Here is a 70,448-nt window from a genome sequence, read left to right on the forward strand (position 1 = left end):
CTTACTCTGATTTTTAGTTCTGTAATCTTTATCCAGGGTTCTGTGTAATACAGACAGGCCTGTTTGAGCTGGAAAGGCCTCTTAATGAGTTTGATCTGTAGTTAGTGGGGCTAAACTGGGGGCAACTTGCTTGTCTTCAGTGAGAACCCAGGTTTCAAATGCAAACGTGACCGTGCTCATCAGAGTATTCTGGTTCTCTCACGAGCAGGTGTCTGCACTCTGGCTGCACTAGAATGGGTGCAGAACGCTTTTTACTGCTGAAAGCTGAGAAGAGGGTCTGTGCCTTGGAAAGTTCCTGCCCTTTGCCTGTTAGTTGTTAGTTGGTTGGTGAAGGAAGTACAGCCAGGTTTCTAAGCTAAAACGCATTTAACATGTGCACCTTTTCCCTTCTAGAAATTAATTCCCAAGATCGAGTTCCTGGACCTGAGTCACAATGGGGTGTCTCTGGTAGAAAACTTACAGGTAAGGGATGCTTTTGAAGGTGATGTTTGCCAGCCTGCCCAGGATCTTCCAAGACAGAATCCTTTTGCTAAAGGATTTTGCCACTCATCTAGCGGAGAAGAGTTTAAGCCCAAATAGCTTCCTAGCATCAAGCCCTCGTAAGGGTGCATTTCTTACTTGCCAACACTGACATGCAACACGTAGTTCTTCACTAAATTCAGTCGTTGCTGGCTGTGTCAATGGCTTGGGAAAAATAGAGTCGAGGAAGTTCCCTTTCCTGCAGGCTTAATCCTGTGTAATGAGCAAGTTCATGTTGTGTTTGTCAGCTGGGCAGCATCCAGCATGAGCAAATGGACAAGCCTTTGATATGGTTCAATTTTAGCAAATTGGTGTGTGACCTGGATTTTCTGTGCTCTCGTAGCATCTTTACAACCTTGTTCACCTGGACTTATCCTACAACAAGCTGACATCGCTGGAAGGTGTTCACACAAGACTGGGAAACATCAAAACTCTGAATCTAGCAGGAAATCAGCTGGAAAGGCTGTGTGGTCTTAACAAACTGTACTTTTTCTTTAGTCAACTTGGATCTGAGCAACAACAAAGTCAAACAGGTAACTACTGATTTTAGTGTCAGATTGCTTTAGAACACAAGTGATTTCTGTTAGAGGGTGAAAGTGCAAATAAAGTGGCTGGAGAGAATTTTTTTTCCTGGTTACTGTTTGTATGTAATTTAGTCAAGAAATGCTTAGACTGTGGTGGTGTTCTCATTTAGCCAATCTGTGTATTCATCCTTTTACTGAAAAACTTTCAGATTGATGAAGTAAAAAATACAGGAAACCTCCCGTGCTTAGAGAAGGTGGTGTTATCCAGCAACCCACTGAGCATCATCCCTGACTATGGGACCAAAGTACTGGCTCAGTTTGGGACAGGGCTTCAGAGGTATGTAAGAACAGCTTTTTCTTTCTAAAGCCTGGTAAGGAAAGTTGTGTGAATGCTCTACAAGCCTGAGGAGTTTTTAGTGGGGGTTGGAGTACATCTGTAGGGAATGGAACCATGTATACGCTGCTGGGTGTGCTCCTCAGATCTAAGGGAGAGCTTGCCCTGCTTTCACTGGGTAACAGGGTCTTCCTGTTGGAAGGTGCTTGTGCCAGTGGGGTGTGGAGCTTCCCAAGCCCTTCTGAGTTTGCATTCAAGTCATGAGGTCTGACGTGGTCATTACCTTGTTTACAGGGTTACAGACATGCACAGCATCTGCATCAAACTATTTATTTATGACATAAGTAACAATAAGTTACAGAGCTGCCTTGTTTTCTGTATTTCTGGATGTTTTTAACATTTTTAGGTCTGTCTGGATAACACTATCACCACAGAAAAGGAACCAGACACAGTGGAAGTGCTGAAAGCCATTCAGAAAGCCAAGGAGGTGAAACACAAACTGAGCAGCTCTGATAAAAAGGTGAGTTGGGTGCTGTGAGAGCAGAATGTGCTGTGTACAAAAGAAGCCTGTGAGTCCTCTCCAGATTGGCTTTGAGCAGAATTCCTTAAACTCACTTCTCATGGAAGTGTGTGCAGTGTTTGTGCTTTACTGCAGTGTGAGGTTTGAACATCACCTCTTTCTCCTATTTAGATTTCAATGCAGTTTCAGGATGTTCCTTTTTCTGCTGGCTTGGGATAGAGGAAGTGGGAGGAAAAGAGAAAATGGCCTAATGGTACTCCTGCTAAAGGAGCTGCTTGCAGTGCACGGTGGGGCAGGCAGGAGGCACTTGAGGCTCTAACATCGCTCGGAGGGTGCTGGAACTGGTGGGAAGCAGAAAGTGGGAAGTGCTGAGTGTCAGAGCCTGTGGCTTGTGGTTTGCATGTGGGTGCCAGGCTGTGCGGAGAGCCGGGCCGGGGGTCAGGAGACGCCGGCAAGGCAGTGAGCTGGTTGAACTGGGCTCTGAGCTGTCACCAAGCGGCATCTCCCCCATGCCTGTGCCGCCCGTTTCCCCGGTCCCGGGGCAGGAGTGAGCGGGTAGTAACTCCCCGGCGAGGTGCGGCGCTTGGTCAGCTCTGCCCGGGGCTGGCCGGGCCCGCAGGCCGGGCTGGCCGGGCGCTGCCGCAGGGGCCTCGCTCGCGTCCCGCCGTTGCCACGGGAACGTGTGTGTCCGGTGCTTCATTGCCAGCGGCAGCAGCCCGGCTGGTGGCCGCGCTCCGGTGTGTGAGTGTCCCCACGCCCCCCGGGAGCGGGAGGGGGGAGATTCCGGTGCCAAGGCCGTGTTTTTGGGGCGGTGGCCGCGTTCCGGAGGTGCGGCCTCGGGAGGGGCAGGGGCGGGCGGAGCGCCGGGGCTGGGGGCGCTGACGGCGGGAGCTGTGGCTGTAAATTCACAGCACTGTGAAGCTCTGGCAGGCCCTTGGAAGGGAGCCTGGTCCGCCTTGCCCACCTCGCCGCCAGCTGAGAGCTTGAGTTTATGAAAAGCAGGCAGGGGAAGGTGTAACACGAGGCTCCTGTTAATTATCTCTGCCGTGGTGGAGCTTTTACAATAAATTGTGGGATGGCAGTACCGAAGCGATAAAAAGACAAGAGGGGCTGGAGTATAAAGGTGCCAGGTGAGGCTTCCTGGGGAGCAAGGCTTGATTTAGAAAGCTCTCAGCCACTTAGTGGTGGGCTGCAGGGGCAAGAGATTAGTCCTGGAAATTCTGCTTCTCCTTTCCTGGCTCCCGTGAGATGCTGTTTATATGGTAATTACAGCTAAGCAGGTGATTTCTAAGGAAGAAACGTGGTCCTGCTACTTAAGCCTGAACAGGGCAAGATGATTTAGGTGAAGAAAAGTGTTCAGGAGCATCCTGGTTCTCCCAGCAAAGTGTAATAGAAAGGCAAATGAACCGGTTACTCTGGAGAGAGGTGCCTTATAGCTGCTGAAGGAGGAGGATTTCCTGTGTATAGTGAAGCACGATTCAGCCACCTGTCCGCGCTCCTGCTAGAGGAGCTGCTTGCAGTGCACGGTGGGGCAGGCAGGAGGCACTTGAGGCTCTAACATCGCTCGGAGGGTGCTGGAACTGGTGGGAAGCAGAAAGTGGGAAGTGCTGAGTGTCAGAGCCTGTGGCTTGTGGTTTGCATGTGGGTGCCAGGCTGTGCGGAGAGCCGGGCCGGGGGTCAGGAGACGCCGGCAAGGCAGTGAGCTGGTTGAACTGGGCTCTGAGCTGTCGCCAAGCGGCATCTCCCCCACGCCTGTGCCGCCCGTTTCCCCGGTCCCGGGGCAGGAGTGAGCGGGTAGTAACTCCCCGGCGAGGTGCGGCGCTTGGTCAGCTCTGCCCGGGGCTGGCCGGGCCCGCAGGCCGGGCTGGCCGGGCGCTGCCGCAGGGGCCTCGCTCGCGTCCCGCCGTTGCCACGGGAACGTGTGTGTCCGGTGCTTCATTGCCAGCGGCAGCAGCCCGGCTGGTGGCCGCGCTCCGGTGTGTGAGTGTCCCCACGCCCCCCGGGAGCGGGAGGGGGGAGATTCCGGTGCCAAGGCCGTGTTTTTGGGGCGGTGGCCGCGTTCCGGAGGTGCGGCCTCGGGAGGGGCAGGGGCGGGCGGAGCGCCGGGGCTGGGGGCGCTGACGGCGGGAGCTGTGGCTGTAAATTCACAGCACTGTGAAGCTCTGGCAGGCCCTTGGAAGGGAGCCTGGTCCGCCTTGCCCACCTCGCCGTCAGCTGAGAGCTTGAGTTTATGAAAAGCAGGAAGGGGAAGGTGTAACACGAGGCTCCTGTTAATTATCTCTGCCGTGGTGGAGCTTTTACAATAAATTGTGGGATGGCAGTACCGAAGCGATAAAAAGACAAGAGGGGCTGGAGTATAAAGGTGCCAGGTGAGGCTTCCTGGGGAGCAAGGCTTGATTTAGAAAGCTCTCAGCCACTTAGTGGTGGGCTGCAGGGGCAAGAGATTAGTCCTGGAAATTCTGCTTCTCCTTTCCTGGCTCCCATGAGATGCTGTTTATATGGTAATTACAGCTAAGCAGGTGATTTCTAAGGAAGAAACGTGGTCCTGCTACTTAAGCCTGAACAGGGCAAGATGGTTTAGGTGAAGAAAAGTGTTCAGGAGCATCCTGATTCTCCCTTTTAACAGATCTCCTCTCTGGCTCTCCCAGCAAAGTGTAATAGAAAGGCAAATGAACCGGTTACTCTGGAGAGAGGTGCCTTATTGCTGCTGAAGGGGGAGCATTTAGTGTGTTCAGTGAAGCACGATTCAGCCACCCGTCTGCGCTCCTGCAAGAGGAGCTGCTTGCAGTGTAGGGTGGGGCAGGCAGGAGGCACTTGAGGCTCTGACATCGCTTGGAGGGTGCTGGAGCTGGTGGGAAGCAGAACGTGGGGACTGCTGAGTGTCAGAGCCTGTGGCTTGCGGTTTGCATGTGGGTGCCAGGCTGTGCGGAGAGCCGGGCTGGGGGTCAGGAGATGCCGGCCAGGCAACGAGCTGGTTGAACTGGGCTCTGAGCTGTCACCAAGCGGCATCTCCCCCGCGCCCGTGCCGCCGGTTTCCCCGGTCCCGGGGCAGGAGCGAGCGGGTAGTAACTCCCCGGCGAGGTGCGGCGCTGGGTCAGCTCTGCCCGGGGCTGGCCGGGCGCTGCCGCACGGGCCTCGCTCGCGTCCCGCCGTTGCCACGGGAACGTGTGTGTCCGGTGCTTCATTGCCAGCGGCAGCAGCCCGGCTGGTGGCCGCGCTCCGGCGTGTGAGTGTCCCCGCGCCCCCCGGGAGCGGGAGGGGGGGATAGCGGTGCCCAAGGCCGTGTTTTTGGGGCGGTGGCCGCGTTCCGGAGGTGCGGCCTCGGGAGGGGCGCGGGTGGGCGGAGCGCCGGGGCTGGGGGCTGGAGCGGTTCGGGTGCCTGGCACAGCGTGCCCGGTGGGGGTGTGGGGTGTGAGCTGGGTCCCGCCCGAACTGTGTCAGGCCGTGGTGCTCACCCTGCTGCCGGGTAGGCTTCCCTGCAAGGAGAGGCTCTGTTTGGGAGGGAGGGAGGGCGGGATTTCAGGGGGGAGGCTGCCTAAGGAGCCAAGGGGGGGCTCTGGTGCCGGGCTAGAGGAGGCGGCAGCGTTTTGTGTCGGGGCCTGTCCCCTCCTGCTGCACCCCCCCTCCAGCTGCCCCGCTGTGCTCCCCATCAGAGCAGACTTCCCAGGCCAAGGTCTGCCCCCCCATGGGATGCAGCTGTGGCCGCATCCAGGCCCTGGGGCAGGAGTGGAGGGGATGGAGGCTGCTGGTGCTGCCCTCCTCTTCTTGTTCACGGGCTTTTGGGTGTTTGGACCTTAAACCTCAGTGTTGCAACGTGTAAATGAGGGTGTCAGTGCCTGAAGGGTGGGAGGAACTGGGTGAAGTGTCTATGACACCTCAGGGTTACTGCAGTCCTGGAGGAGGACAGCAGTAAGCCAGGAAATAGGGCCCGTTGTCTGTTCTGGCAGCCAGGAATGTGTGTGTGTGCTGGGTAAGTGGGTATGAGGCTGGAGCCTGCCGAGGTGAGGCTGGGGGTGTTGCTCCTGCCGCTGCTTTTGGCTGTTTGCCTGTCTCCAGTTTGGCATCTTTTAAATTCAACTGCTGTTGGTTTTGCCAGAGATTCAAACCCCCTTGTGAGAACTGGGCAGGGATGCGCAGAACTCTTGTTGAGAAGGTGTTTGCAGGTTGAGATTAAAAGATTTTGACTTGGATTGGGGTTTGTGGGAGCATTTTGGGTGAGCTGGGTGATAGCAGAGCTCTGTGGGTGACAGCAGTGGTCAGGATGTGGACACAGCACAGCTGTGCACCGTGAATTGATGCCACAGAAGCTGGGATGTGGTTCAGAAAGGGAGAGAGGATGGCTTTCAGGGATGCTGGCAGTGCCCCATGTTCCAGCTTGGGTGTGTGGTTCAAGGGTAGATGACCAAATCCTTGTGTGGCAGCAGAGCCGTGGCTGCTGTGCACATGCCTGAAGCCCCTGGGCAGCGCGGACTTGTTCGCCTCGTGCTTTTAGCTGCAGGCTGCTGTGGGTCCAAGCGTTTGCTTTGGGTAGGGTAAGATACTGCCCGTGGAAACAGCCTGATAGCCTGTGTCTGCCTATGAGTTCCATGAGCTTTGGCTCAGATCTTGACAGGAGCCACTACAGAATGGCAGCGCTTCGCTGTGTGTGATGGAGATGGAGAGGTGGTTGTCAGGCTGGTGACTGGGCCATGGACCTAAAAGCCAGCCATGGACTGGTCAACCCGCATTCCTTGTGGGGTGGGGGTGCTGGAGAAGAACTGCCGTTAGGATCAAGTCTTTAGCAGCCCTGCCTGCATAGACGTGGTGTTCATGTTTGAGCTCATTGCTGTTGTTCCTTTAATGGCTTCGTGGTTTTCTTTCTGCTGTTACAGCCTCGAATGCCTGTAGAGAGCCTCGAGTGTGAGTGTTAATAAGTGAAAATTAGGGCCCTTGTTCTCCCGGGAGAAATGCTCTTGGGGGCTGTGGGAATTTCATGCCTGGAAGGAGTCATATTTGCTGGATAATTTCTGTAGCTCAAACCAACCGACTGAGCCTGGAGACTCTAGTTCTTCATCAGAGCATTGAACTCCGTGCTGCGTTAGTTAGAAACAGGACAAAGCTCCTGGCACGGGGGGTGGGCATTGGGCTGGCGAAGTGGGAAGGGGTCTGGTCTGATCTTGTTCACGCTCGGGGCAGCCGCGGTCCCTGGGCTGGAGGTTGGTGTAATAACCCTGAGCAGGTGATAAGGTCGGGCACAAAGTCGCCTGGGGTCAGCTGCTCTTCCTGGATTTTCAAAGTGCCATTGTTGCTCCTTCCAGATTAGCTGAGACATGGCTACCAAAAACGTTCGTCGATCTAGTGAGCTTTCTACAATATTACAACGGAGAGTAGTAACAGCTCCAAAGAAGAAGTATGTAAATGTAAGTACCTGCTGTGGCCAGATAGGAGCTGTGGTAAGGCTGGAAACCTGCCCTGTGTCCCTCCTCTGCCTGCCCCTCCTGTTTAGCCACACTGTGAAGGTACACACCACCACCCCATCTCTTTGCTGCCATACTTGTGTTGGAGGTGGCCATCAAGGTGCAGTGGGAGATGGAATGTGGGCTGAAAGTCCAGAGTCTTGTCTGAATGTGCTGCTGGAACCCAGTTAATGGGATGTCCTGGGCAGTGCACTGGAGTAGCTGAAGCATTGGGGTGCTTCTACCCATCCTCTTGGTGAGGGCAGCAGTATCTTCTGTCACGGAAGCATCCTTGCAGGCGCTGCTCTGACCATCCCTGCCCTCCCAGCAGCTGGGGATGTGGTGGGGCTGCTCAGACTCTGCCTGAAGACTTGAGAGACGTGTCCAGTCCCAGCTAGAATGGGGTCCAAACCAGTTCTGTCATGAGTGTCATCCTGGGTTGAGCGCAGATCCAGCCCTTGAAACAGCTGTGGAGTTGGGGCAGTTCCTCCTCCCCATCCATGAACGTGGGGCAGTTCCTCCTCCCCATCCATGAATGTGCCTTTTGCTGGCCAAGGCTCCCTTTCCTGGAGGTAACCTCATGGAGGTGGTATCTCTGTATGCTTCTGTGGAGGGGGCTGTGAGGCCAGAACAGAGAGAAAACAAGGGCTAATTAAAAAGATAACTAAAGCTTGGACCCAGCCAGCTCCACCTCGGTCTTGGCACAGCGCTGCTTTTCTGCTCTCCTGTGATTCAGCCGGCAGTGACATCTCCACACGCCGGCTGGTTGTGAGCATTGTGCGAGGATGGAGTTAGGGGGTTTCTGATGACTCCTCCCCACTCCTTTCAAAGGTCACTGCCTGAATCCTGCAAAGCTAAAGGGGAAACAAATGCCCAAAGAGCAGAAATCCTCAAAGGTGTCACATCAGAGGACGAAGGAGAAGCGCAGGGGACAGAGCCGCTTGGTTAGAGCGCATGTTCCGCTCTCCATCATTCAGTGACTGATGTTAAATATTTCAGCGGGGAACTTTGGGGACTTCCAGGACTATCCTAGTGGCTGTGGTGACAAATGGTTTATCAGTGGTGCTTGAACAAGAAAAGCCTTTCTGAAGAGAGGTGTTTCTGCAGCTCTTGTTGGTGTTTTGTGTTTCAGTGGACACCCTCTGCCTTCCTGGAGAAGTCTGTCACCAAGGCGCAGAGGATGGCCAGCACCCAGGAGCTGAGGCGGTCCCGGATTCTCCCGCCTCTAGATACGAGTGAAAGCTCCTGTGATGAGGTAGACCTTTTCCTGCCCTTTTCCTTGCCCTTTGATGTGATGTTTGAAGGAGGTGTGTGCTGGTGGCAGGCTTTCCCCCAGCTTCTCTAAATACCTCGGTGACAAGGTCCTGCTGTCCTTTGAAACCGCTGCTGCTGGACGAGTTCCTTCTGTTGGGGAAAAGGGAAAACATATTTCCCCCCGGGATGATGTTGAAGCGACATCTGGTGCTAAGCCAGGATCAATAACCCCCGACCGAGTTCTGCTGGAGTTGAATTGCTATCACCAAAGGGATGGTACTGGGGGAAGGCTGGGGTGGGACACAAGGGCAGGAGCTTGCCGTTTTCCATCCTCCCTCTGAACTAACCTCCTCCTTCCTTGCTTTGGTGTAGTCACAGCAAACCCTCAGGGCCGTGACACCCTCAGCAGTGGCAGAGTGGACCTTGGAAGGCCGTAGACCCTGCGGTACCTGCTCAGGGCTTAATGAAGCCGATTTGTTAATGCTTTGGCTTGGAAGGAGGAGCGTGAGCCTTCAGAAGGGTGTGAGGGTTGCAGGCTTCAGGGTCTTGCCAGGGAAGTCCCCATGGGCAGAGTGGGGGGGATGTGTTTTATCTGGAGTAACACTTGCTTGGATGGGTGCTTAAAGCTGCTGCTTCCACAGGACCAGTGGGTATGACACCACCCAGACAGGAGGTTACTGGGGGGGACAGTGAGAGACCCGTAAGGAACGGGTGAGGGATGGCCTGGGATAGCACGGGAGGTTGGGAATGTGTCAGATGAGTGCAGGCAGAACTGGCAGCGAGCTGCAGCTACTGGCTGCAGTGTCACCATGGTGTCTGGGGACAAGTGGGAGACCTGCCTCTGTCTTTCGGGTGGGCACAGTGCAGCTGGAAGAGGGGAGACGAGGCTGGGAGGACTTATCTCTGAGGAATGCCTCTGCCTGGGGGACAGGGCAATGGCTGTCTGGCTCCTTGCTGAACCAGCCCAGGGCTGAGAATAGCATGCTTGGCTCTGGTAGGGCTGTCCCTGTGCCTCCCGCCTGTGGACCTGAGAGCACCAGCTTCAGGAAGGCACCCAGTCCCTTCTGGAAACTTCAGAGGCGTTAGCAAGGCATCGGCTGTGCCACAGTGTGCAGCAGAGAGAGCAGAGCTGTCCCCTGCCTCCCCCAGGGCTGGGCTGAGGTGAAAGGGAAGTCAGAGGTTAGATGTGCAGCGAGAGCTCTCAGGGCCTGGGAGGAGCTGGAAGAGGCTGCGCTGAGGGCAGGGCTGGAATTGTTGGTGCCCTTCAGTACCTGTCAGGAATCTCTCAGGAATAGCTTGGGTATGGAGCAGAGCCGGCTCGGGGCTGGGGAGATGGATCAGTTATGGGAGGATGGGTGTCCCCAGCCTTGTCCTTGCGATGCTGTGGAAAGGGGTGGGAAATCTCTGCCTCCCTTGATGTTAAAACAGTCATCTCGGTAAGGAGTTGTGAGGGCCTGGGACAGGCTACCAGGGAGGGGGTTGAGTCACCGTCCCTGGGTGTGTTTGAAAAAAGGGCAGATCAGGTACTATGGGATATGGTTTAGCACAGGACAGGATCAGTTGGACTCGATGATCTTAAAGGTCTTCTCCAACCTTGTGATTCTGTGATTTCACCAATGGCTGGTGGCAAAGTCCATCCAACAGTGTACCTGAGCATCCCCCACCAAGCTTCAAGTGGGGTCACTGGGATGGAGTTGGTGCCGCGGCATAACCGGGTGCGGAGCGGTGCTGGAAGCAGGTCCTTGATCTGCTGCAATCCCTTCCGTGGGATTACTCTGTTGTGGTGCTTCGGCATCAAGCTGTCAGGTGACTTGGTCTGGTTCTGCCAGCTCACTGAGGAGGCAGCTGCATCAGCAGGGGGGTTTCCTCTCTGCAGGGTACCAGCCCTGTCCCAGTGGTGCTGCTGGAGGGAAAGGTCGTTACAGAAAGAAGTGCTGTTCCATTCCCAAAGGCTCCTGTTAGTGGTGGGAAGCAGCGGTTTTCCTTCCGCCGGGGACTGAACGTACCGTGATTTGTTCCTTCCCCTCAGGATTACTCCCAGCCGATCACCTGTGTCACAGACAGGGGACACTTCATTGTGCGGATCCGAGGTATTGGTGCCCGGGCGGTCCTGGACTTCCCCCTCCACCTGGACTTCTCCACCTGTCCAGTCAAGTACAGCAGCCAGAAGACTCTGCTGGTTCGCAACATTGGTAACCGGGAGGCCCGCTACTCCATCAGCACTCAGAGGTAAGGGACCTCACTTCATTTGCCCAACAAAAGGTGTGTGGGGGTGTTTTTCTTCTCGAGCTCTAGAGCAGCAAGTTTTACTGCCAGGAGCTTGCTCCGACACGGGCTTCCCCCAGAGTCACAGTGTCCTTCAGGTGTCTCCAGGCACTCCAGCGTGGGGTCCTCCACAGCTATAGATGGGATCTCTGCTCCCTGCCATCCATGAGCTGCAGGGGGACAGCCTGCTTCACCATGGTCTTCTCCACAGGCTGCAGGGGAATCTTTCTCTCTGGTGCCTGAAACACCTCATCATCCCTCCCTGCTCCTTCTTCCCTGGCCTTGGTGTCTGCACAGTTCCTCGCATCATCTCACTCCTGTCTCCTGGGGCAAAAAGCAGCTTCTTGGTGGTTTTTTTCCCTCTAACTGTGATTCTGAGGCACTGTGACCATCCCTGATGGGCTCGGCCTTGGTCAGCAGCGACTCCAGCCTTGAGCTGGCTGGTGTTTGCTCTGTGGGGCTTCAGAGAGCTTCTGGTTGCTTCTTGCAGAAGCCACCCCTGCAGATCTCCCCTTTCTCCACCAGAACCCAGCCATGCAAAGCCACAACACAGGTACAGGCACATGTGAGAGAGGAGGAGGACAGCAGTGGGGTAGAAGGGAATGAGAGATCCATCTGAGCATGTAGAGGCCAGCTGATGGGCCTGTATCCTCTATGTTTTATCTGTGCAGGTTGAACTTCTGGTTTAGTTGATGCAACTTCTCTTTTCTGGCCTGAGCAAACTCAGGCTCTTGCCCATTCACAAACCAGCTCAGGTGCCACCGTTCCCCAATCTGCTGTCCTGCTTGTGCCACTTGTCTTTGCCTCCCCTCTCTGGGTTCCCTTCCCTGGCACCAAGCGTAGAACTTTCTGCTCTCCCCATTAGGGTGCTTTTGCAGCCCATCTCCCATCCTTAACTGTTCCTCACAGTACTGAGAGCTCAGCTCGTGCATCTGGTCACATCCTGGTGATGTTCCCTGCCCGGTCATCGTTTGTGCGAGGACTTGGCTGTTTTCTGTTCTGCTTTTTGCTCCAGAGAGGAGCTTGTCAGTGAATGTGTGGGGCCAATTCAGCATCTTCGATAGCTTCCAGAAAACGTGGTCGCATTTTGGCCATGATTTGACTGCTTTTTCATGAAAAAAACCCAGCCAGCCACCTCAGCACTGCCCATTCTTCAGTGTGCTCTGTGCCTGCCCTCCCTCCGCAGCAGGGCCGTGCCCAGCCCCTAACCGCAGCGCTTGGGAATAAAAATCCCTGGAGGCTAAATCCAGTAAGTCTCTTCCCATTGCTCTTGTGGTTCAGGCAGGAGAATGAGTTTCTTCTCTGTGACATTGGCAGAGAGAAATGTCATTCCGATAGGTTTAAGATGAAAATGGTGTCTGGGAGCAGACAAGGCGCAGCGCTGCCTTTTCCTGCGGCGATGGACGTTGTGCTCTGCCGTGCTCCAGGGACAGAGAGGGTCGGTCTGGGATTAGATCCCTCTAGGAGTGTCCCCACCCAGCTCGGAAAGCTCGGGAGATGATCCTCCAAGGCAGAACGCTCAGGGATCCCCTGTGGTACCCATACACTACAGGGAGGTGTGGGGATGCACAAAGACCACCCGAGGTTATGAAATTAGGGCTGAGGTGCAGGAAAAGGGGGGAAGGGAAGGTTGGGCTTGGGAGGTGCTGAGTGTACCTGGGATTTTTCAGTGCAGTCTCGGATGCTTTGTCCTGAGGGACTGGGTTTGCTGGGATGGTTATGCTGCTTGACTTTGGCTGTTACACTGCTGCCAAAAAGTAGCATGTGCAAACATTAAGCCTTTGGGGCTGGAGGTAGCTTTTAATGAACTAGGTTCTCCCAAACTCAACTGGTTTTAGGATGCCAATTAAGGCAGCAGTAGACCAAAGAAAGCTTGGCTGTTAGAAGATGAAGGTAGCCCGGGACTTGCAGTATAGTGCAGCCTCCTTGCACGCTGCGTTTACTGAGCATGTGGGTGCAGGAGAGAAGCCAACGTGGTGCTTTGAGGGCCTGTGTCACAGACTTGCCAGCTTCTTTCACTTGTCAGCTGCCTTTCTGCATTATGTCAGGAGTATGCTGGTCCTTGGTATCCTCGTGGGACATAACTTGAGCCCAACTCTGTCAAGATGGGGAAGCTTGACCCCTGGTGAGAGTAAGCAAGCCCTAAATAGCAAGGTAGATAATTATCAGAGTGCTTACAGGTCTAGTGTTGCTCTCTTGCTGAAGGGCCGTAATGGGCAAGATCTCAGCAGGTCCTGGTGTGAAGGGGACTCCTGGGTTGGTGTGCCTAGATGAGGGTATAGGAGCTGGGGACTGCAAGGTGCCGCTGGGAGATCAGGACCTGCGAAACTTCAGACATTGTGCAACAAAGCAAGCGTACAGCTGGATGTAGTAAAAGCATGCCAGAAGAAAAGGAGCTATTAACCCCCCCTCCAAACCTTCTCTCCTGTCTTTCAGGAGTAGCAGGTTTCTAGGTGGCAGAAAAAACCCTGATTCCCAGGGACATCAGGGTCAAGCTGTGCATGCAAACAGCTCTTACCTGCTCTGGGCTCTTCAAAACCCATTCTCTGATGGTATGGTCCGGACTGGAGCCTGGATGCAGAATCTGGGGAGGATGAAGTCATTTCATACCCTCGGGACTTTGGAGAGCGAGGGTCGCCAGCAGTGTTTCTGACCCGCTGTGTTCTGGGTTGCTGCTGCCAGCTGCTTGTTTGCTCCTCACACAAGCGAGCTGCCGGGAACTAGAGTGCAAAAGAGCCCCCAGAGCTCCCACCACAGTCCTGATGAGTGTGTGTGTCTCTGTTGCAGCCCTTTCTCTGTCGATCGCTCCATCGGTACGCTCGGCATCGGTGAGGCCATGCAAGTAACAGTGGACTTCCACCCGCTGAAGTCTGGGGATTATTGCGGTTCCCTGATAGTTCGCTACGACACAGGTGAGTGTCCTATCTGCAGGTCTGCGTCCTTCAAAGCAGAACAAGGCTGAACTTCCTTTGCAATCTACTTGTAAACCCTTTTGTTTCAAAACCTCTGTGTATTTTGGTGCTTAGAAGGGCAAAGGCTGAGTCTGTCCTTATTCTGTCTGTCTGGTGTCCTGGCCCATCCCTGGGCGTTCCCTGCTGTCAGCACGGTGGCCACCACCCCACACCCCTGTGACAGTCATCTGCCATCATTGCCTATTGTCCCAAGCACCCAAATTCCCTTGCTGGGTGCTATCCCCCAGCTTTACCTCCAAGAAAAGTGAAAACCAGCTGGTGTTTTGGGGCTGTTAGAGTGCATCCCCCTCAACAGGAAGGATAATGCTTTGGGAATCTGTTTTCCTGGGAGCTGCTGGGTGGAGGAAGGATGAACCTCGAATCTGGGTGACCGCGTGCGTACGCGCGTGTGATGTTCCATTCCGAACCAGTGCTGGATTTGGTCCTGTAAGCGTAACGTGTCTGTGGGGGGTGTGTCTCTATGGGATGCTGTCACATGCCCACTGTCCCTTACACACCTCTGTCCCATATGCCGCTTCCCCGTGGTCTTGCTCCAGCCCCTTTTTCTACGTCGCCCTCTAAATCCCACTCTTGACAACATCAGGACTAAAGCAGCCAGGACGTGGGGTTCCTGGGATTTGTCAGGAAGAGACAGGTAGGAAATCTTCACGAGGGTCCGAGGTGCCACCGAAGTGCCATCAGCTTCATAAGTGGCTTTAAGAACAAGTTGAGGGGGGGAAAACTCAAGGAGAACGTGAGATGTTAAACAGCTTCTGTCAGGATCTTCGTGGCTTGCTTGGAAAACCTGAGTCTTGTTCTCACTGAAGCAGCTGGTTCCTCCACAGCTTACATGGGGTTGGGTTTCTGCAGTGATGCTTAATGTTTGCTGCAGCTGGGACAAGCCTGTCCCTGTCCCTGCTTGAGCAAATGTAGAGGAAGTCACAGTTCTCCCTCTGCCCGATACTGGGTGGATTGAAGTGGCAGCTCTTCAGACTGTCGTGATCCAGGAGTACGGGCACTGCTTCTACAACACAGGGAAGCTCTTGTCTGCATCCCATCCTGCCATGGGCTGTCGCTTTGCTCCTTCCTCTGCCACCTTCTTTTCTGGCCCACACCCTGCAGGCATCTTTGGGGGGGGATCAGTGAGAGACTGGGAGAGACTTGACACTTGTGGTGGGCCTGGAGGAGATGCCGTGTGAGCTGTGGCTGAGGTGGGACTCCCCTGGGAATGAGGGGTAATAAAAGCTGTAGCCCTTTCTTCTGTGACCTGAGGCTCGCTGCGTTCCTCGTACTTCCATCGGCAAGTGAGAGGAGTAAAGAGTCCCCTTTGCTTTCTTCCAGGTGAAGACATGAACACACACCTTCATGGAGTGGCTGTAGACGTCAACATCTGTCTGGATGAGGAGCCTGTGAGCATTGAGAAGACCTACCTCACGCTGTCGAAGCGCAGATGCGTGGCCATCCACAACCGCAGTGACATCATCGCCCGCTTCCAGTGGAAGGCTTGTGGCACGCAGGAGGAGGAGGATCAGCGGGAGAGAAGGTCCGTTTCAAAGATGCCTTTGGTTAGGTACCCTGCCCAAGGGGAACGCTACCGTATGGCCTCAAGGGGGGTTGGTGCTTTTAGGACAAGTCAGCCATCCACAGCATCAGGGTGGGTGTCCCTGGGCTTTAGGGTAATGGAGCTGGGTGCTTCCCATCCCAGTTCCATCCACCCTCTGGCTGAGGGTGATGTTTTGGGGAGGAAAGCTTGATTGCAGTGAGTGGATTTCCTCTGAGAGCGAGCTCTGGTGTTTGTGGGAGCTGCAGACTGCTGAGAGCCAGTGGCTCCCGGGCTGCAGAGAGTCTGTGAAGCTTCATTGGCCCAGGAGGATGAGGCCATCTCCTGAATAGGTTTGGGCTGTCCAGGTTTCCAGCACGGGGTGTTTCTGCCTTTCCTTCAAGCCTGGGGAGAGTTTGTAGGTGGAAGGGTCTGCAGGGAAGGAAGGTAGGGCAGCATGGGACTTGGAAGTGCATTTGGGCTTCAGAACCCCCTGTCTTCATGGTGGTGAGAGATGGGGCTGGATCTTCAAAGGACGTCTTTGGGGAAGCTTTGAAAGGCCTCTCTCAGGTGGCAGAGACACACTCTGGTGGAGGCGGGGTGGGGAGCAGAGGGGATGTGGTTGTTCCTTACACCTGCGGGTCTGAAAGGGAAGAGAAGACAGTGATGCTGGGAACCTGCAGCCCAGAGCAGGGGTCTGATGCCCTGCCTGGTGATACGCTGCCCTGGTGCTCCTCATCCTCCTCTGCCTCCCCTGAGCATCCTGGGGGTAGGAGAAGCCAGTTTGAGGATGGAGGTGGATTCCCCATTGGTTGTGGCAGCAGCTTTGAGCTAGGTCGCTCTCCTGAGGGCTGCTCACTTGTGTAAGACCCCAGGACGCAAGATCACCTTTCCCGCCTCCTCTTCTGCAGCATCCCCGACCAGAGTGCCAAGGTGCAAGGAGAATCCCTGCTTTCCTCCGACGGGATCTTCAGCATTGAGCCAGCGGTAAGTGAGAGCTTTGAAAGCTCCCTTTCTCTTCTTCCTCCTCCTCTTCCTCCCTGAATGAGGTCACTCAGCAGATCCCTGCTTGATGTGCTGGGAGGAAACATTGGGTTTCTGGTGGGGCCGGGAGAGCTGGCGGCAAAAAGCGTTTCCCAACTCGTGATGGGCACCGGGAGCCTAAAGCTGGGCTTTGCTCCCAGGGCTATAAATGAAGAGCTGCCCAAGTGTCCTGACCACGTTCAGAGGGATGGAGCCTTACATGTAAAGGCACACCTTGCACAGGGCTAACGCAGGGTGTGGGACCATGTCAGTTGAGATGCTGACCTGAAGAGCGAAGCGCTCCTCTGTGGGAAGGAGGGCAAATTCAGCCCCCGGAACTTTGTCACTGTGAGGGTGATGGAGCCCTGGAACAGGCTGCCCAGAGAGGCTGGGGAGTCTCCTTCTCTGGAGACATTGAAGCCCCCCTGGATGCATTCCTGTAGGATTTACCATGTGTGACCCTGCTCTGGCAGGGGGTGGGACTGGATGAGCTTTGGAGGTCCCTTTCAGCTCCTAACGGTCTGTGAGTCCGTGACTGGCCGGCACCTCTGAAGCGATCCTGCTGGACTCGCTGGAGTGTGATCTGGGCTGGTTGCTCCGCTATAGCCCTAATTTAAGAAAATGCCTCTCCCAGGTGCCAGTAAAGGTCAGGGACTGGGAAAGTTTTTCGTAGCTGCTTCCAAACTCCCTTATAAATATTGTTGATCAGTGTTACTGGCTCTTTCCTCTTCCCTGGTGCTCTAAATATCGGCTCATGGGGCCACGGTTGGAACGAAGGGATGTGACGTTTGAAGAGAAATGGTTTGCTGTCTGCTTCTGTTTTAGGAGGGAGAGATTTTGCCAAATTGTTCAGCTGAAATTAGTGTGACCTTTAAGCCTGAAGAAGCCAGAGTGTATCAACAAAAGTTCTACTGCGACATCTCAGGTACGGCTCCTGTCCCCTCCTGCTCTTGCCCGTGGTGGGGAGGAGCCTGGCTGAGGTATTATGGTGGGAATTTGGGGAGTTGCTTCTCCCTAGACATCCTAAAGCCCTGTGGTGGTTAGATGCTGCTGCAGGTGGCGAGCCCTGGAGCACCCAGGTGTGGAGCTGAGCTGTATGTTGGGTGCAGGTGGTGCTGAGCTGCATGAGTATAAACAGCAGATTTTTGTCTTGGGTTGTGTTTTCCTGAGCTTTACACCTTCCTTGAGTGGATTTCAAAGCTCATCTTAGCACATGGGAAGAGATTCAGAGGTGGCGTTGGAAACTCAGCATCACCCCAAATCCTGTGTTCAGTTTGGGCACCTGACTCCAAGAAGGACATGGAGGTCCTGGAGCGTGTCTAGAGAAGGGCAGTGGGGCTGGGGAAGGGGCTGGAGGGCAAATCCTCTGAGGAGCGGCTGAGGGAGCTGGGGGCGTTCAGCCTGGAGAAGAGGAGGCGGAGGGGAGACGTTATTGCTCTCTCTAGCTCCCTGAAAGGAGGCTGTGGGGAGCTGGGGCTCAGCCTCTTCTCACAGCTAAGTAGCGAGAGGACGAGAGGGAATGGCTGCAAGTTGTGCCAGGGGAGGTTCGGGTTAGAAAGGAGGAGAAATTTCTTCTCCGAAAGAGCCATTGGGCATTGGAAGGGGCTGCCCAGGGAGGTGGTGGAGTCACCGTCCCTCAGGAAAGGTTGGATGAGGTACTTAGGGACATGGTTTAGTGAGTAATAGAGGTGGTGGGGGGATGGTTGGGCTGGATGATCTTGGAGGTCTTTTCCAGCCTTAATGATTGTGTGATTGTTTCAGGGTGCAAAGTGATGGCTCAATTAGAAAGCAGCCCAAGGGTTTGGTCAGAAAGGAGAAAGCAGCCCAAAGGCATATCTGCCAAGGGAAGGGTCCTGTACCTTTCCCTGGATCTTCCTGGGCTGATCTCTGCCAGCCCCAAGTCGGAGGCTAGGGCCTGGAAAATGCGGGATCAGAGGGAATTGCTGTTCTGACATTGAATTCTCTCCCCAGGCCGTGAGACCAGGCTGCCCCTGTGCATCCAAGGGGAAGGCATAGGGCCTCAGCTGCGCTCCAGCTTTGAGCGTCTGGACATCGGGGATGTCTTCATGGGAGCAGCACACAAGTACGAGGTGAGCTGTGAGAGCTAGCAGGGCTTGGGCTGGAGCCTGGTGGCTCCTTGTGGGATTTCTGGCAGCTCAGGAGTTGTGAGCAGGGCAGTTCTGTGCCAGCTGGACAAAGGCAGAGGTTCTATGGAGTTATCACTGCTTTGCCTGGAAAAAACCCAAAGGCAGAACTTGTCCCGTTGTATTTCCTTTGCCTTCTGCCTTGCAGGTGTTCATTGTTGAATTAGAAAGCAAATGGGTCTTCTCTAAAGGAAATGTCCTTCTGCGTTTGCATTTTGCCTTCCTGCTGCAGGTGGTGCTGTTTAACAAAGGACTCATCCAAGCTGCCTTCAGCTTGGTTCCTCCAGCTACAGCTCTGGGCTCCTGCTTCACCTTTCTCCCCAGCGAGGGGGAGATTTTGCCAGACGATCTCCAGGTCATCCAGATCTCCTTCAGTTCCACCATCCTGGGGAAGTTCACAGAAGAATTCAAGTTCAATGTGAATGGATCCCCTGAGCCCGTGACCTTGTCTATCAGGTGAGTGGGGAGGTTACAGGAGCTTGGTGGGCACCTCTGGAGTTATCTCTGGGTAGTGATCTCCCACCTGCCTCATTTTCTGGTGAAGCAGAGAGAAAAAGGTGTTGTGGGAGGTCTTGGCATGGGGATGCTAGGTTAAGAGCTGAGACCCTTTAACCTTGGCTCCAGTTTGAACCTTGCAACCCAGGGGTGATGACCTTCCTTCCTTCCTACGCCCTCAATATACCCTGTTTAACTCTGAAAGACTTGGGTGCCTGTGGGAAGCACCTTGGCCTTCTTGGTGGAGCTTTCCAGGACACTCTTGGCACGGAGTTTGGCAGTGACAGGTTCCTATCGTGACCCTTTGACACCCCAGTGTGATGATCCTGGGGCTGGAAGTGACTTGTCCCAGTGGGTCATAACCATGGGCTGTTGGGATAGTGTGGTGTAGGCAGGCAAGATGTGGGGCTGGCTGTGCCTCCTCGGCCAGCAGCCTCCTGCTAGATCAAGGTAGCCAAGAAATGAAAGGAATCTGCAGTGGGTTTTGCTGGTGAGGCAAGAGAAACCGGTAAAAACAGAACAAGAAGTTTATTGCTTGAAGAGAGAGCGGGGAGTCGGTGTGACCAACTGGAGCTTCAAGACACCCACCCACCCGCTCGAGCTGAGCGCCCCGCTCCTCGGGAGGCTTTGAATGCTGGATTGAGTCCCATGCGGAGAACAACTCCCATTTGGATGTGAGCTGGCTGGTGGGACACTGGGCTATGAAGAAGGGAACGAGGATGAGTGTTTGAGCAGTTCTTTGTTATCCTTCCCACTCAGCAAGAACCCCCGAGTCCACTAATGCTGCCATAGATGTGATCGTTCCCAAAACATCCGCGTTTCCCCCCCAGGTGGAGCTGGGCTCGGGTGGCATCAGCCATGAGGTGAATTCATGAATGGTGTGTGGCTCCAAGGGCCGATTTCAGGCAGTGATGGCGAGTTTCAGAGTTTGGAGCTGATTTTAGGGACAGGAGAGGAGGTGTGGTGGGTTCAGGGCCCCGTGTTTGGTTTAAGATGTGTTGTTCTTGGCTGTGTCAGCAGTGAGAAGCTGATACATTCCTGTGTAGAATTGTTGCTGATCTTGTTGTGGTTGGTGGGTGTCTGTGCGCTCCCTAGGATTCTGATAATTGTGTGGATCCAGATCTCCTGAGAAGACGCTCAGCCACTCAATGGAAACGCTGGCTCCAGCTGAGAAGAAGGGAGCCTGAGGAGGGTTACTCCATTGAGTCCGCTTTTGTGTGGGCATCTCTACCCATGCGTTAGAGATGGGGAAACTGAGTCACGGAGCCATCGCTTGTTTGGGGCCCCTCATTGAGCCAACTTGGGGGCATAGCTTTGCCCTATCCTGCCTGACACTGTGCCCTAAGCCCCATCTGATAGCTGCTGGCCACCTCCTGTCCCCTTGAATGAGGGCAAGGGTGTGAGGGGCTGGTTTGAAACCCGCCGTGGTTCTGACACCGGCTCTTACCCGCCCGAGCAGCAGGGAGAGCTGAAAGCTCTGCAGTTCTCTAACTCAGCCAGTGCCTTGTCTGTCTGTCCTCACAGTGGCTGCGTCATTGGACCAACGCTCCACTTCGATGTGCCTGCCCTCTGCTTCGGTGATGTCTCCTTCGGTGAGTGCGCCCTGGGCTTGGACCGTGGGCCGAGAGGTCCATGCGTTACCGAAACGGGGCGCTTGGAACCTCAGAGCACCCAGAATGTGTGTTCCTCTGCAGCAGCAGCCTTCAGGGTGTTAAAAGCAGGACTGATACCCTTGGCAGCAGAATGGCTGCGAGGGTATCAGTCCCTGAAATGCCCCGGGAATGGGAGATGGGGAAAAAAGGGTGATGCTGGCGGGGGGAAGAAGGGCGGTGCCTGGGAGGGGGAGAAGGGCGACGCTGGGGTTGGGGGAAAAGGGAGATGTTGGAGGGGGAGAAGGGTGATGGAGCTGTGAACCAGCCTGGAGCTGCTCTGGATAAATGTTGGGAGGACAGGAGCCATTCAGTCCCCTGAGCCTTAGTGTGAAATGTTAATTAGTGCTGGGAGGGCACCTTGTTATCACCTACCCCATAATATGCCCAAGCCATAGCTCTGCACAGAGCTCCTTCCCTGTGTGCCCCCACCCCGAAAGCCCAGTTCTGCTGTGCCAGCAGCGCTGGTGGCTGAGCATCCAGAGCTCCATTGAAATGCAGGTTCTGGTTCTCCATCTCTGCCTCACAAAAGGCTTTTTACTGAGATGAGGTGAAGTTTTTAATGGGAAATCAGTTGTGGATTGATGGAAGGGCCATTATCGAGATGGGCCAGCCAAACCAGATGTCTTCTCCTGGGCTGGTCTCCTGCCTCTGCAGAACATCCCCACTGAGTGGGGTTATGCCACTGGTGCGGCAGGGAAAGCTGGTGTCAGAGCTTTTTGAGCAGTAATGAGACGTCGCCGTTCGTTAGGGAAGGTGAGACACGGCTTCTGCTGATTTCTCAGCCAGTGTCAGGCTCAGCTCCTGCCAAGTGGGCTGCAAACCTTCCCGTGCTCCATCTGGTCACCCTGAAACAGGAGATGCCGTAAGGCTCCAGCTAACAAAACTGCATCAGAGGGCTTTGCATCGGGCTGTAGCTCCCCATTTCATCCATCCCTGCTTTTACTGCAGCTTCTCCTTGGTGCTAACCTGCTCTTCCGTATTGCAAACCATAGGGGGTGTTCATGGGGAGTTTTACGGATCCGATTCTGGGAGTAAATGCTCTGTCTGGCTGCTCACTCTTACGTGAGACGTAACCGGTGCTGGTGTCGGGGCAGCTGAGAGAGAAAAACTCATGGCTTTGGGCGTCAGAGCTGCCAAGGAGGGATCTCCATCACCAGCCTGGCACAGAGCTTCCATGGCAATTAATTCCTTGCTGGGCTTCTCAATTAGCTGCAGTTGAGATTGAAGAGAGCCAAAGTCCAGGCGCAGTTTTACCGTGAGAGGCTGTTCAGCCCAGGAATGGTGGGATAACGGGGGCATAAATCCCTCTGTGTGTCTCTTCCCCAGGCTTCCCTCACACCTTGTCCTGTCGCCTCAAAAACACCTCCTTGGTGCCCATGACTTTCCACCTTCGCATCCCCGGGGACGGCTCGGGAGGGCCCAGCGTTACCAGTGCTGCTTGGCTGTTGAACAACGATCCTGAGCCCTGGAGATGGGGAGTTGAAGGTTCCATCAGGCCGGCTGAATTTACCATCGAGCCTTGCAGCGGGACCATCCGCGCCCTGGGATCCAGGAATATCAAGGTGTGGGGAGAATCCGTCCGGCCGTGCTTCAGCAGATGGAGCTGAAGCTTCACTGGTGGGGAGGGTCCGGGGGGGCTTTAGTGATGGGAGGCAGATAGATGCACTTCTGTTGTCTGGGTTGGTCCGGGATGTTTGTGAAGGGGCATCGGTTTGTTTCCAGAACCATCCGCTGAGCATCCTGTGCCCTATGGTCAGGTGCGGAAGCCACGTGTGTGCTTGAGCGCTGCGTGGAGCTGTGGCTTTGGCTTAACCGTGGGCAGAGGAAGGATGAGGCCAGCGGGTGGCCATTAGAGAGATGCCCTTGTGTAAAGCAGTTTGCTTTTCTTCCCGGACTTGTTTTCCCTCTCCCAGTGAGCAGAGGAGCTGCATTCACTGCAACCATCCCTAGGGGGGGCTGAAGCAGCTCTGCCAGGTGTGACCTGCACCCAACTTCTGGGGCCCTTGGCATTTGGCCCTGGCTGTAAAGCTGAACTCGCTGGGTTTGAGGCAGCGCATTGCCCCGGGATTTACGCTGTTGTAGCTGAGATTAGAACCGAGATTAATTTTAATACAGTGGTGAGCAGAGCAGTTGTCTGATTAGGCTTTAATTCAGCTTACACACACCCTGTTAACCACACAGGGTGTTGAACCAAGCAGATGCTGTCAGGAGACCTTTATTGCTCTCAGACTCTGCTCTACACATGGAGCAGCAGAAGGATGAGGGGAAAATCCTTCTCCTTACCATGGAAGGAGAATCAGGGGACGCCACACACGGAACGATAGTTTTTGGGGGTGGTGAAGGTCTTTGACGGTCTTCTCTGTCACCAGGTCACCCTGTGCTCCAACACCGTGAAGAAGTACAAGCTGGCGCTGGTGGTGGATGTGGACGGTGTCGGCAAGGAGGTGCTGGGGCTGCTCCTCACAGCCAGGTATCGGCGCTTTCCTTTGCGGCGTGTCCTCTCTCCTGGTGCATCGTCTCTCCTCCCCTCACACAAAGGCCAGCTCCAAACGAGAAGTATTACTTAATGAGCTCGTTAAGCAGGGCTTTGAAAGCAGCCAGTGTTGAGGAGCATCTGTGCTCACCAGACAGGCACAGCCCCCAGCCTTTTCCTAATTATATTAATTAGATTAATTATAGACCTATTTCTTTGGTGGGTGAGGTGTAACAGACTTCCAAAGGGCTGTCTCTCTCCTCCTTCCTGCAAGCAGTCAGTGGGGGAACTGTGTCTGTGTTGCCACCAAAGCACAGTGTTCCTTTGGGATGTGGGGAGCAGCCTGGTGTCTGTCTGGCTTAACAAAGGCACGTGCTAATGGGGAAGGGGCTTAGGGCAGGACTGGTGCAGGAAAAATAACAGCAAGATCTTCCGAAGGAGAAACAGAGTCCTTGATGCTGAGGAGAGCTCAGGTTTTGCTGCTTCCCTCTGGTCCTTTTGAGCATGAATGTTCTCACACTTAAGCTGGAAGTCATCCCTGCTGCAGCCAGGCTGGATCCCGCTGTGCTGTGGGTGTCGGTGTCATTACCAGTAGGATGCAGCTCACTGGTGCTTTTCCGCCGTCTGGTCAGTGTCTGGGCTGTGATTTTATTTTTAACAACCACCCACTGCGTAAGGCAGGGGCTGGCTCGGACCTTCCATCGCCACAGCAAGCAGTTGAGGCTCTTCAGGCCTCTTTTCTGGAGAGGAGGGAGTAGTTTCTGCTGAGATACTGGGCCATACTGCACCAATCCTTGGTGGGAAGGTTCCTCCAGAGCTCAGGGCTTGCTGTGGGAATCAAAGGGAATACAGGAAGCTGAAGGTGATTTATTGCTGTCGGGGTAATACATGTCTGTCTGACAGTGACAAATGTGTTCCGCTCCTCTGTGCCCTATTCAAGGAGGAAACAAATTCTACGTTCTCTCAGTATCTCTAATTCCCTTTGGGACATCTCTTTGCCTAGATGCATCGCTCCTGAGCTGGAAGTGCGGGACCCCACTGTGACATTTGGCCGGTGCTTCCTAAACTTCCAGTACGAGCGGCCGCTGACCCTGGTGAACAAGAGCCGCGTTCCAGCCTGCTACAGGCTCCTTCCTCAGGTTTGGCATCGCATCTGCCCTCAAGAGTTATCCAGGGGTTTATTAAGGGGATGAAAAATAATAACAAAGGGGTGGGGTAAGACCTTGCTGGTTTATATTCAGATGGGTTCTTGTTTTCAGCAGACCTTTGGGTGTAGAAGAACCGCACCACCCCCACCCCCCCACCCCCCCCCGCATATAGACTTTGGGAAGAGGTTTGTATTCTAGTCTTTAGGTTGATTTTATGCAGGGTGTTGAAAAGCTGCTGTGAGGAGGCTGCTGGCAAGGGTGTGTATGCCTGTGGGTGCAGCAGCTTTTGGACCCCCTTGGGATTCAAAGCCCATCCCGCTCTCCTAGCTGGGTTCCAATGGTAGATGTTAAGGAGTGCAGGTTTCTTCGGAGGTCGCTCTGAATTTGGGTTTGATTCTGTCTCTTACAGAAGCACAAGCAGGGTGATGCTGTGCTGTACTGCAGCCCCGTGTTCTCTGGGATCATCAAGCCTTACAGCACTGTCAGGGTCCCGTTGGTGCTGGAAGCCCAGAAGTTGGGACATCAGTCTGCTTCTGCTGTGCTCGCTGTGCTTGGGAACAAGAAATCCCCATTGGTGAGTCCTCGAGGTTCCTAATTCCAGGGATCCTTCCCGGGGCTGCAGTACGCAGCCAGGGTGGACAAGGAAAGGGGTTCGTGGTACAAGCAACAGTCAAGGTCTAGAGGAGAGGAAGGCTGGTGGGACTTCTTGGGCAGGTGACAATCTGAGAGTCCGATGTGGCACATCATTATAGATAGGGGAGACAGGATAACGAGCGCAGTCTGCAACTCAGCATGGTCCCTGGAGCTGAGACTCTGCTGCGTGATTAGGTGAGCAGGAGCTGCTGCTTCAGAGCAGGAACTTTTGTTCAGGAGGGCACTGGGACAGCCTGTGTGAGAAACCACGCTGAGAGCTTGGCCCATCACGTCGAGAAGTATCTGTCTTATCTCTGCGTAAAGCCCTGTGCATCTCCACACCCCTGGCATCTGCAAGGCAGGGACTCTTCCTTTTTCCAGCACAGGCTTGGAAATGGTGAAGCATTCCTGACGATGTTTCTGGAGCCTCCTGAAAGATGCTGTTAGCGTTCAGGCATGCACAGCAGCAGCAGTGACAGCAAGATGTAGGCAGGAGAATGCCTTGTGTAGTGTCCTGGCTTCATCTAGCTGAAATCTAGAACAAATGTAGTTAATTAAATTTAAGTTTAGAATGATATTAACTTTGGAAGCGGCTGTTTCAAGATGTCTTGCCATCTCTCTGAGCATGAAGTAGGATGCTACAGGAACCTTAAGCTTTCTGTACCCGAAAGGGAGGCTGGCCTTTTGAAAGCAGGCTGGGGATTGAAACTGTCATTAAAACAGATGGAAACAATGCTGCTCAATCCCTGGATGCCAGGGAACATCTCAAGCCTGGCCTTTGTGGCTGTGCTGGTAGGAGAGACAGGCAAGCCTGAAGTGGGACAAACCAGTTGCTTGGGCGTAGATGTGGTGTTTCCCTGGAAAAGGGGGATTTCTGCCCTCTAGAACCAGCCTGCTGTTTAACTGCAGGTTCCTTGCAAAGCTTTTCTCCTTGAGCTAACAGCTTCTGGGTTCAAAGCTTCACCTTGCCTAAAGTATTTGCCTTTGGAAGTGAACGTCATCTTCATTTTCCTTGTGCTTCAGCTGGAGGATCCCAGCTCTCCCTGGCAGGGGGTTGAGTGGCTCCACAAGCCCGTGCAGTCGGTCTTTAACATGCAGCATTTATGCTCCCTTGCCGCGAGCGCCGGTAGAGGCTTCCCTGGGTGTACTGAGCGCAGGGATGGGAGTTTCTGGCCGTGGGGCGGCATTCTCCCTGTTTCCTATAGTCTAAGCAGAGTAGTGGATTCATCTGAAGTTTTCTGGGCTAGCAGAGCATCAACTTGCACATGCTGCACTGGTGGCAAATCCTCCCCATAGGGATCCTGTGACGTCAGCCTGACCCCGGGGGAGTGGCTGCAGTGCGTCACGATGGAGCAGAGCGCGAGCTGGCTCTGAAGTCACCCCGTTAGCGCGGATACCGAGTCTGCGGCCGCACCTTGCATTGCGTTGAGTCCCTCTGGGTGTCTGTCGCTTGGTGTTGGGCTCGCAGTGGCTGCGTGCCAGCTTTGCTGTGGCGTATTCTGTCATCCTCTGTGGGAAGGAGCTGGTAAAACCCAGACCTGGGGTTACTGGTGGTCACTTGGACCACGGCTGTCTGCCAGGGACAGATGCTCTTCTTTCCTAAAGGATCTACCGTGACGTTATGGTACCCAGAAGCAAAGCCAGAGTGGTACTGGGGTTTGTACGTGCAGCAGTATTACCCAGAGCAAAACTCCTGTCGCCTTTCACGGGTGTCACATTGCCCGTCACGCTGTTGAACAGGGTTTTTCTTTCCCCCTTTAAGAAGACAGCAGATGAAGAGTTTCGTTGGCTTTTTAATAAGCCTTCTCCTTGGTGAGGATTCATTGTGTTAGTGCACGTTCCCTTGTTAAAACCAGCTAGCCTGAGCATCTTCCAGATGTTATTGTGTCCACCTCCAGAGGGCTCTGCCCTGCCTTTGCTGCTTCCACCCCACTGCTACCGGGAAGCCAAGGCAGCTGGTGAGACACAGCTCTTCCCTCCAGCTCCTTCTTCCTGGCAGCTCTGGGCAAGCATCAGTAAGACCTCAGCTCTCCCTACCTCCCTCCTCCCGGAGCGATGAAACATCTATCATCACACAGCTTTAGCTTCCTATTTTTGAGGTACCAGCCTTGGTACGTGGCTTGTTGGGGGTTTTTTGGCTCTTGTACAGTGCGCTGTCAAGAGATGAGTGTTTACAGACGCTGCTCCTTCTGCCTGAACTGGACTAGTGATTCTGACAGCTGTCAGTGCCTTTTACTCGAGTGGGCCATCGTTAAAGGTTTTCCATCACAGAGGCTGGTTTGTCCTGAGGTTAAATCCCACTCCGTGTCCTCCGGTGAATCGCACAGAGATTGTCAGTGCTGGGAGTTCTGTGTGTTCGGGTTCTGTTGAAAGGTTGAAGTGTTCTTAGGAGCTGGGCTTGTTCAGCCTGGAGAAGAGAAGGCTTTGAGGGGACCTCATTGCAGCCTTCCTGTCCCTGAAGGGAGCAGAGGAACAGGAGGGAATCAGCTGTTCCAAAGGGCAGACACTGGCAGGACAAGGGGGATGGAGTGAAACTGAATGAGGGAAGGGTTAGATGAGATATCGGGGGAAGTTCTTTCCAGAGAGAGTGGTGAGGGCCTGGAAGGAGCTGCCCAGAGAAGGGGTGGGTGCCCCATCCTTGGGAGTGTTCAAGGGAGTGTTGGATGGGGCCCTGGGCAACCTTGTGTAGCTCCAGGCATGGAGGTTGTTGGCCCTGCCTGTGGCAGGGTGTTGGAGCTCTCTGGTCCTTGAGGTCCCTTCCAAGCCAGACCGTTCTATGATTCGGAACTGGTGAAGTCCAACCAGAGCAGATGAAGTTCCCTGGTTTTTAGCGCTGTGAGAAGGTGGCTCAGCACAGGAACCCGTGTTCCTCCTCCTACCATGGCCTTTACAAGAAGAAAACTTGGAGGGTCTCAGGCTCTGGAGAGAAAAGCAATCCTGCTTGAGGGACAGAATGAATAATGAATCTCTTGTTCCTGTAGTACTGGGAGTGCCCAGAGGCAGCACCGAGAGGCAGCCAACGGACGTGATCTCTGCTGCCAAGAGCCTGCTTTGCTGGGGGCTCGCGCTGGTTTTCAGGGGGCAGCTTTGTGGGGGATGCGGAAGAAGTTACCGGCCAAGTGTGGCTGTCTGGAAGTCCTAGAGGACAGTTTGGGGCAAGATCCATCGGGAAAAGGAGCGGGAGCAAGAAAAGGGGCAGGAGCAGGCATGGGGTAGAGGAAGGAGAGCTGAGCAAGGGGGAAAATACAAGTGTGGGGAGCTGGTTTTCTTTATCCCCCAGTAACAGGGGCCTGTGGCTTCCTGATGGGATCACTGTAGATCCCACACTTGCTCCAGGCCTTCTGCATCAGTGTTACAACACCTCAAACGACCGACAGCCGTAATCACCCTCCAGTCTAGGGGTGCCCTGAGAGCCATCTCTTCTTTAAACTTTCCCTTGCCTTTGTTTTTTTAATCTTCCCTACCTGGAGCAGGCCATCAGCTTGAAGGCCGTTGGAGAGGGACCAGTTGTCCATGTGTATCCCAGCAAGATCGATTTTGGCGATATCCAAGTTCTGGCAGACGCTTCTCGCACTCTCTACCTCTGCAACCAGAGTGTTATCCCTGCATCCTTCCGGGCAGAGGTGGTAAGTATCTGTGGGGATATTTCCCAACAGAAATGATGGCTCCATAGCAGCCTGGGACTTGATTTTTGTACGTGATGTTTCCATGTTGCTATCTGAGAGAGCAGCAAGGTATTCCACCGCAGCGCAGCACGAGAAGCCCAGCACTGGGGTACCCCTCACTGAGGCAGGGAGTTTTCCTGGATGGTTGAGCAGAAATTGATGCCAGGTCCTTTTCACAAGTTCTGGCTTTACATTGTGGGAGGTGTTTTGCTCTGAGCTGTGTATTTGGAGCTCTGAGATGAAGAGAAGCCCGTAGCCTTTTTTCTCCTGAAAGGAGCACGGGTTTCCCGATCATCTCCCTGCTCTCTCTGCGTCTGTTTCAAGCTCCTCCTGGTGATGGAGACCATTGCTCTGCTGCCAGCTTGCTCCCTGTGAATGTGGCTTTAGAAGGACTGGGGGGTCCAGTGCCCTGTTCGCCCCATCTGTAAAGGGCAATCTGGAAAAAACGAGAGGAAGAGAGAGGAAGCTGGGGCCGTGCCCACAGGGCACAGCTGGCAGGTTTCTTCCTGCTTGTTTCTTCACTGCCCCTCTGTAAACATTCAGAGCTGGATTTCCCGAAGCAGAGAGCGCCAGGACACCTCACTGCGGCTGATGATCAGTGGGAACGGAGTGCTTCAGTCCTGGGGGGCTGTTGGGAAGCACTGCCCAACTCTTGGGGAAAGAAGACTTTGGGCATCAGGATTTTGCTCAACCCGTTTGGCAGAGTTTATCCTTCAGGCTCTCGGCCATATCCCCTGGCTGCGTGGCTGCTGCAGTGGGGTTTGAGCAGTCCTGGCCTTGAGGCTTTGTGCAAACCCGTCTGTGGGGAAGCCAGGAGAGATGCAGCTTGCCTTGGTGTGCTCTCCCTAGGGGAGGCTGGAGGGGAATAAAGCTTTTCCCGAGGATGAGCATCCCTTGGGCTGGGCAAAACAGGGTTAAAGAAGTGGGTCTGTTAAAGGAGGGTGCAATACAAGCTCCAGCATAGTTGCTGTTTCCAGACGCTTGGATTTAGGGAAACGAAGCCTTTATGTATTTACCCTCATGTCTTTAGTCCTTTCTCCTGCACCCCAGAAGAGAGCAGGGTCTGTAGTGTCTGTGCTCACTTAGCGTCTGCCGTGTCTTACAGGCTGGCAAACGCTCGCGCTGCAGGATTGAGCCCAGTAAAGGAGTGATCCCCCCCGAGACCAAGGTGGCTGTGACTGTCATAGCAAACTTGGATGACATTGAACAATTCAAGGACAAGGTGATCGTGTCCATAGAGAACAGCCACAGCTACAATGTCCTGATCCGGGCTTTCGGCATTGGCACCACCATCGTCGTGGACAAACTTGCTCCAGAGCTCAACTTGGGCCCCCACTTCAGGTAAGTTATCTGTCTGCTCCGGGCTCTACTGTGGGCCCAGCAAGGAGGAGTTCTGCTGAAATCCTTGGGGCCGGTTCTCCTCCAGCACTCCAAGTCCTGGCTCGCTGCCACTGAAGCCCCAGGAACTCCTTTAGAAATGTTTTCTGGGCGGTTTTCAAGTTGTTAGATTCCCTCAGAAAGCCACTGAGCCAGACACCAGTTGGGAAATGGTTCCCGACTTGCCCTGGGTCAGAATCCATGTATTTTCTGGCTTGATGGAGTAAAGATTTGGAAGAAAACAGCAGGTTCTGGAAGCCTCCAGCTGGGAAACGTGACGTTACAAGTAGAAACACAGTACACAGTACTTTTTGCAGTAGCCTTGCTGGCTTCTTCACTGGCTGTGGAGTATCGTCTGGCAGCGGCAGAGAAACTTGGCAGTAGCTTGTTAGCAACTCCTTGACTAAGTTACCAGCGCTGTTTGGTTTCCCTTCTGCCCCAGGGAGTCCGGGAGGAGCAGCAGAATTTGTCTTTGCCCTGTATCATCTCTGAGCTTGCTGTCTCTCTCCTCTCCCCTGCCAGGCTGCTCTCTATCAGATGTAGATACTCTTTCCTCCCTTCTCCTGCCTGTTTTCCTTTCTGTCTCTTCCGCCAGCTGCCACAGCACGGAGCAGCCATGGTGGCTGCAGGACCGGCCCTGAATGGAGGAGAAGTCTCCTGAGGTTGGGTGGGTTGGTCTGTGCAAACAGACCGGCTGCTGGATGCTGATGAACTTAGGGGCAGCCAGGGTCTGGCTCTTGGTGTAACTTTGAGCTGGGTCAGTGGTTTTGGAGGTGGATTTGTTGCTGGGTGAGTGGTCAGATAAGGCCAGCGGGGCACTGAAGCCAGGTGGGTGCTGGGAAGAGGCAGTTCCTGAGCCATTTTCCATCTCTGCTTCTCTTCTAGCCTACGTCCCTGTTGTTACCGCTTCAAGATAACGAACGCAGGACGACGCATCCATCGGCTCTATTGGAGAATGGAAGGTTCCCCCCCATCTCCCCGTCGTGATTGTCTCCCTGCCATCCAAACCAAGGGCAAAGGTTCCTCCAAGACCTCCAGACCTGCCAGTCCCGTGTTTAAGATTCAACCCCTGACAGTGGAGCTGATGCCAGGCCAGACTGTGGAGATGACTCTGGAAGGCTCCTCCAGCACTCCTCAGGTGAGGTTCCACCCCGGGTGCTGAGCTTTCCCCATCGCATCACCTCCACTGGGGCTTCTCCTGCATCCCCTTGACTTCTCCCTGGGAAGATGAACAAGTGCGTTCAAGAAAATATCTCAACGCCCCGAGTGACCATGTCAGCACCAGTTGCACTCCTTGCTGGCCACCATCAGTTCCCAAGGGTTTTTTTTGGGGTGTTTCTATAGCTACCATCAAGCCAACTTGCCCATACCAAAATAGGGGCTGAAGGAACAGGGGCAAACAGTGGGTTACAGGGAAGGAAGGGCAGAGAAAATAAGTTAGGCTTAGCCTAGGAGCAGAGGCAGGGAGTGGATTGAGAAACCGCGAGGTAATTTCTCTGGGGGAAGCAGGGAGTAAAACAAAGGCCCTGGGAAGGGAGGGGAGCGTCTGGGAGCAGCGTTTTTTTTCCCTCTGCAGACAAACATGGCCAGAGGGCTTGCTTAGAGCCCAGTCCTGGAGGAGAAAAACGAGCCCAGCGCAGCAGCCAGAATGGTGGGAGTGATGTTCTCCATGGGGGAAGCTGCTCCCAGGGATCATTAGAATTGACAGTTTCACTTGTATCAGTATTCCCAGAACAGCTCACCCCAGGCTCTTGGCCGGCCCCGTGTCCCAAGGGCGATCAGGTCCGGCAGCGCCCTTGGATGGCAGCTCAGAGCGGGGGTAGCTCAGCGGAATCGCTGTGTCGTCTTCTTCCTGGCCCCTTCTTTCCAGGGGAAGCTCTGCAGAGGAGCTGCCAGCTAAGCCTGGGGCGCATTCCCTTGCTCCAGGCCCACTGGGCACAGATGTTTAGGCGAAGGTGGAATAAATCTGCATGAAGCTCCTGCTGTGTTTTGAAAGGTGTTTTGAAAGGGTTGCCTCGGCGGAGGCTCCAAGATGTGATTCCCGGCTCAGTTGGTTGCGGTGGGACTGTCCCCGTGCAGTTGTGAGTCCCGAGGTTTTGCTGAGGTGGAGAAAAAGGTCCAAGAAAGAAACTAAAATGCTTAGGGCATTGGAGAGGGTGTCTTGCTTGGAAATCTTGAGAAGGGCACTGGGAAGCCCTGTGAAGGGCACCTGTGAGGCAAGAGCATGGGGAGCAGATGTAGCTTTGGGTCTTGAGAAGTTGGTACTCTTGAGGTTGGTCAGAAGCCCAACTCCCTGCGGTGCACGTACAACCCAAGAGTTGTGAAGGCTGTAGGCTCCCGAGAGGAGTTGGCTTGTGGAGCTGTACCAGAGGGGGAAGAGTGCAGAGAAGGGCAACCAGGCTAGTGAAGGGGCTGGAGGGCAAATCATACGAGGAACGGCTGAGGGAGCTGGGGATGTTTAGCCTGGAGAAGAGGAGGCTGAGGGGAGACCTTATCACCACCTACAACTACCTGAAGGGAGGTTGTAGAGAGGTGTGCGATGGTCTCTTCAGCCAGGTGACAGAAGATAGAACAAGGGGAAATGACATGAAGCTGTGCCAGGGCAGGTTTAGATTGGATATTAGAAAAAAATTTTTTACTGAAAGAGTTGTCAGGGCCTGCAACAGGCTGCCCAGGGAGGTGGTTGAGTCACCATCCCTGGATGTGTTCAAAAAAAGGGTAGATGAGGTACTTAGGGATATGGTTTAGCATAGGATGGGAATGGTTGGACTCGATGATCTTCAAAGGTCTCTTCCAACCTTGAGATTCTTGTGATTCTTGTGAAGAGTGGAGGGGGAGGAACCTGGGGAAGTAGAACCATGAGAAATCAAGGGAATGGGTTACCCAGCAAGGCTGTGTAAGCCCCTGGATCCCTGGCAGGGTTCAAGGCCAGGTTGGATGGGGCTTTGGCCTGCCTGGTCTAGGGAGGGTGTCCCTGCCCATGGCAGGGGGTTGGACCTAGATGATGTTTTTCAGCATGATGATCATGCTGAGCAGCAGGGCACATCGTGGCGATAACAGTTTGCGGGAGGGGGGGGATTATTCCAGTTCCACCTGACTTTGTGGGTGCCTTTTGTGGACGTTGGGGTGTAGCACTAAGGATTTTGGGAGAGCAGAATAAGTAGGATGGAGCATGAAGAGAGGACTAGCAAGGAGACCAGTGACTGTAGCTTTATGGCAGTGTAATAGTTGTGGAGGGTTGATGGCCAAGATCCCATGGCATGGGTTTATCCAGGCTATCAAATTCCTTCTGTGTCCACGGCTTGCAAACTCCATGGTGTTTTCTGGGCTCCCTGCTGGCACTTGGTGGGTGACGTGTGACTCTTGCCCACAGGTAGTGAAGGAGCGGCTGGTGTGTCATGCCATCGTGGGGAACCAGTTTGGGAAGAGACGGATAATGCAAGTGGCTGTCACGTGCGAGTTCATTGCTCCCACCCTGCAAGTGTCGCCCAGAGCAATGTCTTTCCGGGTGGAGAAGGTAGGTCTCTGGGTTGGGTCCTGGTGTTTAGTAGCATGGCTGAGGACTGAAAGCCCACGGAGGGGTGTGATGGCCTTCAGGGAAGGAAGTTAAACATCTTCTCCAAGTCCTCAGGGCTTTGCCATTGGTTTGAGCAGGACCAAGCTATTGCCATCAACACTGAGATCATCATTTCTCCCCTGTGGGGTTGGGTCCATCTCTCCAGCTCTATTTTGCCTGTGTTGAGCTGGAGGCAGAATCGAGCTGCTGAGCCCATGGCCAGGTGTGTGGGACCCACAAGAACAGCATGGGCCTCTCACAGCCATCCTCCTGTGTAGGGACTGGGGCGGGAGAGCAGGTCGCTGTGGCCGAGCGATGCCAAGCGCCCTCCTCACCCCCCAACCCCCCCCGTGAGGTGGTCTGTGAGCAAAGCGACCGTGTTTTTAGAGATGGGACTGCTTAACTTCACCGAAGGGCGGTGAGTCACCCCCCTCCCTGTTTTTTCCCCTTGTCTTTAGCAACCCAGCGATGTCCTGAGCCTTCAGTACAAGCCTCTCTCTTTAAAAAACACCTCCTCCCTGCCGCTCAGCATCGTCCTGATGGTAGAGCAACCCTTCTGGGTCTGCAGTGCGTCCCAGCAGCCCCTGCCAGACCAGGTGAGCAGCCCCAGACCTTCCCGCTGGTGGGGTTTGAAGAGGGAGGGGGGTGGGGGTGCGTTTCCGTTGGGAAGCCCTCCAGGAGAGGTGGTTATTCCTTTGAATTGGCAGTCAGTTGGCATGAACAGCATCAGGTTTGAAAAGGAGAGAAAAGACCACCTCAAATGGGGAAATACCTCCTGGCTCTAAGACAACTCGGAGCAGGAACCTAGGTGTGGGCCAACCGTGAGGTGAAGGTGTCTCTTGGAAGCCCTCCTTGGGTGACCTGAAGAGCTGCTTGCTCTCTTTGGGGGCAGCTCTGCCCTTGGGAAGGCCGAGGCGCTTGTCACCTGCGCTGCTGGCAGTGGGAGGTGTCAGACATGGGCTCTGCTAGAGACATGTTGGAAGCATGGCCACCGTTGCCATGCAGGTGATGAGCCCTCTCCAGGCTGAGGGCACAGTGCCCTAGGGCTCATGTTGAGTGTGAAGACAAAGGGGTTCCTCTAGAGTCAGGGCACGCCAGGATTTATTTCCCTCTTGCATTATGGGTGCAGAGCACAAGGGGGTGAGCCTGAGAGTCTCAGAGAAGAAAGTTGTGCTGCATGGTCAGGGGCACGTTGTAAAGAAAACGAAGGCTGAAGCAAGAAGCCCACGTTGGGGTTGCACTTTGAACACTGAGGCGTTTTGTGCCACCAGACCTCGGAACTTCATCACACCAGTGGTTAATACTCGTCATCTTCTTGCAGCCCATAAAGCTGGGGACCGGGAAGGAACTTAATCTCTCCATCGGGTTTAACCCTGCTTTTGAAGAGGGTTGGAATAGTTGGGAAGCAGAGAAAACTCTGAAGATACAGTTTCCTGAGCACCCTCACGAGGAGCAAGTCACCATTCGGGGAGAAGTCTTCTTCCCAAATCTCCATATCCAGACCACAACCTTGGACTTTGGCTGCGTCTTGAATGACACTGAACACGAGCGCCACATCCAGATGACCAACTGCAGCCCGCTGCCCGTCCAGTACCACTGGCTGTTCCTGATGGACGACTCCACAAGCCACCTGAGGTACGTGCACCTCTCCTTGAAGCTCTTCGTCCGCTGTCCCGTTTGTCCTTTGCAAAGCCTGAGATGGTTTGTGTAGCATCCGACAAATCCCTTTCACTTTCCCTTGTGGAAAAAGCACCTCCCAGCTTCAGGCAGGGAAGGTGCCCAGGGAGTGGGGCTTCTCCACAGCTTGAGGTGGGGATTTCCACGGCTTGAGGCAAGTGCCACCTTGAACTGAGTTCTCATGTGTTCTGCTGCCCATGGCATTCACACAGCGGCTGTTGCGTGTGTTCCAGCGCTCGTTGTGTGTTGTGTGTTCCGGCGGGTTCTGCTGCGGCTTTGGGTGCAGCAGTAGGTGTCAGTAGGAGGACTTGTCCCCACGTCCCTGGGCACCAGGGCCACCCAGTACTGGCCTGTGCTTTCCAAGCCCAAGAGCAATCTCTCAGTTGAGCTGTAGCGCATCTCTAAAGGCGTTTTCGAGCGGTTCTTCCCGCTGTGGCCTCTCTTGCATAGGTCAGAAGTTGACTCTGGGCAGTTTTAATTGCAGCCTCTGCTCCAAAGGGTTTGGCATTGCCCCTTTGCTGGCTCGTTAGCGCTGCGGCCATTTAGGACAGCTCCCTTTTCTGCTCCACATGTTAATTTAGTGGTAATGTGCTCTCTCAGGGTCCCTCAGGAGACACCATGTGATCCTTGTGGCAGAGCTGGAAATGAAGACGGTCTCCAAGCTATTAACACCTCACATTGCTCACTAAGAGCCCGGCAGAAGGGCAGCATGTCAGATCTATTTTTCTGGTCCACGTTAAGCACTGTTGGTATTGTAAATTATCAGATGAAACTAACGGGGTCTGACATGGAGGGAATCAACCGTCAGGGCTGGTGACGGTGAGATGGACAGAATGGTGGCCAGACTGGTGTGTGGCTGGAGAGTCTCCAGGCGCTCCCGGTGCGTGTGTCCCATTGGCACAGGCACCTCCCTTCTCACCCAGAAGAAGTCAGGCTGCCCGAAGGCAGCTGAGGTACCTGGGTGTCCCGTGCAGTGCTGGGCTCTGTCCAGTTGAGGCACAGCAGGCTGGAGGCTCCAACCCATCCCAGCCCCGGCTCCATTCCAGCTCTGGCTCCATCCTGCCTTGTTACACGTACAAAAAACCACCAGCGTCGCTGCTTGCTCGTACCGACCCGCGGCTGTGGGTCACTCTTGGGGAGATGTTCTGCATCTATGTCTGGCTGAGCCACAGAACTTCTTGCCGTGGCTCTGCAGGTGGGGAAGGCAGGGTCTGGGGTGGCAGGTGCTTTTGGGAGGGTGCTGCTGGGTCTGTACCAGCCCATGGCTGCCTGGCTCTGTCCCTTTGCCCTCCAGTCTGGGCTTGTTGCAGGGTTCGTGTGTGTCTCCCTTTGCTGCCACGCTCCCCACCCCGGTGAGGTGTTCACCCCTGTCCCCATCTGCTGCTCCTTGCACCCGGCTGCCGGCACCGCCGCTATACTGGCATCGTCCCCAAGCACTGACCTGCTCTGACCGGCTTATGGAGCTGCTGAGCTCCCAGCTTGGTGCCAGATCCTGCCAAGGAGCTGCTCCTGCTGCCCTCCCTCCTTCCCACTGCAGCTCCACCATCAAAGCTTTGTTGTTTTCCAGGTTAACTCCTCCAACACCAACTTCTTTCACAAAAGCCAAACCACCAAAGGAGGAGGGAGCTCAGCTGGAGTGCCCAGCACCTTCAGAGAGCATCCTCGGGAATGGGAGTGTGGAGGAACCACTTGAAGCCCTGGCAGGGGTGGGGGATTCTGTCCCACAGCCACCAGATGCAGATGACACCCTGGAAACAGAGGTAGGTGATTTTCTACACCTCCCACCAGCGTTGCCTCCCCCAGCTTACTGCAGAGGGCCCGTGCTCATGCCACCCTTCCTTCTGCTGCCCGGAGAGTGGGCTTGGCAGCAGGGCCAGCGGCTGGATGCAGGCCTGTGGGGAGGGAGAAGTTGGAATCCCAGAAGCCTTTGGGTTGGGAGGGTCTCTAAAGATCAAATCCCACCCTCTGTCATGGGCAGGGACAGCCTTGCTGGCCCAGGCTGCCCAAAGCCCCATCCAACCTGGCCTTGAACCCTGCCAGGGATGGGACTTCCACAGCCCCTTGGGCACCCTGTGCCAGGGCCTCCCCACCCTCAGAGTAACGCACGCACATGTAACCTCTGTGGGACACCACAGGCCTAGGAAAGTGCTGTCAGGATCTTTGGGAACACGTGCTAGGTGAAGCTTTGCTGGGTTTGGAAACATAGAGACCACAAAAAGCATGGAAAGATGAGAAGACTCTGCCCTCCCCAGTACCTTATCTCCTGGGGAGATGCCCCATAAATCTTTGTAGTAGATTCTGCTGAGGCCAAGGCCATAGCACAAAGCATGTCTTCACCTCTTAAACTTCCAGAGCAACCACAAAGCCCTCATCTATAAGCAGGGGGTTAGAAGCCCAGGGCCAAGGTTCCTTTTGGACAGTGGCTTCTCTGAGGTTAAACACCAGCTCCTCACTGCTGGAAGATAGGAACCCATCTCGGCTGCCTTCTTCAGGAAGGTGCCTGTGGAAAAGAGTCCCCCAGCTGAGCTCCTCAGCTGATGAGTGCAGGAGAGGAAACAAAGCACCACCCAGAACAGGAGAGTTGCGCCGAGCGCTTCCCAAGTCCTTATTTTCCTGTTGGTGGAGTTTGGCTTGCAGCTGTACTCCTGGTTTGTCACAGAGAAGCTGCCCTGTCCCAGGCATCAGGCTTCTGGCATGTTCCTCGGGCAGCAGCGAACAGGCCCAGGCTGGCACCAGGCTGCACAATGGAACCCTTGGGGTCTCTGCCAGCCCTGAGCGCCTGGTGTACCCCGCTTCCTCCTGCAAGCTGGCGTGTAGGATGTACAGTTGGAGCCCGTGTCTCATCTGCGGGTGGGCTTGGACCCATGCTCAAGCATTGGCAGGGACATACCTGTACTTGGCTTGCGCCCAGGTCCCATCTCAGCTGCTTCCTGGCTTGATGAGGTGGTCGAGCCACGAGCGGAGTGGTCTGGCTCAGCCCCACCAGCTGCTTACTGCAGCCCATGGCACTTGTTTTCCAGCCTCTACCAGAGGGTGCTGCGGAGCAAGAGGGTGCTGCAGAGCCAGAGGGTGCTGCGGAGCCAGACAGCACTGTGGAGTCTCAGAGCTCTGTGACCATCAAGCAGCTGAGGTCATCTGTCGGTCTGGAGCTCCCCACTATGGAGGTGGACGAGGTGAGTGGGAACCTGTCTCGCTTCCGTGGTCACACTGGTGGCCCTAAGGACGTGCGCTGATGTTCCTCTGGAGGCAGTGGGAGGCCCGTTCTGCAGCAGAGAGAGCTTCTGGCTGCCAAGAGACCTCCCAAATTACTCTAACGTGGAGTATTAATTAACACATTCATTACTGAGTATGGGAGAAGATTTTCCCCATGGTCTTCCCACTTTTAAGCAGGGTGGCTGCAGGATGAGACTGGGTTTGAGGAAGAGGCCCTCCAGCCATGTCTGTCCTTTGCTCCAGGCAGTGGCTCCCTCCTCTCCTGCACCCATTTCCACAGCTGATGTCTCAGTGTCTCTTCCCCTTCCTCCAGGTTTTCCACATCCTGCCGCTGTACGGCGTGCTGCAGCCGGGCGAGAGCGAGCGGGTCAGGGTCACCTTCTCTGGCCATGCAGACATCATTGCCCGCGTCACGGCGCTGTGCCGCGTGGAGGGAGGCCCGACCTATGAGGTTGCGCTGCGTGGGGAGGCCTCGCTCATCCACTACCTCCTGGACAGCACGGAGATGGACTGCGGGCTGCAGGTACCAGGCGCTTCTCTTGGCAGGAATCCTTGAGACCATCCCTGGCAGGTGGCTGCCCACCGAGGTCCAGGACTCTCACTGGCTTTTTTGGTTGTTTGGCTTGGAGGTGCAGCTTTGGGGTAACAGGTCCTGTGTCCAAGCTGGTTTTAATGGTCATCTCCATTGCCCTTCCTGAAGCTGGGAATCCCTCCTCTTCAATGAACTCTGGCTCCCAGGGCAGGTGGTGATCTCCAGGGAGATGTGCCCTGAGACATCCATCTGCAGATCCGCTCCCAGATCCTGGGGTCCAAGGAGATGGTCTCTTTCAGTGCTCTCCATAGACCAACAAAAGGAAGCAGGAACAACGTTACCATGGGCTTCAGTCACCGTGTGAGAGAATGTCCCAGAACAATCCCCATTTTACCTCTTTTCAGTCAGCCCCCCCAACATTGCCAGCTGTTGGCCCTGTACGTCTTGCCCCGTGTCCTTGGTTTGCTGTCCCTGGAAGCTCTGCAAATCCCTTTCCTTCTGAAATGCCTCCTTAGTGCCTCTCTGTCAGTGCCAGCAGAATCCAGGCATCCCAGCATGTACATGGCTCCCTCGTAAAGACAAGTGATGCCCTACAAGTGGGTCAAGGGATGGTGACTGAGAGCACGGTGGGCTGGCCATGCTGGATGGGGCGGTTGCCTTGATCTGTCCTGAATTTCCTTGGAGCCTTTGCAGAGGCTCTGCTCCATCCAGGGCTCCATCCAGGGCTCCATCAATTTGAGAAGCGGGGGAAGTGCGAGGGAACTAAGCTCACTGGAGATGGATCAGAGACTGAATAGGGGCTCGGCCAAGAAGGTCCTTGGCACTAGTTAAGGGTTGCTGTCCAGACCACTGAGCACCCCCAGCTCAAGGGGGCTGGTAACAGAAGAAGCTTCCTGGTGGGAGCCATGGTCCTCCTTTGTGTTTCAGCTGGCTGTCAGATGACGCCTTAAAGTGCTGAGGACTTGTATCTTAAAATCCTAGAACAGTTTGGGTTGGAAGGGACCTTAGAGGTCATCTTGTCCACCTTCACTGAGCAGGGACATCTTCCACTAGGTCAGGTTGCTCAGAGCCTCATCCAGCCTGACCAGATGTTTCCAGCAGTGGGGCATCCCCCAGTTTATTACTGAGCTTTTTGTGGTGGTTGCTGCACCTCTGCGCGCTGCCATAAATACCTGCGTGGGTTCCTCAGGTTGGCCTGGGAGAGTCAGGTGCCCGTCCCTCCTCTTCCTCTGCCTCTCTCCTGCGTTGTGTCCATCGGCTGTCATCCCAGTGTCAGCAGGAGGAGATTGCCAACATCCAGATGCGTGTCCTCAGTTTCCCGCCCCTCTGTCTTCTCTCCAGCTGTTTACCGAAGTCACCAAATCAGAGGTCACCCTGCGGAACAGCGGGAAGATGGGATTCACCTACGTGGTGCTGAGCCCCAGCACGGCCACCGCGGACAGTCCTCAGCCTGGCGTGCCCCTGGTCCTGCCCAGCACCGTGAGTAGCACGAGGGGTTGACGCTGGCTCCACATCAGGCTGCCCAGGAGGGGGTTATAGGGGAGGAACAAAAGGTTGGGCAAGCAGAGTCCTAGTTGTACCAGGTGAAGTTGTGCTGGTAGCGGCACTGGAGCGGGATGGTGCAAGGTCTCCTGAGCGTCTCCTTCCCCTCAGCGTTGGGTGGTGGGACAGGACTTCCTCCAGGTCCCTGCCTGCCTCCTGTCAGCACTAAGGACGTAAATAGTCCCACTCTTGGGCACGCAGCTCCTGTGTCGGAACTCGCGCCGGCCCCTCGCTCCTCCAGCTCGTAGCATCCCCTGTCCCAGTGCCTGGGTTCTGCCTGGATCCCTCAGCTGAAGCAGCATTCCTATCCGTGTCCCTCCTGGCAATGGGAAGAGGAGGCCAAATGGCTTTCACATGTCCTCGTGCCAGTCTCCTGCAAGGGGTGACACTGCTCCAGAGGACACGGCTCTGCTTGGCCCTGGGCAGTTGCTGCTGTGCAAGCAGCTTGGCAGGACTTGCTTTTGCAGATGCCGTGTTGGGAGCTGGAGTCCGGGGCTCCGGGGACCAAGAGGCAGGATGTGTCCTGCTCAGCAGCTTCTCCCTGCGGCGTGGGGGGGAGCAGGGAGCTGAAGGTCCAGCCCAGTGAGCTGAGAAGAGCTGTGGCTGTGCCCTGTCCCCTGAGCAGTGTTGCCACCTGTTTGTATTGGCTCTCAACCTGCTTGGCATGAGCCCAACTCCAGGCTCAGACAGCTCTTCTCTAGGAGCCCAGTGAGGAGGGGATTTGTGGGGAACCCCTTCATCCCTGGAGCTCGTCCGAGCCTCTGCCTCTGCTTTTCCAGGGGTGTAAGTTTGCAGGTCACTGTGAGTCTAGATAGTGCCATGCACCCTCGGTGTAACCACCCAGGCAGGAGCTGTTGGTTGGGCTCATGAGTAAGAGGTCAGGCTCTTGGACACCAGCCTGGGAGCCACTGCAGTGCCGTGACAGGAGCTGCTGGCCCTGCTGAGAGTTTGGGCACGCCGCTCCTCCTCCACAGCAGCTGGCAGAAGGGCTTTTCTTTGCTGCTTGGGTCTGGCAGAGGGTGGGCAGTGTTGGCAGGAGGACAAACCACAGCCCGGTGTAGGAGACTTGAGCTTTTGGATGCAGGGAAGCTGGAAGGCGATGTGTTGTGTGAGAACCTGCAACGTGCCTTCTCATCTCAGCTTACCGGTGGTCTGAGCCACCCCTCTGCCAAGCCCTCTGGTTGAATTCCCCTCCTCTTCTTCCACACCTCCAGGGTTACATTGGACCTGGCAGAGAGCAAGTGCTCACTGTCTATCACCTGCCGGGAGTGCCTGGAGTCTTCTGCAGGACCTTCCAGATCCAAGTGGGTCACCTGGAGCCAGAAGAGATCAGGCTGAAAGGAGAGGGGAATTTTCCCAGGATTTATTTGGACCTTCCTAGGAGAATCAAAGGTGAGCACTGTCTGACTGCTTCTCGGGGAGGTCCCCTGGGGGTCTTTTTCTGCCCCCCTGTGTCATCATGCTCATAGGGCAGTTCACACCCACCTCCACCAAGCCTGGAGGTTTCAGGGCTGTTGTTCTTCTGGTTGCTTTCTAGAAGCACATGGGCTTTGCTCCAGAGAGCCATCCTGGCCAGTGTCATCTGTTGGTGGCCTGGATAAAGGGGACAGCTAGAAAGCAGTGTTGGGGAAAGCTGTAATGTGGGCTGGCAGGGATTTGGGCAGGGGTGGGGGGGATGAGATGCTCCCTTGTGTGGAGGAAGATGGGTGGGAGAGAACATAGAAGAAAAGCAGCATCCTCTTTCCATGCGTTGCTGGAGGAATGTGTTTGTGGGAAGGGCCAACGCTGGGGGTGTGGAGCTTCCCAGCTTTAACGGGGACGCCGCTGCGCCCACACTTCTATTTGTGGCTGTTTTCTTCCTTCAGGAAATGAGAACTATGAGCACATCCTCAAAGAGGCAATAGAAAAGCTTGGAGGAGACAGCCAGAGAGACGACGCGGTGGTTGTCGGGGAGGCCACGGCCAGCAAGCCACCCATGGACGACTCTGGCACTGTGGTGAGACCGGCTGCTGCCCTGTTTGGCAGGGGCCACCCTCTCTCTGTGTCACTTGTCCCCCTTGCACGCTGCAGCTGGCTCCCCTGGGCTGGCCACAAACATGGGGCTCCTCTGGTAGTGGTCCTTCCCGTGGGTGCCTGAGCTTCCTGAGTGCCCGAGGGGGAGGTCCTGAAGACTGTGCTCAAGCAACTGAGATGTGTCTCCAAGAGCTGTCAGCGCTGATGTGGTTCCCTCATGGAGAGAGCTTTTGTCTGAGCTGCCCTGGCAGCGGCTGGGGACAGGCAGCTACTTGGAGCTCTGGCAGGTCCTTGACTTGTTTGGTCAGATCAGCTTGCATAAGGGTGGCTGAGCAGGCGAAGGTGCTGGAGTTCATCTCCCTTCAGATATGGTCCTGGCAGATTCTGAGCAGCTGGACAGAAGGACCCCATCATAGACTGTATTGGCCAGGACATCCAGAGGCCATCTACCCCCTGCAGCGAGTAGGGACACCTTTAAGTAAATCAGGTTGCTCAAAGCTTCATCCTTGAATGTCTTCAGGCATGAAGCCTCCACCACCTCCTTGGGCAAGCTGTGCCAGGGTCTCACCACCCTCAGAGTGAAGGACTTGTTCCTGCTTCTTACCAAGAGCAGGGTGGGATTAACTTCCCTTTGCTAACCAGCCACTGTCTTTGTTTTCCTCAGCTGGACGTTGGGGTGCAGATGGAGATGGAGAACATGCTGATAGAGCAGCACGCCCTGGAGCAGCAGAAAGCTCTCTCCTCCGGTTCCCTGGAGGACGCTGCCTTTGACCAGTGTGCTCGTCGGAGGCTTCTCAAGTTAGTAGGGCCCCTGTGCTCTGATGGTAGCGCACAGTGGTGCGCCCCTGCTCCTGGGAGCTCCTTGTCTCTGGGAATAGCTGGGGACTTGAGAAGGGGGTTGATCCTGACAGTTTGGACGTGCTACCAGTGAGCAGCCTGAGGACTTTTTTCCAGTGGCTTTTCACAGCAGAGGAGTTGTGCCCAGTGTCTGTTTAAACTCATTTTATTCTAAGAACCTGTTAGTAGCTGATAAAAGCTTGGACCTGGGTGCCCCGTGACGTACCAAAGTCTTCTTAGCAGAAGATCAGACCTTGGGCTTCATGGGCTGGAGTTTCTCCAGCAGTGACTACAGAAGCACCTGCTTTGTTTGCATCCTCCTCCACCTTAAGGACTGTCCTTGCTTCTCCTTCCAGAGTGGAGCTGCCCGAGTACATCCTGGACTTTGGCCACGTCGTTCTTGGTGACATCCACACGCACGTCGTGAAGATCACCAACCCCGGGCAGCTCCCCGCGTCCTTCTGCGCCGACGGACGGGCTCTGTGTGGCACCGGTAACCCATGCTGGAGAGACTTCCCGCGGGCTTGAAGGACCTGTCTCTGACAGATGAGCTGGGGCCACGGGGAAGGGTTTTGAGTGCTCTTTTGCATCGTTTTCTCTTCCTTCCTCCCCCTGCTCGGTGCTCTGCAGCCAGAACTCTCCTGGCCCGCAGTGTGCAGCCACCTGGGCTGCCCTGACGCTTCATTGCGGGGGCTCCGTGGGCTGATCACCTTGGTCACCTCTCAGCATCTTCTGCTCTTGGCTACCAGGAGCATCTCCTGAGTGTCTTTGTGCGCTCCATGAGCTTGTGTTGGGAGCAGACGGGACCCTTGGTGCTTTGGAAGTGCTTTGTTTAGAGTTCGTAATGGCACAGTGCTGCTTTAGCCTCTCTTGAGACAACAGCCTCTGAGGTCAAAACAGGCTTTCAAAACAGGTCCTTGAGGACCATCAGATGGTGACTTGCTGCATGTGAAGGGTGGTCAGGTGTCTCCTCTAAATTGTCTTCCAAGCAGCACCACAGCACAGGGGAATCTTCCCTGGAAGTTCTTTGGAGAGATCTGCGCATCCTTCCTGGGGGCCTGGTGAAGGAATTGCTGGTGCTCCTCAGCTGATGGGTTTCCGTTTTACCCTGCGGGTCTTGAATTCAGGCTGTGAAATTCCTTTCCCTTTGAGCGGTGACAAGAGAGAAGGAGTGGCTGTCTTCTCTGGAGACACAAAGGGTCCTTCTGCCTGACAGTCCTGTGGACACCCATACGGTCTGAACATACTTGTGACCAATTTCACGATGCTGGTGTATCTCAGCTGCTTTATTTTCACCCTTTCAAGGTTTCAGTGTGGATCTGGGCTGCGTGAAGAACCTGCCCTTCTGTGAGACAGAGACCTTTGAAGTGCGCTTTGACCCGCAGAGTGCCAACCTGCCGGTGGGAGAAGTGAATGTTGTCCTGCCCATCAAGGTACTGTATCCTTCCTCACCTCCCTGTGCCAGCACGGCCTTTTGAGGCAGCTGTCAGGTTGGGGACAGCAGCAGATGTTGCCTGGACCTTCAGCTGGATGCTCTGCCCCTCACTAGGCAGAAGAAGGCCCCACATTTCCCATCCGCCTCCGTGCCAGTGTGGCTGAGCCATCCATCTGCGTCTCCAGGGACAGACTGGAGTTTGCTGCTGTCCAGTGTGGACAGTGTCAGGAAGAAACCATCAAGCCCCACAACCAACTCCAGGTCCCCTGTTCCATCACCATGAATGAGCCTGTTGTGAAGGGGAGGAAGAGACGACGCGGGACACGTAACTTCTCGGTTGGGTTTTCTGTGCCTCTCGTGCCTTTTCTGCCGCTGTGGGTGCCTCACCGCGTGGGGACGGCTCGTGGGAGGGAGACTGGAGGGTATGCAGCAAGGCTGGTTCACCTGGACTTGTTGAGCAGCTGATGTTTCACTTCTCTGCCACCTTCACCCATTCGTCCTCCTCCAAGGACGGTGCCTGCCCGTCTGCCTGCCCTGCCCACAGGTTTTCCCTCCAGTTCTAGGCTGCAGTGGCCACATCTGGTCTGGATGTGGGTGCTCTTGGCGCCGTGACGGTGTCTCAGAGCACTGTGGGCACTTGAGGGTCTGTCCTCGCAGACCAAAGAGACCTCACAAGGTTCCTTCCTGTGCCCAGGTGGACAAGTATTTGCCACTGTACCTTAAACAAAAGCTGCTGAGGCAGTGGAAGAACAAGCGCTGTGTCTTCCAGGTGCTGCCCTTGGCCAGGACCCTGACTCCAGGACAGCGCTACAAGGTGCGAGTCAGGTTTACACCCCGGAAAGAGGTGAGATTGACGTGTGGAAAATAGACTCTATAACTTGCTGAGAAGTATAAGCTGCATCCGAGTCCTCATCCTGTTCCTGCAGCTGAGGGGGAGGCTTAAAAATGTCGTTCAGATCCTGTTCTGGTACCTGGTAAATTTTATCGGGTCTGGTACACCTCTGCCCTATACTGCACGTCGAGCAACACCGCCTCAGTTTACCTTTGTGTTTTTTATTCTCCCTCTCGAGTGCTAGTACCATAGGATCTTGTGGTGGGACTAATCCACACTCCCTTTGCCACTCTGGATGGTTTTGGAGGGTGTAAAACATATCCAGATATGTAACTTCATCCCATTTTCCTTCTCTTCTTAGAAATAACATCCATTGTAATAAGGTGTTGTAATCTAATGTTCCGTTTAGTGGCCATTTAGCCCCATCTTCTAATTTATACCAAGGCCACCACTGATTACAATATTTCATAAGTGTTTTCTTCTTTTCAGTGCCTCCTGATCCCACCAATTCCTTCCAATGGGCTAGCACACACCCTAGGGGATTCTTCTTAGAGGCTCCACTTTGATTGTTACCCATCATTTTAGGCTTAGACTGCGACGGTTACAGTTTGAACCTTCCCTTTCTAGTACTTTCTGTGGGGACGTAGGGGGAAAACTGCGCCTGCGCGTGTCCAAAAACACAGTTAGGTGAACACGCAGTCAAGCAGCAGAGCAGTACAAAGTGGCCGGCGCTGGTGAGGGTGAGACCCCAGTTCCCTTGCCTGAATCACAGGATGCGCCCACCACTCCAGGAGTGGTAAATTTTCCCTTCTACAGCACTATAGCCAGGCAGTAGGGACAACGTCCTTGCTATGGCTGTAGTGGTACATTGTTCCCTTGCCCTTAGACTTTCAGGTTGTCATCGCCTTCCGAACGAGTGCAGCTTTACCCACCGGAACAACCAGACAGGTGGGTGTTACTGAGACTAAAAGGTCTCTTCAAGCTCAGATAATTTAGAAAGAATCAAAATTTTCCTTTTCTGTTGTTTTAATTCTAGGCAGAGGACCCAGGCTTCTGCTCCAGCTGATGCGGATATGTGGGAGCGACGCTTTAAAATGGAATGTTTTGTATTGTCAGCACTTATTATTATTTTGATTATTTTTTTTTATTGTTACTGGTTTTTATTGTTGTTATAGTTGTGCATAGTAATAAAGTTTAGTTTTTGTTCAGTTAATCAAGAGTTTCTATCTATATCTCTATTGGACATCAGGGGGAGAAAGTTGCTACACCACGTGACTCATAACTTTATAGGAGACAAAGAAGGGATATGGTTCACAGGAACTGTTTGCATGCAATTCGCCACGTCTTGGATCAGTTAGATTAGACACGGTGGAAATATTTAATTTCCCACATATTCCTTTCTCTTAGTTTTATTGCTCTTCCAGATCTGTATGAAGTTTTTGATCTCAACCTTCATCTAATATCTACCACAAGTTCCAACCAATCTCTTCACAGGGATTCGGGACTACAAATTGGGGCCCTTTCCTTAGTTTACAGTAACTTGATTTCACAATCACTCACTCATCACACCACAGCAAACACCAAGATTTACGCCAGACAGCAAGTTTTACGACAAACAGTTGACATTCTATTAATTAATTGTCTGTTAAACTCTATCTATATCCATCCCCTCAGCATTATTCCATGTCACTGAATCACTGGTACCAGCAAGCAGCCCCAGCCCAGGCCCGTTCCCGGGCTCAGCGGGGCTGTCGCCCGTCGTGGTTCACCGCCCGTGGTCCCTGCGGTGCCGGCTCGTTCCAGGCAAACTGGGAATCCGCTTCAATGGTGGAGCATTCCCAAAGGTGGTTTGAACGTGGCCACTGGGACTTGGAAACTGGTGGCTTGTGGACACGAGAGCTCTGGCTCCCAGTCCTGGGGTGTTCCCGTTGCTGGCCAAAGGCCGAGTGGAGATGACACCCCTGATTGCGAGCGGTCGGGAGCTCCTCGCCCCTCTGATGGAGCGATACAGAGCGGATGTTTGCCCGCGGTGGCAGTGCCAGGACTGTCTGGGCAGTGTAACCCTGAAGGAGGAGGAGAAGCAGCCCCTGAGCTCACACATAAGGACCTGCACTCCCCCAGGGCGAGCTGAAACCCCTGTCAGTCCATTTAAATCCATGGGATACCCAGTTCCACCTGATGCCAGGAACCATCCTGGTTCCTCAGAGCCAGCGTGCCAGGGCCCCAGCCCCTGCTGCACATGAATAGCCGTGGGTGGTGTTAGAAATGACAAAGGTCCTAAAAACAGGACTTGAGGCAGACACTCTAGTGAAACAGTAATTTATTAAACATTCTTGCAAGAACGGGTGACCTAACAAAGTAGGCACACCTTTGGTCAGAGTTTGTAGCAGTTTTATACCATATCCTTATTCAAAAATCATTAGGTTACCTCACACACCTATACATACTCATAACCTGTCCCGCTTCATATTAAAATGAGTTCCAAGAAGTTACTTCCATCAACTCCTCCCCACTGTGCCTGCGCACTGCTGTTTGGTGGTGGTCGTTGAGGGTTGTGGGGATGAAGTTGGATGGCTCCTCTTCCTCACTGCAAGTAACCTTCTGTCTTGCGCAGACTCAGTTACCCCTTGACTCTGACCCAAACTACAGGTTTGGTTTCGGCAGGTTTTGTATACCTTCAAGGACAAGGGGGAGCTTGAACTAGTTACAATGAAATGCTTTGCCTGCATTTGTGACCAATTAGACAGGCAAGGAATTCATCGAACAGATAAGGAGGAGGGGGTACTGGAACTTGTCAAAGAAGTCATTTTATATCCACAGAACACATAGTCCTTGAGTGTATATTTTACTTAAAATACGGTGTTAGACTCAAACTTATGTCCCAATTGGTGTTTCTTCTTTATCAGTGAGGCAGAGTCGTTCAAGCCAGGCATCGCTTATGGGAGGTCACCGCTGTGGCACTTCAAGCTATCCTGTTAGCAAGCCTTCCTTAACCCTTTACAAGCATCTTAATGCAATTTTTCAGCAATGTTGAGACATAAGCCCACAGCTTTCCCACCCCATCACCCATTACTTAGCAAGCTTTAGATGGGTCTCCAGGCCTAGTCAAAACCGGCTGGAGTCTTCTTTTTTGTCATGCGCCATCATCATGGCAGAAATACTGGGTTCACTGGATTTACACATGCGTGAGCTTCCTTTTCTAGTACTTTCTGTGGGGAGGTGGTGAGGGAAAACTGCGCCTGTGTGTTTCCCAAAGCACACAGTTAGGTGAACACGCAGTTGAGCAGGAGAGCCGTACAAAATGGCCGGCGTTAGAGAAGACGAGACCTCAAACCCCCCGCCTGAATCACGGGACGCGTCTACAACTCCACGAGTGGTAAATTTTCCCTTCTACAGCACTATAGCCAGGCAGTAGGGGCAATGTCCCTGCTGTGGCTCTAGTGGTATATTGTTCCCTTGCCATTAGACTTTCAGGTTGTCATCGCCTTCCGAACGAGTGCGGCTTTACCCACCGGAACAACCAGACAGGTGGGTGTTACTGAGACTAAAAGGTCTCTTCAAGCTCAGATAATTTAGAAAGAATCAAGATTTTCTTTTTCTGTTAATTGTTTTAATTCCAGGCAGACAACCCAGGCTTCTGCTGAAAATGATGTGCACATTTGGGAGCGGCGCTTAAAAATTGAATGTTATCTGTTGTCCGGACTTATTATTATTTTGATTATTTTTCTTATTGTGGCTGGTTTCTATTGTTGTTATAGTTGTGTACACCAATAAAGTTCAGTTTTGTTCAATCAACTGTGAGTTTCTATATAGCCTAAATTCTTCTACAGAGAATACAATAACCCTTTTCAATTTGCAAAAGCAACATTTCCTAGCATTTTCCACAGTGGGACCCCCACAGTGCAGCAGGGGGAGGGTGTGGAATAAATGCCGTGGGGTCCCACCCACAGCAGACAGTCCTCCACAAAGTTCTCCAATGTGAGTCCTTTCCCACAAGGCTTTATCTGTTCATCAGCTGCCCCGCCGTGGGTCACTGCTATGGGGGGCAGTAATAAATCCCAATGTCTCTCCAGTCCTCCATGGGGTCACCAGCCCCCCCCCAGCAAATCTCTCTCTCGCTCATCTCTGTGGGCTGCAAGTGCTGGCAGAGGCTTGCTCCAACGTAGGGTCACAGCATCTTCTTCTCTGTGTCTCCACCTGTTCCATCCAGCGTGGAGCCTCTCCACTGGCCACAGGTGGGGTCTTGGCCTTTTCCATGGACTGTGGAGGGGGAAAACACCCTCTCCACCGTGGGTTTCTCCACAGGCTGCAGGGGGATCTTTCTCTCTCCAACACCTGGGGCGCCTCCTCCCCGACCCTCCCCAGCCTGCGTGTCTGCACAGCTCGTTACATCTCCTCACTCCCTTCTCTGGTGGCAAAATGCAGCTGCCAGCAGGTTGTTTTTTTTTTTCTCCTATATGTGATTCACAGAGGCGCTTTGGCCCAATATTTACACTTTGGGGCCACAGAGAATTCCAGCAGCTCCTCACAACAACCATTTTCTACAGCCCCATGTCTCTCCCAGCACCCAGCTACACAAAACTGTGACACCGGGGGAGCGGCGCGCTAATGACCCGGGTTCATTAAAGTTGTTTTCATTAGACGCTGGGGTGTGGTGGTGACAGCAGCGACCTCCGCGCCACTGACGCCTGGTGTGCGGGCGCAGCATGACAAGCTCTATGAGAAGAGGAAGGTGGCAGCGCTCGAGATGGGAGAAGTGAGCGGTGGGAGGGGGGCGGGGGGAGGCTGCCTGGGAATCGGAGACGCACCGGGGCGGGGTGGGGGGTGGGTCCCGGGCGGGGCTGGGGCGGCGGGAGCTGGTTCTGGAGACTGGGGGGTTCCAGAGACTGTGGGTCCAACCTGGCTCCCCAGCGACATCTGCTGCTTCTTCAGCGGAGGGTCCAGGGGAATGGGGCATTCCCAGGGCACCGGGGGAAGGGGCCGTTGTCAGGGCACCGGCACGGCCCTGGCGCAGGCATTGCCCAGGGTGACCTTGTCAAGCCGGGGAGGGGGACGGTGCCCGGGCATGAGGGGCCCCCGGGTGCCACCCACGTCCCTGTCCCACCCTTCGCCTCTCCGAAGCAGGGGCTGCCCTGGGCCAGCAATGGTGCCGGGAGCCCCTTGCAGAGCCCAGCCTGCCCGCGGGCACACGCTGGGTGCAATAAATCCCTGGCAGGCGTTAACTGGAGAGCACCTAATTGGGAGTGGCATCCTCTCTTGCAATGCTCTTGGGGCCAGACTGCTCCATGCCTGGCCCTGACCATGGTAATGGACATGAGGGTCCTGCTGGACCACAGTCAGGGCAGCACCCATGCCCATCGTTGGAGAGAAGCTGCAAAAGCAAGAGAAAAAGTAGAAAAGAGGGTCGTGTAGAGATGTGATTTGTGCGTCACGGTAAGGAAGGTGCAGACAGAAGGACGCCCCTGGGACAACCTTTTGTATAGGAATGTTGTGGTTCTTGTAGTAATGAAAAGTCCAGAAACCTGACTGGAGGCTGCTGCCTCAGCCATGAGAGGGGATAAAAGCTTGCTCAGTTGTTACTAAAGGTGTCTTCGATCCACCGCGATCGCAGTCCGGGCCTTTCAATGCGCCACCAGTGGCGCCCAGTGCGGGGCACTGACACGACTCGCTGCGATCCGGTGCCGCGGCTCAGCTGAACTCAGGGCAGAACGCTGACAGGAAGCGCTACCGGCGCCCCAGTGCCTCTCGCAGGAGGAAGGTGAGCGGCTGAGAACTGTGGGGATGAATGTGATCAACAAGATTGTGAAGGAACATGGGAAGAAAAGGGATAGTGGAGAGTTACAGCAAATTTTTCTTTGGACTTTGAAAAGTGATCCTTCCACAAACAGTCACAATATTTCTCCTGCAGAAATCTGGGATGAAGTTGGGGTCAGATTTGGGACGGTGCCACTAAAATGGCTTTGCCAAAAACGTTATCATTTCCTCCAAGTGGAATTGAGCCATGAAGGTGAATTCATGTTTTGAGGAAATGGGGGTGGAACAGGAGGCTGAAGAACAAGCAAAAAAATGTGTGTAGAAGAGTAAAATCTATTACCAGGTTTATTTTTTTTTTCTTCTCCATCCAAAATACTCTGAGGTAGGATGGTCCAGGTGAAAATGAAGCTCATTTGATTTCAGCAGTGCCTCTCTGGAACCATCACAGCTGTATACATCTAACTTTCCCTGAGGGGTTGATACCCATTGCAAGGAAATCCCTTTGTGCTAGGATGCAGCTAGGCTGGCTTGGGTTATCAGTTTCCAGCAGGTGTGCTGCTATGTTCTGAGGGACATGATCTGCTTCAGCTGGGTAATACTACTTAAGCTTATCCAAGTGTGGCTGGTGAGGAAATAAGCTCACCTTGTTCCCTTCTAGCTGCAACAGCAGCATGGACAAACTGTACCTGTTTCTAAACCAGAGTACCTCTGCCCATATTCAAGTGAGAATCAGTTGTCTTGTCTGCCAAAGCCAATCACCCCAGCAATATTTCCAGGACACAGGGGAGCTGCCTCAGTCCCCCTGTCTCCTGTGGTGTTTGATTGATGTGCGAGAGCCAGGTGCCCCAAGCAGCCCATCCTCCCTGAAAGGGCAGCTGTGGAGCCCCTGCAGCAGCCTCACTCGCCCAGCCCTTACCGCTTTGGTGACAGAGATGAGCTGGTTGAAGCTGATAAGAACGATGTTGAAGACAGAGGCAGTGCACACCAAGTAGTCCACCACCAGCCACAGCTTGCACAAGCCCCGGCCAAGTCTCCTCCACTCACTGGGCACCACGAGGTCCACTACTTGAACCAGCATTACATTCTCCCCTTGGATCTGAAGGTCAGTAGCTCATACTCTCTGCTGGTTAGCGATGGTGGTTTGGACCACCACAGAGTCTCTAATTACAAGAGTTACTTCTCATTAACATGGCCTCAGGTCATAAGGAAATAGACTTATTTAGTTGGGCAGCCGCAATGAGTGGGGAACTCCAGAGGAGAGATCTCTATCCCTCTGGGTCAGTTCTCTCTCTTGACAGTGGATTGAAAAGAAAACAGTACAGATTCTGTAGGAAGACAGAGAGTACTTTCAGGATTGTGTATAGGCTGATAAATAAAGCATATGCTTAGGTCATGGATGAATTATGTTATGCCTCTGAGTTAGCTAGACCACAGTAGGACTTTATACACAACAAAATTGAAACTACCCATGGCCTATCACAATGTCATGGTCTCTTACTTCTGATTATAGTATGCCACAGTTCTTATCCTGCCATGGACACTGAGGATGAGTAATACTTCTTTACTTTGCCCCTCAAGTATTCTGAACACATTACAGTGCAAACATGAACGTGAGAGTTTGGAAGTGATGCATGGCCCATTAATTAAAAAATAACATTTTTTTTTGAGCAAGATTTTATATCCTGTTTCCTTCTTCTTCCCTTCTCTGCTGTTCTTTTTCTCTCCTTCTTGCTAGAATTCTCTACTTATGTTCAGCTTTTCCTGCAAACAGCCTTTTACCCCTGAGGCACTAGTAGATTTCAAACCAGGAAGCCAGAGTCATTTATTTCTGTTCACTGTCTCCTGGACATTGCAGTGATTACTAATCAGGTGTGGTGTCAATCAATTTTCTAAATAGGTGCCTTCCTTCATAAAGAACCATCATAATCAACACTATTGGCCACAATACAGATAAGAAAGTTCTGAGTACTAGAATTATCTTTCTCAACTGCAGCTTGAACTGTGTCAGCAGTACCAGCCCTATTCTTGATTAGGATAATTAGAATCCATGAAACCACTAAAAAAAGCAAGGTGGCTTATTAAAATTGGCGTTTCAAATTTGAGATCTGTGTCTTATGATCGCTCCAACGTAGAGAGAACTTCATCTTCTTATAGTTGAGCATGTATGGAGAATGACTGTAAATCATCAAGTGTTGAAACCTGGGGCATACCCTTGATTAATGAAGTGGATGGCATGATGCCTCTTAAGCCATGGAAAAGAGTGCTATAGTTTATGTGCTTATACATTTTTATGTTCTATAGTTGACTCACTCTTTAACTTTTCACATGCCAATTAATTGTGTGGTTTAAACATCTTAAATAGATGTCTTCATCTGCAACCCATTAATTTATCTTCTACTGATGAACAGAGATTTTTAGCAAGAATGCTAGAAAAATCAAAGTTTCAGAATTCACAAAGTAACTTGCATTTGCTTATGGAGCTTCTTTAATGGGTAAAATTAATCTTTTGCCCTACCTGCAATGAAATATGTTGGACCTTCAGAGAATACTATTCTTCTGTAGTATGTCCAAAGCAAAACCCAACCACCTGTTCAGAAAAGCTTTAACGTTACAAAGCTCTATTTTTTTCTATTGGTCAGTTACCTTAAGGTGACCTAAACTCTTATTCCAATGAAAAAGGAAACTAGCTGAAAATACTTTGTGTAAGAATACCCAGCTTTCTGGCTTCTGGGTCTTGTGCTAAAACATGCCTGAGCATCCTAGTAGAACTGATTTTACTAAGGGCAAAGAAATTTGATAAATAGGTGCATCTTGTAGATGGGCATCTCATTGGCAAACCTCCAGTTGTCTGGGATTTCACCTGTTAACCAGGACTGTTGATAAATGATAGAGCTTGGCAAGTTCCTCCGCCAGCTCCCTCAGTACTCGGGTGTATCCCATCCATCCCCATGGATTTGTGAGTATCCCGGTGGCATAGTAGGCTGTAGACTGCTTCCTCCTGGATTATGGTAGTTTCATTCTGCTCTCCATCCCTGTCTTTCAGCTTAGGGGGCTGAATGCCCTGTGGACAACTGGTCTGGCTAATAAAGACTGAGGCAAAGAAGGTATTAAGTACCTTAGCCTTTTCCTCATTCTTGGTGGCCATGGTCCCCTTCACATCCTGTAAGGGATGGAGATTCTCTTTAGCTCACTTTTTGTTGCTAATGTATTTATAAAAACACTTTGTGTTATCTCTTACAACAGTGGACAGACTGATTTCTAGCTGGGCTTTGCTTTTCTAATTTTCTATCTGCATGACCTAACAAGATCCCTGTATTCTTCTTGTTTTGCCAGCTCTTTCCTTTTTTTTTCCTGAGTTCCATCAAAAGCTCCCTCTTTATCCAGGTCGGTCATCTTCCCCAAAGGTTCGTCTCATGGGGACAGCATAACATTATTTATGATTTATGCTATACTGTAGATCTCTTTTATGAACTGTATTTAGTCAACAGGGGTACAATTTGGTAACTTTCTGACTTATTCTTTCCAGCTAAAGGAAATACGAATTGTTAGAGGGTTTTTTATCAATAATATATGAAAATATACTTTTATCACCTAGTTAGTAGCAATAACTTTTTTACCAACTTTTGTGGGGTGTCTTAAATTCCTCAAAGGATCTCCATTTCTTCTGCTCTTCTTAAATGAGAATCGCTTTGAAATGGATGGAAGTAGAATATATTATCCATTAAATTTATGTTTTCACTTTCAAGCATTGCTTCATACTTCTGTCTTTAACATGTTAGGGTTTTTTTAACTTTATATGTAATAACTGACATAGCAGATTAGCAGTTCATCTGGTGTAAAAGCCTTTCTCCATCAGTGACTGATAGAAGATGTTTTAAAAGAAACTTCAAAAAAACATATAAGACACAATTGTAGAATTGCATACAACTGAAAGTTGGAGCTTCTTTCTGGTTTATGCCTTGAGGCACACCTTTCTATTTGTTTCTTTCTGCAGATGCTCTTCTAACATTGAAAGAAGGCTGCACAGAACTTACTTTCAAAGAGTCAAAATTTAACAGCAGAGATATCCTTTGTCCTCTGAATTTATCTAAGAATTTTCTGAAGAAGGTTGTTTTTCAAATCTCCTGTGTATCAGAGACTAAAAAATACCTGCTGTGTAATGGAAGCTAGTAGAAGGCTCATCTATCTCTTCATACAAAATTCAATGGTCAGGAGATGTCATTACAGTGCAACACAGTGTGTAGTGTGTTGTTTCTTCAAACAGTTAGTTGTATAAAACTGTCTCCTTAGCCATTTTATCTTTTCTGTCTCTTTACCCTTGTGTTGTTGCTTTCATTTATCATCACTTTCTTCATTCCCTGAGACTTCAGGATTTTTCTTTTCACTCACAAATGTCTTCATCATTTCTGTGTTAGTCTTTAACATCTAGCAATTGTTTTCTTACCCTCAGTCATTCTAATGAACAGAAACATACTTTAGCTGCACATAGATCAAATATATTAGAGGCTTCTTTTGAAAGCATTTTGAAAGCCACTACAGAAAGGCTACTAAATGTTGAGAATAGAAATTTCTTAACCTTCACAGAGCCTACCACGTGTACAACTTTCACCCCCTCCTCTTTTCACTGCCTAACAAAACTGTACCCTTGTTACATGTTTTCCTTTATTGTCTTTAAGGGGAAAGAATCTATCAACATAAATCTTAAATATCTCCAAAAGTACAAGTAAAAATACATAAATATATGTAACAGATGCAGAATTGCCTCCTGGGATGCATGTATTATGCATACAGAACTGTCATAACATCCTTCAGACAATCACATTTTTTCCTTTGCTCATGGTCTTTACACCTGTCTCGTTTTGACAACGCACCCGGATGTAATGCGGATACTAAAATGTAACTAACACTATAAAAACATATTTTCCACTTTTTGGAACGTACTTATTCATACAAATATAGGATCAAATTAATCCACCTAGACTAGAAAAAGCAGTAACCACACAAAAGCAATTTCCTTTACATTTTAACCAATATTCTGAAAATAGAACTATGATTCTTGAGAAACAATTGTCTTCTGGGCAAATCAATGGTCTAAGTCTAATCCATAATTTTACAATATTGTTAATATCATAGCTTTCACATTGAAGGACAGAAAAAGAAAGCAGCTTTTATTTTCATCACAATAAATCTAATTGAAATATTATGAATATTGAATGAACAATGAACAATCCTATTTAGATTTTGATTAATTTCAAAATCTTTTTAGCAGAAAACATGTAGATTTTCTTTCAATTTAAGACCTGTTCTTTTCATTGTATTTTTTTTCTAATTCAAGATTAAATTATTTTTGATATTTCCTCTACATTCGTCTTCCAACATCTGTTTGTCTTTGGTTCTGCGATGTATAGAAGCAGTGGGGAAATGGAGTTTCTCTGTTAAGGAAGAAGGGTGAAGCTGTTCTAGAGCACCTCTAGAACCACTTAAAAATGCTGCCTGTCTGACCTTCGATGTAAATATCATCTTTAAGTTACAAATCTGCTTTTCAGTTGCCTGTTGGCAGTTGATTTATGTGATAAAACCAAATAATCATCTACCTTTCCCTTGACATTATACGTTCATATGTAAATAAGTGGAATGGAAGTTTCCATTGGATAGTCAAGGGGCCAAAACCGTATTTGAATGTAGAACTAAGATGTTTGGAGTATGAATGCTGACAAATAAGAATTGGTAAAATGCAATCTCTGCAAACATGCAAGGAGTTACATATTCCATGACAATACAGAACCAAAGCAAGAGCAACACACTTGTACACAGGGGTGGAGTTGGAAAATTTAAGAGATCTTAGATTATTAAAGATTTGTCAGGTCTCTTATGAAGCATGCTCTTGGATAAAGTTTCTGGAATTCTGCTATGCTTTTAAGGTTCTGTGTTTGGTTATGATACCAAGATCCTTCAGATGGCAGTGATTTCCCACTGATGCTCCAAGTGCAGTATCTACTCTATAACCTAGAAGGTATTTCTTTTAGTTTCTTCTGAGAAACCTTTATATAAGGCTAACCAAGAAATATTGTTGTTAATATTATTGTTGTTATTTAATCTTGAATGTACTCAATACAGCCTGTGCATTGCAAAAGTATACAGCAGTTACAGGTTGTTCTTCATTCCCTGCACTAGGTATGGATCTTTGAAAGTGATCTTTTGAAACCCTACAAACATTTGGAGCTCAATTTAGATCAAACAAACTTTACAAAAGTTGTGCTGAAGTCCTCGCTGCTGGTCTTGGATGTGCCCAGTCAAAGGTCAGAGACAATACATAGAACCAGACAACAGTGTCAAAGCAAGTAAGCAGATAACATCTGATACTATTGCTTTATTGAAATTTAATACACTGGGAGTGTCTTTGAGAATGGTTCTGGTTTTATTTAACAGAAATGACCACAAAGTTAATGACTTACCTTTAAAACAAAAATAAAATGCATTGATTTGGTGATCTTGCATAGAGCCTGATGAATAAAAGAGGTTGTTTTGGGCTTTGGCAGACTCTGAGGTGGTCAAAGATTTTTAATGTCTTATCAGTTAAATGCTTCAATTACATTAGGTAGGATATTGCACATTGCTGAGTAGTAGATGAGCAATAACTAAAATTATTCCATAATTTCGGGAGGTAAAGGCATCACTTTTTCATGATTTTATTTCATTTCACTGTGGCAGAAAAAATGACTAAACATCACTGCCTCTGTCTTGGCAGATTCGTAATGTGTATCAGGAAAGGCACAGATACTGTCCTCAATATGTTTATTTTTAATTGTAATTGATTTCTAAAGATATACATGAGTAAAAACATTGTGAGGACAGTTCTGTTAATAAGTATACATATACACTGCAACCCTTCATATCAACAGCATTAATAAAATGTTAACAAAAATTTATGGAGAAATTATAACAATTTTAACAAACCATTTCTAACTAATGTTTCAAATTTTTATTATATTGCATATATAATAATGTGTAGTGCATTCAGATTAACTATGCTTAATATTGCAACTCTTCTCCTGCCATACCTTTCTTCCTAAGTATGTGATATGAACCATGACATTACAATCTTAAAGCTGTAACAAGAATGAGTTATGTTTGTACTATTTCCCATTCTCATCATATTCTTTGTCACACAATGAATTAATGTTGTGCCATTCTCTGTTCTCATTACAATCTTTTCCTTATGAATGGGGTATCAGAATTTTAATGTCTTTTGTAATCTCTGAGTTATAGGAGTGTCTTACACTACCATGACCTTGTTAATATTCTGCATTGTGATTGGCTGGTTGCACACTGCTGTGTATGAGGGTACACTGAGCAGCCAATCAAGTGGTTTTGACAGTGGCTAATTCAAAGTGTTCCACTAAGCTGAAGTAAAGCCCACAGACCTCAGTGTGTTATTACTGCTAAACCCAGCTAAACACAAGAAAGTGTTCATTCCCTTCCCAGGCATGAATCAAATATCAGTATTTCAGCCACTGCAAGTTATGAAGCACTCAAGAGAATGATAATATGCAAGTGCATACACTTTCTGCAAGTCCTTTTGTTCTTCCTTTGCTTTTATGGTTTCCTCAGTTTTAAAACCTGTTGTGTATTTCTCCACATTAAAGAAAAAATAAAATTTAAAAAGAGACCTCTATATTTCTATTCTTAAATCAAAAGAAATTGGCAGTTAGGTTTTGGCTGTAACTGCTTGCTGGGTCTGGTGTACTGAGTGTGTGATTTTGACAGGTTAGAAAGGTTAATATATGAGTACACATACAATCCTTTTTTCCACTGCTGAAACTCAGAAATAGAGTATATCTGCTTTCGATTCTCTGTGCTTACAGCTACGATTCTGCACATTTTCCAGTTATATATTTAATTGTCCTCTTGTCTTTTTAGGATCTTTTAGATCTCACTTTGTGTAGTATTTATGATTAATTTTTAAAAAAATCTTTATATTTAAATCATAATGTACCCTGATATAAGTCAGAACATATTGCAGAAACCTGGAAAAAGAGAATATAAATTATAAAAAAGATTCATGTTTATCAAATATGCTTTTCATGTTAGTTGATTCTTGAAAGCATTTTCCAGTTTACCCAACGTAAATTATATATACGATAATGAATAAACGTGGATTTTCTTTTATTTTTTCAACCTATCACATAGTAAATACATGTTCATAACCCTAAGGAGGTGCTATTAAAATTTGGTATGTGAGAAAAACTCTAAATCAGTTAGGAAAATGTTAATACTGGCATGCTGAATATGATGACAAGTAAATTGGCATTTGTCAGTCAGTACCATGTTGGAATAATGCCAATAACTTAGTCTTTTTTTGGAGAGTGTAATTTTCCATTTAACAGAAAAGTAACTATAAACAACCAACAGTCTTTTACTTAGGTGCTGCTGAAACCCATAACTACTAAATCACAACCCACCCATCATTCTGGGATAGACAAGCAGGTTGCATTGGTTAGGAAACTGTTATTAAGAATTGTGCAAAACCATTTTGACCGTATGGAGACTGTGGGAATGAGAACACTTGCTTAAGAGTTTTAATGTAAAGCACAGCAAAGGGTATATAGCACATGTAATTCTTTGCCTGTTGTCCAGTTGTATTTTCTGTCCGGGGGCAGTAGTGGAGTGGTGTAAGAAACACTGGTCAGCGGTGGTTTACACACTCAGCTGCTTTATTTAATTGTTTTCTCTTTGGAACTCATTGCTGTGCATTCTCAGCATCTCCAGATTTTGAATTAATTTATCCTTATAATATTCCCAGTAAGGTAAAGAAATATGTTACAGCTGGCGAGCTGAATGTAGATAAAATTATTCGCCTGACTTGGCCTAGTAGCAATGTCGTTAACTTTGTCTCTTTACACACAGTCAGGTGTGTGAAGGAAAAGTCAGAGTCTGGAACCTAACCAATGACCAGATAGGAATATTGGGACTAGCAGGGAGGGTTATTTTTGTTATTTTTAAAGGATTTGAGGAACAAAACTCCGTTGTAGAAATTTACACTTTGGTCAGAAAATGTACAAAAGACCTTTAGTACTGGAAAAACAAATAGGTCAATTCAGATTGTGAACAATCTCAGTAGGCATGTATTTTGGAAAGACATTTTGCTTTCTCTCTTCTGTATTAGCCTTTAAGAATAAACTACATATAGACAAGAAGTTCCTTTCCATGGCTGCATTGCCATGTCATCTGTGGAGATAGGACCAGGGGCAATGGCTGCAAATTGGAGCACAGGAAGTTCCGCACCAACATGTGGAAAAACGTTTTCACAGTGAGGGTGACAGAGCCCTGGGACAGGCTGCCCAGGGAGGTGGTGGAGTCTCCTGCTCTGGAGGTATTCAAGTCTCGTCTGGATGCCTATCTGAGTGATATGAGATAGGGAACCTGCTTTGGCAGGGGGGTTGGACCCGGTGATCTCTCAAGGTCCCTTCCAACCCCTACAATTCTACGATTCTATGATCTCAGGGAGAAGTGTCCTGGAAACTAAACCTACCACTCGCAGTTGGCTTTTTTCCGTAGAAACAAGGGGGCTTGTGATATGAGATCACAAAACATCATTAAAGGTTTATTAATTTATGCAAGAGTCAAAGGGCTATGGCCTTCACAGATTAGCTCATTTGTTACTACATTGATGTATAAAAATTTATCCAAATAGTATTTTTCCCCCTTTGTTTTCCTCTTTTTGCATATTCAGTAGTTACTTACACTCTGGTCCTTTGCGTTTAAATTGGATGTTCCTGTCAGCATTTAATTACTAACAAACTCAACTGTGTAACAAAGTCAAGTGAGGAATATGTGTAAAATTTTAAATTTGTCTTTGGGGACTTGACTTAATTTGATTTGGGTAATGTAGTTAAGCTAAATGAAGTTCACATAACATAAATTCTGTCCCAGAACAGTGGTGTCCACAACTTATGTGAGGATGAAAGTTCATGTGTTTTGAACTCTGAAGCAGTCCTTTTACAGGTTAAGCTCATAATTCTGGGATTTGTTCCTATTGTGTTAAAATGACTAACGTTATCTGTTTTATAATTAGTACCTTCTAGCAGATAGAACATGACTTTAATTTCCAGAATTTTTGGTGCCCAGATCTGGACTACTTGCCTTAAATGAAAGCCTAGGTGGTGTTTTTATGCTTTTTCCCCCCCTTTTTCATTTACATGAGTTGTTGAGCTGAAAACTGTACTCTCTAGAACATTCTTGGTGCTATGTCCCACCTGTTCTTATGCTTTAAATGTTGTGCTTGATACTAAAATCAGTTCAATAGCTGGTTGTATTAAAATGGTTAAGAGCTAGGACTCTAGACAGCAATAGTTCAAAAATATGTGAAAGCAGTGGCTAAAACCAAAGTAGAGCACTGAAATGCCAAGGCAAAGGCTACTTCTGCATCCTTAAGCCCACCTTTTTCCATAAGGATTTTCATTTACATGATTGATGGCCTTTTTTACCCTACATCTTTTTCATCTGTTAACCTCTGGTCTTTCTGAACTGGAACAGGAAAACTAACTGTGAATTTGTAAGATAGGGGATAAAGCACAGAAGTATGTATAAATGGGAATTTATTGCCAGATATCAGAAGACCAGGCCGACTGAAAAAGACGTAACACGGGGTACATGATGTGACTAGAAAAAATAAGGTTGCTTACTGTCTGATTTTGTTTCTCATTTTTCCTTTTTTTTTTTTCCTAATGAGAGTAAAATAATTGCATTCAGAAATCAACTTTCTCATTTGCCTGAAGGATTTATGCTTACATTTACTGAAGTGATGACCACAAATGGAGCTTCTGTGAAGTATATTTTCTCTTTAAAAAATAAAGGTGAAGGAGAACAAACGTGTCTCAGTAGCCTTGGCATTCAAATTAATAAACATAAATGTCTGCTGAGTTTAGGAAGTTCTAGATTAAGCCCAACAGTATATAAGCTTTAATTGACGTGACTGCTGATGAAGCATAGGTCTTGCCTGTTTTGTCTGTTCAGCTCTGATTTAGCCAATTGTATAGCAGCAGAAGGCTCTGAAGGGCTTTGCAAATTATTCAAACATAAACTGTAAATATGGAGAGAGGGAGAAATCATGGACATTTCTTTCATACTTTTTACTCTGCTTCAGAAAAGATTTTTTAATAAGATCAATTCTGAGTGTGTATGGAATATATGCTGATATATATTACATTAATTATGACTTAGATGTGTGTGTGCATGTAATTCTTTTTTCTTGAGTGACATCAAACCTTTTAGGCTTTCTACCTAATAGTGGCTTCCTTTAGCTACAAGTCTTCCCATTTCTGATGTTAGAAAAAAATTCTAGGACAAGTTTCTATGCAATGACAATTTGCCCAACACTCTCTGAAAGTGAAAATTCTTACAAAACTAATGACCGAAATGCAGCCCTCTCTGGTTAGAAGTACAGTAATGCTGCACTTCAGCATTTTAGGGTGTGAACTAAAACAATAGCTCTTATTCAGTTGAAATTGTGAGGGGAATTTAGATAAGCACAAGGTAATTATCCAGGTTAGAATTTGGCCGTAACACAGGAGCTGACACCTCCTATCAAGAGGTATGTAATCACATTGTGTGATTTTCTGCAAGAAACACTATACAGAGCAGCACTGATTTTCAATGCCCTTGTGAACAGTGTTTCACAATATATGTTATTTTCAAGACTCTGAGAAAATTCTCCACAACTGCTTTTAAGATATTTCCCCTAGTGCAGAGATTTTTTTTTTTTAAGCACATGTTCTGAAAAGCACTGACAGCCTCTTCAGCAAAGGAGCCAGGATTGTCAGCCATTGATGAAAGAAAAACAAATCTGCTTTGACACCCCAGAATAAGCTTCTGGCAAAGTTATGTCTTTCTTTTAGATGTTTGGATAAATCACACGGCTCAGAAACTGCATCATACATTATGCCTGAGTTATAAACAAATGCTGCTGAGGTAAGGATATTTCTCAGTCCAATGTACTGAATCTCTAGATGTCACTTGCCTGCATCAGGGTAATGTTTGCTCAAGGCTTGGCTGTGCGTTCCAAGCAGCTTATATGGATCTTCATGAGACCCAACCAAACAGATGTCTGCATTACCGTGCAGTCCTTTCTTAAACACCTGCATTGCTCCACCAGTGGCACCATGTTTAGTGCTCTAGAGGAGATCCACTGTAAAAGAGAAAGAGCGAAGAATTTGTGTCCATATCTGGTGCTGTTCATTCTGTAACCTCTGTAAGGCCTGTGATCATGACAAGTGAGGACTTTCTTTCCCATGTCTGTGACGCTTGATCACTGTGAATTTTTTCCTTTATGTGGTTCATGGTTGCTGGTAGGGTCTAACTCCCAGATGGTTATACACATTGAAAAGCACCTAAGGACAACTGAATTGCAATTTTCATTTAAAAACTGTTACCCACGTATAAGCAGACTGTTAAAACAGTTGTTCAGAATGTAGAGTGCTTTAAGACCTCTCTGTTCCAAGATGCTGAAACTCATTTCTCCCACTCAGGTAAATTACACCATTGCTGTCCATATCTAATCCATCACAGCTAGCATCTAAGAGCAATCAAACCCCAAACTGCCAGGAACTGTGGCTCCACATGCTGCCTAAAGCCGTTGTTTTTTCAAGTCTACATAATATTACCATAACCACAAATGATGCAAAACTCAGTAACTGTGATTTATCCCTAACAAAAGAAAGCAGAATGTGTATTATGTACCTTTCTGTTCCATACTTTGGTTCACCCACTATGTTATTTCATGACTTCTTCAAGATTTCATGTTTGCACTCTGTTGCCAGATACCCTGTTTTCAAGAGACAGGCGAGGGAGGTTGGAAGTGAGCAAAAGAATGAGAACTCCAAAGGTGAATTAATGAATGGTGATGTTCAGCTGGCAGACGGCATCACAAACATCTACCTTTTTTAAAAACCTTTGTCAAACAACAGGCAGTAGATTTCAAATGCATGAAAGAACGTATTTGTGTCTTGTTATATAGGGTGAGTTTTGTTGAGTGTCAGATTTTAGGGAAAATGGGAAGCATAAGTGTTGCCTCTTCTAAATTCAGATATCTGTATGGGAGGCATCTAGTTAAAGTCAGTATCCGTTCTCTCACAAGAATAAAGGAAAGAGCTGAAGATCTCCAGAGAAAATCTCCTCAGAATCTGATTTATTCTACCTAGGTTAGAAACTTGTGTAGATTATATTACAGGCTGGAAGTGTCATTCTCTTTGTGTTAATGACAGAGGTAGGTAAGACAGTTTAGTTAGGCTAAATATCTAACTTTTTCCTGAGATGAAGTTAAATGGCATGGATATTAACCTCACCTCTATCTGTTGTTCAGTTTCCTTTGAGAGTAGAGTGATTCAGACCTGTAAGACAGTTGAAGTATGAAGGAAAGACAAAGGAAGCCAAACCAGGCAAACGTCATGATGATGACCAAGAGGCACAGGTAGTGAGTCAAGAACTAAAGAGATGTAAAAAAGGGAAAATTAAGGTATCACATATAGAACATTTTAAAATTGGTAACTCCAATAAGCATTTTGTCACTGAAAATGTAATTATACTGACATAATCTTGTGAGACAATAGAAGTCCAAAGAATAATTTAAGGCCAAATGCAGAAAGAGAACAGAGACATCTAATCCTTTTGTTGGCCCTTTAGAAAATAAATTGATTTGGAGTTCATACAGGAAAGGGTAGCACAATCTACCTCTACATACCCAACTAAAGATGGTATAATAAAAATATGAGGTTTCCTAAATAATATCAGGGGCTTTCCAGAACAACTCAGACACACATGTGGAGTATAACCTGAATAAGTTCAAGACCTTAAGGAGAGCTCTGAGAATAGACCAATAGTAATGATTGCAAGCTTGCCTTCCAGTATTAGGAGCTGGTAAGAAAAGGGGGAGAGGAGCGCTGAACAAAGTAGGCAACAAATCTATGGATGAGTAAGAAACCATTTGCTTTATTTAGGCTTCAACTTAAGCAAATGATAAGAAAAGAAACTGGTGCTAGTTTGAGGTTTCTAATAATGTTCTTTGGTTTGGTTTCATTTGGTTTGTTTTTGTGTGGTTAAAAATATATAGGAATAAAGTGGGGCGGTAGTCCTAAAATCAGATCTGACATTTACAGGGAAGCCTATTGCATCCAGTAGAAGACTCTCACAAAAGAAAGTATGGAGGAAGATGAAATTACACAGAAACATGTAAAATGTTTATAAATTCTGTAAGAAACAGATGAGACAAATGAAGTGCGTTTATTAATTCTGAAATGGTTGGCACAGATGAAACAGACTGGAGTGAATCTTGTAAGTGAAATAAAAATCCAAGGTGTCCTTTCAAGTGTAGAGGTGAAAAAAGAAGATGCCATCCAGATGGATCTTGACAGGCTTGAAACGTGGGCCCAGGTGAACCTAATGAGGTTCAACACTGCAAAGTGTAAGGTGTTGCACTTGGGCCAGAGGAAGCCCAGACATAGATACAGACTGGGAGAAGAGGTCCTTGAGACTAGCCCTGCTGAGAAGGACCTGGATGTTCTGGTGGGTGAAAAACTTAACATGAGCCAGCAGTGTGCTCTTGCAGCTCAGAAGGCCAATGGTATCCTGGGCTCCAGCAGAAGAGGGGTGGCCAGCAGGGACGGGGAAGTCATTGTCCCTCTCAGCCCTCGTGAGGCCCCATCTGGAGTCCTGTGTCCAGATCTGGGACCCGCAATACAAGAAAGTTGTGGAACTGTTGGAGAGGGTTCAGAGGAGGCCACAAAGATGATTAGAGGTCTGGAGCATCTCCCCTACAAAGAGAAGCTGAGGGAGATGGGCTTGTTCAGCCTGGAGAACAAGGAAAGGCTGCGGGGGGACCTCATTGCAGCCTTTCAGTACCTGAAGGGAGCATACAGACAGGAGGGGAATCAAATTTTTAAAAGGGTAGACAATGGCAGGACAAGGGGGAATGGTTTAAAGCTAAGGGAGGGAAGCTTTATCTTAGATACTAGGGAGAAGTTCTTGACAGAGAGAGTGGTAAGGTGCTGGAACAGGCTGCCCAGAGAGGTGGTGGATGCCCCATCCCTGGAGGTGTTCAAGGCCAGGTTGGATGGGGCCCTGGGTAGCCTTGTGTAGATCCAGGCCTGGAGGCTGTGGAAAGGGGGTTGGAACTCCATGATCCTTGGGGTCCCTTCCAACCCAGCCCATTCCATGACTATGATTCTATGATATTGCAGAGTAACACCATATGTCAAAACAAAGTGCCAGTGCCACAGTTTTAGACGGGAAGACTGCTGTGACAGTAAGGGGTTTTTTTCATAAAGTTATTTGCAAATAATGGATAAATACAATAATGATAATTATTCACTGCAGACTACCACACAGGAGGAGACAAAGAACTTAAAACTGCTAGCTTAGCTCTTCGAGACAGTCCATGACACTTAGAAGAACATAAAAAGGAGAGGTGAAAACAAATAAACACAGTATGTTCATACAAGTCAGGGAATTTCAAAGGCAATAAAAAGGGTTTATAAAGTACATTACAAAGAGAGACACTATAGATATCGTAGGGGGATACCTGAGGGGAAGATAGTTATATCCAAACAGCATCCTGACCGATTCGTGAGCATAAAATACTGTAACCAAATGACATTAAATATTTGTACAGACAGCTGTTCCTGTTAGCACTGACACTAGGAGTAGAGGCAACTTGCTGAAGTTTATAGATTCTGAAGATTGTTAGGCCACTGGTACTGCATAAGTCTGTATTTGTGTATATGAGCAACAAGGACAGTCCTAAATCCTGGGAATAATCTTCCTTTCCTAGGATCCTGAGTGCTCTTGGGTCCCCACATTCAAAAGATCTCTATCATGTGAAAATGAGCTGAATTGTATATTGGTATTTATTTAGTATGAATAGGATTATAAAACATGCTGCTGTTATTTCCACTTCCCCCAGATGAGATCACTGCTGGCTGCTCAAACATCTCTGCTTCAACATAAAATCAGGCAGGTGAGCAGACGTGGAGCCCTCACATAACTGCACAGCAGGCTCGGCTAGTATGTGGCCACCAAAAGCACAGCCATGCAACTGAGACTGTGCCTCCCTGCCCAAAAATCTTCTCTGGAACAAAACAAAAACATCTTGGCTGGAGCCATTCTCACCTGGGAGGTAGGAGCTACCAGCTGAGAGGCAGATCCAGAGCCTGCTGCCTTACTCTGAGACATGTGCCTACGTGTATCCTAATCTGGAAACAACAGTAGTAGGTTGCTTGAGGTTACACATGCGGAGTGATCACAGAGATATATTGTGGTGCTATGGAAATAGTCCAAAGGAAAGAAAAGAGAACAGTAGATGAAACATACGCAAATTTTGGTTTCATATACAAAAAACAGCATAGAAAAGTTTTTCAGCCAGGGCCATTATCATGTGAATTACAAGCTGCATGAAAATTATGCATGTGACAATTAATTTATGTCATTTTTTTCAGATATGGAGAAATATCGTAGAATATTGGTGTGTTTTAGGTTCAGCCTTCTATCTAACCTCTACATTAATAATTTGGAAGAGACGGTAAATTCATTGAGAGGATTAATGACAAGGACAGAAGAGTAATAAAAGGCATCCCAGAGAGATTAGGGTAGAAAACAGCAAAATCAGTTACATGCTGAGCTGGTGTGAATTAACAAAAGCAGAATAATCTGAAATACCAACACCATACAGAGGACAGAAACCAAAAGGATGTTATGATGGTCGAAGACGGGCATTAAATGTGATATCAAACCATGATATGATGCGATAGCCAAAAAATGCCATTCATTTTGGAAAGAACCACCTCACTACAGAGTATGAAGAGTGTACTCCTTTTGGCTAGGAGTCTGGTGTGATCCCAGCCACAGTACTGCATTCCTTCCTGGGTATCTCATTACCAGAATTACAGTTTGGGAAAAGCCAAAGTAGTGAATTTACCTGCCTGGAAAAGGAAATTTCAATGCTGTTACTCTGCAGCTACATTCACTGTAACTGCTGTTTTCTGTCAGTGTGGCAACAGGAATATGTAAGTGAGGTTTACCTTCAGGTTTGGAGATTTCACAGATTTTGAAAGCATCTAGGGCAGATTCAATTTATGCTGGTAAATCGCTGTCTTACACTCTTAACCATGTTTAAAGGATAATGTAGAAAAGGATAAGAGGGATAGAATGATAAGAAATACAGGATAAAAAAGTGTGTTAGAAGGATTTATTTTCAAGAGGTCTTAAGACTAACACCTTACACGTTATAATTTTATTTGCAGGTTTTTAGTAATATTTACCCTTTTTTGTGCTTTTTTTTTTAATTTTGTGGTTTGAAATTTAGTCTGATCTCATTTGGTCAAATAGATACTAAGTGCCCAAAGGAAATAATCTTCAGAAAAAGTTTTTTGGGCTTTTTTCCTAACCTTGACTTGAACTGAATCATGATGATTATTATTACACTAATAGCAATAGCAATATCAATAGTAATAGTAATAGTGACAGTGATAGTAATACCCTCTTTTCTGTAAATATATTGTCTGTATTGCACTGCAAAACTATGTCTGATGTTCATGAGACTGTTCTTAGCTTCTTTCAAGTTTAAAGAAACCCTACAGAAGAAAAAGAAAACTTGATGTAAGGTTAAAAATGGAAGGTAATTTGTGTTCATCAATGAACTTGATGTCTGGTATGTTGTCAAAGAATGACAGAATGGTTGAGACTGGACAGAACATCTGGTGATCATGTAGTCCACTACCTGCTCAAAGAAGGATCAGTTGGAGCAGGTCTCCTAAAACTAATGTCTAGGCAGGTTTTAAATATTTTCAAGGATAGAGACTCTGCAGACTCACTGGAAAATCTATTCAAAGTTTGGAACCCTCAGAATAAAAAAAACCCTTTGGTTTTGTTTTTTTGCTATTATTCTTCTCATGTTTACCTGGAATTTCCTGTATTTTAATTTCTGTCCATTGTCTTGTCTTTACACCGGATAATAACAGTATGTCTCCAAATTCTTTACTGCCTCCTCCCTTCCCAAATAAGGTATTTTTGTTAATTGATTGATTGAATTATGCTGTCCAGGATACCCTTAGCCTTTTATGCCACGAGGGCACATTGCAATCTCCTATTCAACTAGGAGTCTGCCAGTCATCCGAGGTACTTTTCTACAAAGCTGCTTTCCCAGTAGTCACGAACAAGCATTTACTGATACATAAGTTTATTTCTACACAGGACATTCCCCGGGGAAACATGAATTTCCTTTTGCTCAGATTCAGAAAATTTCTGTCTGCCCAAGTCTCCAGCCTGTCCCTCTGAATGGCAGCACACCCATCAGTTGCATCATCCACTCCTCCTGGTTTTTTGTCGTCTGTAAACCTGTTGGGGGTGCATGCTGTTCCAGTTCTCTGAGTCATTAATAAAGGTGTTAAGCAATGTTGGCCCCAATATTGATCCCTGGTGCACACTGCTGGTGACTGGCCTCCAACAGGACTTCATTCAGCTGATCACAGCCCAAGACCTTCAGCAGTACACAATAGTCAGTGTATGGCTGCTTATATACAGTTAGCTGAAGCTTTATTATCTCTCCTAGTGCCACAGTGGTGTTTAATTTTTCACAAGAAATAAACAGCTAATTTAAAATACTTTGAAACACTGTTAATCATACTTGAAGTATCTAATTACACACAATAATTCTGTAATGTTTTAAACATAATGTATTTATGGAATAATTAATTTATTTGTATGTAAGTAAATTTAATCATATTAATGCAATAAAGAAAAATTAAAGCACCATATTTCTTCATTATATAAATAGCCAAGCTCAGAATTGAAATAACCACTAATGTAATTAGAATACAGCATTTTTCCAAAAGGAATATTACCATCACTAGCACATAATCTTGCCAAGTTATTATCATAGTATCTAATTCTGACTAAACGTAATAAAATTCCAAGGGAGCCAAGGGAAGAAAAAGATTAGGGAAAGCATCTCTAAGAGAGCAGCATCATATTCTTCAACAGAAGTTGGAATATATCAGAATATCAGAGTCTCAGAATATATGAAGAATTCCTTCCTCTTCAGAGATAGGGGAAACCC

General features: G+C 50.0%; 1 protein-coding gene across 1 annotated transcript; it reads left to right on the forward strand.

Annotated features, from left to right (window-relative positions):
- Positions 1–7,206: 7,206 nt before the first annotated feature.
- On the forward strand, positions 7,207–48,568 carry LOC311195305 (hydrocephalus-inducing protein homolog; the record flags this gene model as incomplete). The annotated part of the gene is made up of 27 exons (XM_084268686.1): positions 7,207–7,296; positions 10,616–10,676; positions 10,737–10,815; positions 13,639–13,763; positions 15,144–15,304; positions 17,191–17,290; positions 18,337–18,455; positions 18,742–18,965; positions 20,529–20,682; positions 28,384–28,536; positions 29,681–29,714; positions 29,814–29,916; positions 30,838–31,090; positions 33,326–33,469; positions 33,967–34,104; positions 34,830–35,183; positions 38,712–38,921; positions 40,272–40,409; positions 41,687–41,864; positions 42,338–42,468; positions 43,150–43,283; positions 43,679–43,815; positions 44,628–44,755; positions 44,872–45,093; positions 45,527–45,601; positions 46,476–46,537; positions 48,496–48,568. 27 exons carry the CDS (start codon positions 7,207–7,209, stop codon positions 48,566–48,568), a joined length of 3,780 nt encoding a protein of 1,259 aa, XP_084124812.1.
- Between the last annotated feature and the right edge of the window lie 21,880 nt (positions 48,569–70,448).

This window comes from Gallinula chloropus, assembly GCF_964237585.1.
Source record: "Gallinula chloropus genome assembly, chromosome: 10".
In the NCBI taxonomy this organism is placed as follows: Eukaryota; Metazoa; Chordata; class Aves; order Gruiformes; family Rallidae; genus Gallinula; species Gallinula chloropus.